Source organism: Leuresthes tenuis, unplaced genomic scaffold, assembly GCF_036924035.1.
Source record: "Leuresthes tenuis unplaced genomic scaffold, fLeuTen1.0.hap1 SCAF_22, whole genome shotgun sequence".
NCBI lineage: Eukaryota > Metazoa > Chordata > Actinopteri > Atheriniformes > Atherinopsidae > Leuresthes > Leuresthes tenuis.
In genome coordinates, this window is record NW_027325376.1 from 29,391,031 (window position 1) to 29,451,978 (window position 60,948).

Here is a 60,948-nt window from a genome sequence, read left to right on the forward strand (position 1 = left end):
AGTTATCAGGCCCCTCTCTTGTGGAATAAGCTGCCAGTAAATGTCTGGGAAGCAGACACCCTTTCCACTTCTAAGATCAGGCTTAAAACTTTCCTTTTTGATAAAGCTTATAGTTAGGGATGGCTCAGGTAATCCTGAAACATCCCGTAGTTAAGCTGCTATAGGCTGAGACTGCTGGGGGACCTCATCTGTCACACCTTTCCTCACTTTGCTCTCTTTTTCCCCCTGTTTAATTTCTCAAATTATATTATGTACATGTGACATTATTGTGGTTATTAACTTTTGTTTCCCTGTTCCAACAGGTATCCTTTGAATGGTGTTATGGTGTTTTTCCCCCCTCTTTTCCCTCTTTTCTGTCTTCTCAAACCCCAGCTGGTCAAGGCAGATGGCCACCCTTCCTGGTTCTGGTTCTGCCAGAGGTTTCTTCCTGGTTCTGGTTCTGCCAGAGGTTTCTTCCTGTTAAAAGGAAGTCGTTCCTTTCCACGGTCGCCACAGGCGTGCTCAGGACGGGAGATTGGACTGAAGACACGATTCGGTGCAATCTGTTGGTTTCCTTAGCTAGTATATTATTTTTTTGAATTGGCTCTATATGAATTAATTGGATTATGATTACAATGAATTGAATTCCAATTGGCTTGAATTGGACTATATTACTTAAGTGCGTTGAGATGATAATTGTTGTAATCTGGCGCTATATAAATAAAATTTAATTGAAATGAATTGGACTGCTGGGATAGGCTCCAGCCCACCCGCTACCCGATTAACGGACTGTCGGTATAGAAAATGGATGGATGAATTGAATTGAAATTCAACTTTGTGAACACTTTGGTGCCTTTAAGGACGTCAAAAACATAAGAAATTAGCGGGAGGGGGTAACAGTTCTTGACAGTTATTGAGGGAAGAGTAATCTATGTATGGCCTTAAGCTCTTATCCTTTTTCTCCCCGAAGAAAAATCCTGTTACCGCTGGAAAGAAGGATGACTGAATTAGTCCTGCTGCGAGAGAGTACAGAGAGAGAAGTTTGAAAATAATTTAAACTCCCCATGCGGCTACTTTTTATTTTAAAATCGCCGCCTGAAGCAGACAGTATAATTTCATTCATCGCCCGAAGCGCCATAAACACAATACTATCAATTTGTTTATACTTTAAATGTTGTGTTTCAGGCGCCTTGAATTGTCTGAAGGGTCTCCTCCAATCACTCTGGTGGTCCCCTATTGGACACGGTCTCAGGGTCAGCCAATCCGAGTCACGGCACAAAATTGTTATCCCAATTCTTTCATTGTAAGCTCAAGAACAAGCTGGAGAAACAGAGCTCTCGCAGGAAATCTGTCAGCCTGAGCCCCGATATCCATAAACATTTAATATTCATCTTCACGTTTATCTCACAGAGGTTGTACTTAGACTCAACTGAGTATAATTGGCCGGTCTTTAGTGACATGAGCAGGCCAACCAACGTCCTCACCGTGTTCTTTGGATGTGATAAACAACATGTATGTGTGAGTGTTGTTTTAGGCATGTATCTAATGTAATGTCTATCTGACAAGATGGAGAAGCTACATCAGACCCAGTTATTAAGTCTAGTTATGCTATCTTAGAGTCTTGGACCATTGAAGGTCATCTATTGTGTTGTATGAGCAGAGTGGACAACTACAAAATAGGAACATAGATTGTTTAGTGAAATACAGAATATGGATACATAATGCCTAAGAAAAAATCCAATGATAGCAGAGGTAAGGAGTTTTAGTTTAACGGCAGAGGGACTGATAACGGAATCTTTTTCATAGGGACCAATGTACCAGGGAGGTAGTTTCTTAGATACAGATTTAAGAGGAATGTCCTTGGAAGAGAGCCAGACTTTCGGACCTGGTGTGTACTGTGGAACTAGGGTTCTCTGCTGGTCAGCAAGATGGCAATTTCCCTCAGCCTGGTTTGGGTCTGGTGGCATCTTTGTAGGTGGCGCTGGATGGAGGCAACTTCCAAATCCTCCTCAGTATGTGGAAATAGGGAAGGGAAAATAACAGCGGCTGGTAGCCCAGGGAGACCTCAAAAGGTGAAAGTCCAGTGGAAGAGGAAGTGAGTGAATTGTATGCATTTTCAGTTCAGGGAAGTTGTTGGAAGAGGGCTGCTTCAAACTCTTGATTGAGTGTCTCAGTTTGTCCGTTGGTTTGGGGATAATATCTGAAATTGAAACATACCCTGGTACCCAGGGCTGGGCAGAAGGTCTTTTATAGCTGGGTGAGGTGAGTTCTCCAAGATATTTCCGGAGGGATAGACATGAGGTAAACAGGCAGGACTGCATCACTGATAAGAATCAGCATAGGGTTCCATAAAGGAAGCTGAAAAAATGCATTCAGTCATCTCTTACTCCAAAATGAACGGATCCCTCTGTCAGTCAATGTCCATCAGCAGTAAAACTCTCTACAACTAGTTTTCCACACAGTAAGACACTCAGTTTGGAACCAAATTAAACTCGCAAGTGGAAAAGGCAGGCATATTTGATATATGCTATTTACAATGTTTTCTTTTTTTTCCATTTATTTAGCTTACTGAATATTCAGTGCCACAGCAACATTGCCATGTTACAACATCCATCATTGATGTAGCAATATACATTACTTTTAGATGAATTATAAAGTATTGACTGTGGTGCATTTTGCCACATAGGTTAACTAATATTCAGATGAATATTCAAAAGCACACTGTATGAAGTGTGTTGAAATAGTGGACATAGTTTTGAGACAAATATTTAAAATATTGTAATAAACTGTGATAGAGATGAAATCTGCACTTATCAGAAACAACCCAGAATTCCCTCCATCATAATGAAACCCAGTACAAATGTTCTTACTATGGAGGACTTTCCTCATATCTCATTTTCTTTATGAGACTGCGCCTTACAGACACACACACATGCACACACAGCCATTCAGACACATAAATGATTCTTGTCAATGGTCTTATCTTTTTCTGATTCCAATCTCCAATCTCCACCAAAAGTTCAGCAGGGTTTAAATTAAATTCAAATTAAATTTAAATTTAATTTAAAGTAAGAGCAAAACATATTTTTCTTGAAGAACTGTAGTTTTACTGTAATTCTTTAATATTGAGCTGTCCCACAGACTCTCTGAAAGGCCTCCAGCTGATCCAAAATGCTGCAGCTAGAGTTCTGATGAGAACTAACAGCAGAGATCATGTTTCTCCAGTTTTAGCTTCTCTTCAGTGGCTCCCTGTTAAATTCATAATAGAATTTAAGATTCTTCTCCTCACATACAAGGCGCTTTCACACAAGGATAGTCCAGGGGACGCAGTTCGATTGGGCAGGGAATGCGTTCATTTGGTCTGGTTCACTTTCACATTGCCCTTTTGAAAGCAGTCCAAGCCACCTGTACAAAGTCACGCAGTTACAAAAGCCGCTCATTTGAGTGGCAATAGCACCAGGAAGGAAAAAAGCATGAGGAAGAAGAAAACCCGGGTCCTTGATTTTGACCAGGACCGAAAACAGAATTCCACCCCCTCAGGAGGCTTGGTCACAACAAGCAATAACCCTAGCCACAAGCAACCACAATATATAGTCCTCAGACATTATATAAATAAGCACCTGCACCTCCTCACTTACTCTATGTGTGTCCATAAGACATTTCCCTACTTTTTTTTTGCATTGGTGGCTTTGTTTTTTTTTCTTTCCAAAATGCGCCATGCTCTATGTCACTTCTTCTCTCCGAGTTGCTGGATAGTCCACAGGGTTCATTTGCAAGTGAATCGAGACCAATGTATTCAGATGGACCCTCCGTCCTTGTTTGGTCCGCACCAGAGTTCAGATGATCTTTCACACCTGTCCAAAGCAGCGGATTATCTGAGGAAACAAACTCTGGTCCAGACCAAACAAGCACCCATGTGAAAGAACCCTGAAAGAACCCAAGTTTCATCATATCCTGAACCCAAACTGGCAGCTGGTTCCACAGAGAGGGGTCTGATAACTGAAGGCTCTACCTCCCATTCTACTTTTAGAAACTCTGGGAACAACAAGTAAACCTGCAGTTTGGGAGCGAAGTGCTCTGTTAGGTAAATACCTTACAAAGAGATCTTTAAGATATGATGGAGCGCGGTCAATAAGGGCTTTATATGTGAGGAGAAGAATCTTAAATTCTATTCTGGATTTAACAGGGAGCCAATGAAGAGAAGCTAAAACTGGAGAAATATGATCTCTGCTGTTAGTCCTCTTCAGAACTCTGAAACCATGGTTCCTGGAGCCGTGGCTCAATGTCAGTTTGGTCACCAGAGGTTGCTCACACCGACATATTTAAATTAATGTTCATATAAGCTCTGGACATGAGTAATAAGAGTTTGGAAAAATATCTACACTGGTAGTTATGCAGTAGTTTTCCATCTTCTTTTTCTAAAGAGAATTATTTTTTTTCTATTCTACCTTCATTGTAAATACGGTTGAAAATAGAAAGGTTCCAACTGATTGTTTAAACTTTGCCATGGGAAGAGGGAGGTTAATTGATGGGTTGCCCATTACACTGGTTCGTGGAACAAGCACCACAGCTTTCTGTTCCACTCGTATCCTTGGTTGTACTTCTTCTAGTAGTGGTAAAGACAAATCATTCTCAGACCCCTTAGCCACAGCTGATCCAGCATTAAATGATCTTAATACACATATTGCTCAACAGGTGGGACAGACCGTTGGGGATCAGGTAAAGGCAGAATGTGGGGAAAAGGATGACAGGGGCACACAGGCTAAGAGCAGTGTAAATCAGCCACCCAGTAAGCCCACTTACCTTAGAGCAAAGCTGGAGCAAAGCTAGTCCTTCAGTCAGATGTGAGATAGCCTCCAGTCTTCAGAGAGGACAGGTTAGATAAGCATACAGTCTCCAATTGGGAGGAGTCCATGAAAATGCAGTTCAAGATACTAGCCACACCTCTTCAGGAACAGTACCTGGAAATACTCATTAAAAGTTACTGGGTACACTCTAAAAAAAAGGACACTGGCTCAACATAAAAAAAATGTGAACAATTTGCATTTATCTTTTTAGGTAATTCCAACTAAGCTATTATTGAGTATTTCCCATGAGACTTTTATAGCTGGACTAACTCAATTAGTTTAGTACGACCAACATGATTTGTTTTGTCCTCTACAGCTTAATGATGTTGAACCAACTAAATTTTCATGTCAAAGTTTTAGTGTTAATAAGTGGTCAAATTTGTCACACCCTAATGAAGTGCGGGCCCCGGTGCGGTCACAGGGTCAGGAGAAACAAGAACTCTTAGTTCAAACAAAAGTTTATTGGCTTACAGAAAATCTCACACAGAGAAAAACCTGGCCTGGTGAGCAGAGAAGTCGGCCAGCGGAACCGGAACAAAAAAAAACAAGGTACTCCAAGAACTGAAAATAATCCACAAAAACATTAAAGGTCAAGATCCAGGTTGTGAACCAAACAGGCATAACAAATACATTAACACACGAGCAAAGAAAGACAGAGAAGACCAGGTATTTAAACTAACGGGGCAATCAAAGGAAGATGGAACACAGGTGAGTTAGGAACCAGGTGTCACACCTGTGGCTATGACACAAATTACTCTATTTAAGTTGCTATCACTCCTTTATTTTACTTTCCTTCTACTCAGAAAATTCCATGCAAATTGTTACCTCAATTTTATTGAGTATAAGTAACTTATTTCACTTAAGTCAGAATAAATTAGACATGGCAATTCCAGTTTTACTGTCAAAATGTATATATTGTAACCAACTTCATGCGTATGTCATGGTCCTGAAGAATGATCCAAAGTTTTGCTTGAGACATTGGAGCATCTGAATGTGAAAACACATCACTTAAAGAATTATTCCATTTCAATGAAAAATCTGTCATATATTCACCCCTATGCTGGTGGCAGGTCAACTTTTTTGAAGCCATAAAATCTTTCTGGAGATTGAGAGGAAAACAGCTTGCAGCATTCTTCCAGAAAAAAAAAATCAATTGTGATGACCAAAAAATGTTAAATTTCACAAAGTTACTTTGAAGACATTAGCTAGCTAGCTAAAAGCTGAGGACAAAGCACGCTGTGGACATTTCAGTTTTAGTGTTGTGTAACTGGACTGAGCGCTGATAGTTACTTGCAGTTGCACATAAAATTAGGAAAATAAAAAAAAAAATTTACTCACCAAGTAAAGTTAATCCAACCCTGACATGCACTCCTTGCGGTCTCTCCCTGGCTGTTGCTGGTGCAGTTTGGCAGCATAAAATGGCCGTTTCTCTCTGCTTTAATACATGCACACGTGATAGGAAGCTGCACTACTTAATATTATAATACAATATTAAGTTTCATTAACTTACTTTTCCTTGTTAAGTGAAGGCAGAAATGCTTATCCAAAATCAATTCATTTCTGAGTTAAGAGATCTTTCTTCATTTTTAATTATGATCAACTTCTTAAAATAACTTAATAAAACAATGGACATGTAACAAATTGTATTTTTTATGCTGAAAAAGCTCATGTTTTTAAGTAAACTAACTTAGTAAACTAACCTCCGGAATCCTTTCTTAGAGTGTAAGGGCACTGTAAGGATAACTCTGAAAAGCACCCCATCATTAAACCTCAATAGAATCCAGATGATATGATATACTTCTTGAGCACACTAAAGGTCAGGATCCAGGTTGTGAACCAAACAGGCATAACAAATACATTAATACACGAGCAAAGAAAGGCAGAGAAGACCAGATATTTAAACTAATGGGGCAATCAAAGGAAGATGGAACACAGGTGAGTTAAGAACCAGGTGTCACCCCCCCTCCGACGACCTCCTTTAGGCGGCCCACCAGGCTTGTTAGGGTGGGCTCTGTAGAAGTCAGTGATGAGCGAGTGGTCCAGAATAAACCGACGTGGAACCCAAGAACGCTCCTCCGGCCCATAACCCTCCCAGTCAACCAAAAACTGGAAACCCCTGCCACGACGTCTGACATTCAGAATCTGACTAACGGAGTAAGCAGGATGGCCATCCACGACCAGGGGGGGAGGAGGAGGTTCAGCTGAAGGGCCAAGTGCACAAGAGGTGACTGGCTTTAAGAGGGATACATGAAACGTGGGGTGTACCTTAAGGGAGTCTGGGAGCTTAAGGCATACAGCCGAGGGATTAATGATTCTGACCACTGGAAAAGGACCAATGAAACGAGGAGCCAGCTTAGGGGAGTCTACCTGCAAAGGCAGGTCCCTGGTGGATAACCACACCATCTGCCCAGGCTGATAATTAGGAGCGGGCGAACACCGACGGTCCGCCAACGGTCGGTTCCTGGCAGCGGACCTAACTTAAGAAGCCCGAGCCTCCCGCCACACTCTTTGAACCCGTCGCAAGTGTACTTGTATAGAAGGGACGGACACAAAAGAATGGAACAAAGGGGGTTGAAAACCATACATTACCATGAATGGCGACATACCAGTAGCAGATGTGGAGAGACTGTTATGAGCATACTCCACCCAAGGTAGCTGAACACTCCAGGAGGACAGGTTATGTGCACACACACATCTTAAAGCGGCCTCCAGGTCCTGGTTGGCCCGTTCTGTCTGTCCATTTGACTGAGGATGGTACCCAGACGATAAACTAACCCTTGCCCCCAATGCTCCACAGAATGCTCGCCAAACCTGGGAAGAAAACTGGGGTCCCCGATCAGAAACTATGTCCATGGGGATACCATGGAGACGAAAAACATGGTGAACCAAGAGCTCAGCAGTTTCCAGAGCAGAAGGGAGCTTCGACAGTGGCACAAAATGCACAGCCTTAGAAAAACGATCAATAATAGTAAGGATGACAGAGTTACCTGCAGAAGGAGGCAGACCAGAGACAAAATCCACCGCGATGTGAGACCAAGGCCTTGAGGGGATGGGGAGAGGGTTCAGTAAGCCAGCGGGCCATTGGTGCGAGGCCTTCCCTCGGGCACAGACGGAGCAAGGTGCCACAAACTGATTGGTGTCACGGACCAGCGAATAAGCTCAAGTGTGCGTGCAGCGCAAGGATGGCAGGCCAAATTGGAGGAGTGCCCCCACTGCAGCACCTGAGATCTAACATTCTCGGGAATGAACAAACAGTTAGGTGGTCCAATCTCTGGACGGGGACAACGGGAAAGGGCCCTCTTAACCTGCTGCTCAACCTCCCAATGAACCGCCCCCACAAAACAGCTTGGTGGGAGCACAGACTCAGATGGATCAGTCAATGGCTGTCTCTCTGTCTGACGGGAAAGGGCATCAGGCTTTAAATTACGGGAACCAGGTCTGTAAGAGAGAGTAAAATTAAATCGGCCTAAAAAAAGTGCCCATCTGGCCTGACGAGAATTAAGACGTTTGGCTTGCTGAAGGTAGGCTAAATTCTTATGGTCCGTCCAAACCACAAACGGAATTTCTGCCCCCTCCAGCCAGTGTCTCCACTTTTCTAATGCCAGAACGACTGCTAAAAGCTCTCGGTTACCCACGTCATAGTTGCACTCAGCCGGAAACAGCCGGCGAGAAAAATAGGCGCAAGGATGCAATTTCTGTTCTGAGATTTGTGAAAGCATTGCTCCCACACCACTGTCAGAGGCCTCCACCTCCACTATGAACTGCTTAGAGGCATCAGGATGGATGAGAACAGACGCAGAGGAAAACAGCTCTTTAAGTTTTAAGAATGCCTGGGCAGCTTCAGAGGTCCAGGTAAAAGGGCTGGAGGTGGAGGTAAGTTGGGTGAGTGGTGCAGCTACCTTACTAAAATTCCTAACAAAGCACCGGTAAAAATGAGCAAAACCAAGGAAACGCTGAAATTGCTTGCGGTTTTCAGGTACTGGCCACTCAACCACCGCCCTTACCTTGGCTGGATCAGAGCGAATCTGACCTCTTTCAATGACAAAGCCCAAAAAAGAGACTGACTGGACATGAAATTCGCACTTCTCAGCCTTGACAAATAGTCTGTTCTCAAGCAACCTTTGGAGAACTAGTCTGACATGCTTGCTATGTTCCTCCAGTGTGCTAGAAAAAACTAAAATGTCGTCCAGATAAACAAAAACAAAATGGTTGAGCATGTCACGGAGTACATCATTAACTAAGGATTGAAAAACTGCCGGTGCATTAGTTAACCCAAAAGGCATGACCAAGTACTCGAAATGGCCAAGAGGTGTGTTGAACGCCGTTTTCCACTCATCCCCCTCTCGAATACGGACAAGATGGTATGCATTCCGAAGATCTAGTTTAGAAAAGACAGTGGCTTGGTGAAGGGAGTAAAAGGCTGAATCCAACAGTGGCAGGGGATATTTATTCTTGACAGTGATAGCGTTCAGACCATGATAGTCAATGCAGGGGCGCAAAGTCTTGTCTTTCTTAGACACAAAAAAAACCCAGCACCTACAGGGGAGGAAGAGGGGCGAATGATACCTGCTGCCAATGACTCCTGTATGTACCTCTCCATAGTCTCTCTCTCGGGACGGGAGAGGTTGTAAAGGCGGCTGGAGGGGAGAGGGGACCCAGGCAGTAAGTCTATGTGGCAGTCATAGGGACGGTGTGGTGGGAGAGAGAGCTTGATGTTTGCTAAATACCTCAGCCAAGTTATGATAACAAGGAGGAACCCCAGAAAGATCAGGAGAGACGGAAGGAACTATGGCAGGAGGGCTCAAGACTGGAACAGCAGATCTAAGACAATTATTGTGACATGCTACACTCCAGCTAATGACCGTGCTCTGTGTCCAGTCAATGTTGGGATTGTGCAGTCTAAGCCAGGGGAGACCTAAAACCACAAGAGTATGAGGAGCAGGCATAACAAAAAAACTGATAAGCTCATGGTGGTTACCAGAGATAAGTAGAGATAAAGGAACAGTCTGGTGAGAAATTACAGACAACAACCTACCATCTAGAGCATTTACCTTACAAGGTGCTGTAAGTGACACAACAGGAATATTATGCAGTTCAACAAAATCCGCGGCAATAAAGTTCTCATCTGCCCCAGAGTCCACAAACGGGTTTATACCTACCTCCTTAAAGTCACAAAACAAAACGGCAGACAACTGAGTACGTGTGGAAGGAAAGAAACTTGAATCTTGGCTCACCTGGGTACCCCCTCCTCAGGTGAGCCTAGGCTTTTTGCAGATTGGGGCAGTTCTCTCGAACGTGGCCGGGATGGTCACAATAAAAACACAGCCTCGCCTGAAGTCTCCGTTGATGCTCAGTCGGAGTCAATCTGGCCCATCCAAGCTGCATGTGTTCAGTAGGGGGCAGGACAACAGGAGTGTGAGCACCCGCTGGAGTGGACACCTCCACCTGTTGGCCAGAGGCAGAACCAAAAAAAACGGGGTACAGGCGGAAGTGATGCAGCTCCGGTCACGCTCCTGGCGTCTCTCTCGCACGCGGTTGTCCAACCGCCTCGCAAAGTCTATTAAATCGGTCAGGGACGCTGACTCATCCCGAGCCGCCAGCTCATCCCTCAAATTGTCATTCAGGGAGCGAAGAAATATTCCCATCAACGCAGCATTATTCCAGCCGCTCTCCGTCGCCAGTGTGGAGAACTCAATAGTGTAGTCGGCTACTGACCTGGAGCCTTGGCGCAGTGAGAGCACTCGGTTGCCCTCCTCTTTACCATGAACAGGATGGTTGAAGACCCCTCTCATCTCCGCCACGAACCGCCGGTAGGAGGAGCAGAGCTGGGGGTTGCCCTCCCACGTAGCCAGCGCCCACTGTGCAGCCCGTCCGGAAAGGAGGCTGGTGATATACACCACCTTGGCGCGGTCCTCCTGGTACATCCGAGGCTGCAAATCAAACACCAAAGCGCACTGGAGGAGGAAACGTCCACAGGCTCCCACGTCCCCGCCATAACGCTCCGGCGTCGGGAGATGGGGCTCAAGAAGAGGGGGTGTTGATGGCAGAACAGCGGAGAAGCAGCACACAGTTCCAGTCTCTGAGAGAAGGAGGCAACGCTAGAAGTCAAGGACCCCAACGCCTCCATAATGTCCTTGAGGTCCTGGGCATGCTGTCCCAATAAAGAGCCCTGGGTTGTCAGCACCTGGTGAATCGACTCTGGATCCACGGGGTCCATTTGGCTCGTGTGTTCTGTCACACCCTAATGAAGTGCGGGCCCCGGTGCGGTCACAGAGTCAGGTGAAACAAGAACTCTTAGTTCAAACAAAAGTTTATTGGATACAGAAAATCTCACACAGAGGAAAAACCTGGCCTGGTGAGCAGGGAAGTCGGCCAGCAGGACCGGAACAAAAAAACAAGGTAATCCAAGAACTGAAAATAATCAGGGGTCAGGATCCAGGTTGTGAACCAAACAGGCATAACAAATACATTAACACACGAGCGAAGAATGGCAGAGAAAACCAGATATTTAAACTAACGGGGCAATCAAAGGAAGATGGAACACAGGTGAGTTAGGAACCAGGTGTCACAGCTGTGGCTGTACTGGTGTCACAGCTGAGGCTGTGACACCAGTACCAGGAGAAACCCCAGTAGAATACTGGGTCAGACAGAATAAGGCAGTTGATGCAGCAGAGGACAACTTGAAAAAGCTCAGACAACACATAGAAGATGTTTGTAAAGCACTGCCCTGATCCCACCCTTGCTGCTCTTCTCAAGTTGTGAATTGCTATCAATGTGAAATTAAACAGTTCGGGGCCATTCCCAAACTTTTGGGCCATCCCCAAATTGTTTCCACAAAGTTGGGAGCATGAAATGGTCCACAATCTCTTAGTATGCTGAAGCATTCAGAGTTCCTTTCACTGGAACTAAGGGGCCAAGCCCAGCTCCTGAAGAACAACCCCACACCATAACCACCCCTCCACCAAACTTTACACTTGGCACAATGCAGTCAGACAAGTACCGTTCCCCTGGCAACTGCCAAACGCAGACTCCTCCATCAGATTGCCAGATGGAGAAGCTTGATTTGTCATTCCAGAGGACGTGTCTCCGCTGCTCTAGAGTCCAGTGGCGACGTGCTTTACACCACTACATCCAACGCTTTGCATTGCACTTGGTGATGCTTGGCTTGGATGCAGTTACCATGGAAACCATTCCATGAAGCTCTCTACACTTCATGTGGCCTTCTAATCTGAAGGACACATGAAGTTTGGAGGTCTGTAGCGATTGACTCTGCAGAAAGCTGGTGACCTCTGCGCACTGTTCCTCAGCATCCACTGACCCCGCTCTGTCACTTTATGTGGCCTACCACTCTGTGGCTGAGTTGCTGTAATTTCCAATCACTTCCACTTTGTTATAATACCGCTGACAGCTGACTGTGGAATATTTAGTAGGGATAGGGAGGAAATTTCATGACTGGACTTGTTGCACAGGTGACATCCTACCATAGTACCATGCTGGAATTCACTGAGCTCCTGAAAGCGAGCCATTCTTTCACATGTTTGTAGAAGCAGTTTGCATGCTGAGGTGCTTGGATTTATACACCTGTGGCCATGGAAGTGACTAAAACACCTGAATTGACTTATTTGGATGGGTGAGTGAATACTTTTGGCAATATAGTGTTTTGTCCTATTCACAGCTGTTGGGATAGTTACAGGGACAGTCTCCAGCCCATCGCAGTTGCCACGGGGTGGGAGACGGGGTGCACCTGGACATGTAACCAGGCCACACAGAGACAAACGAGACAAGCAACCATGTACACTCACTCTCATAGTTAATTCATAATCATTAATTAACCGAACAGGCATGATTTTTGGATGATGGGAGAAGTACACTGAAAAGAACTCACCTATCCACAAAGAGAACAAGCAAACTCCACATAGAAAGAACCAGCTGAGAATAGAACCAGAAACCTTACTGTGGGGAAACCACCACACCACTGTGCAGGCACTAAAACCTGAATTAAAAATCATACAAACTTAACCTAGCACTGCTGGAAATAGTTTGCACGCTTACTTATGTTGTTGGTGGCTTGCAAACAGTCAAAAGAATCCAAGTCAGTTTGCTTCTAAGACATGCTTGAAGTTTTTAAACATGCCTCCTGTGTGACAATCCAACTTAGAGCATTGTCTATATAATATTTCAATATATTCAGAGAGAGCATTAGTTACCCATTACACTTTTCTGCAAACCAGGAAGAAGACAGGAAGTTATCTGTGTAGATGCACATCATCAAAAGATTATGTAATCTTTTAATTGTATGATATGAGTCTGTTTAACTGGACAATAGATTATGCATCTTTGTCTATCACATTCCATCTTGATGGTAAAGTTTTCAGTCTTCCTCCTCCACCTCTCAATTTTATGTGTGACTAAGTAGACTCATTGTTAAGATAAAGCAGTTACTAAGATTCCTATGTTGTGGTTTGATGGCTTCAGTAAGGACAAATTGATTTTATAACTCTTCATAAATCTGTTCTCTCACCTATGGTAGACCCAATTTAAATTTAGGGCTTGATAATGTTGAATAGTATCCAGCTGGCCGTCAGTGTATCTGGTCATTTGTCTATCAGTCTGTTTTAGTGAAAATATCTCAAAATACCCCACCAATACTAAGTGTGCTGAGCTGTAACCAGCACTGTAGCCCTATCTGAGTAGAGTGTGTTTCAATTTTGAGTCTTTGTACTTATAGAACCCTTCTAAAATTCATTTACAGGCATATATTTTCATGAATGTTTGCCAACACTGGATGAACCTTGGGTTTTTATAACAACGATGAGACTGGAATATTTTTCCCACTTCGCAGATAAAGCTGTACAGTATGGGTGTCACAACTAATGGTGTGTGCCAGAGTTCAAAGTATAAAAGGAAAGTTCAATCATCTTGCTGCTATGGGAAGCAAAATTTGATGATGTCTCTTTGGGTGGAACACTGTAGCAAAGGTGAAAATGTTGAGAAACCCATGATAGGACAGAACAAGCCAAGACGGAAGATGGCCTTCTCATACAAACTACACTGTGTTGATGGTTTCACTAAACATCATGGCTGTTTGGGTGAAATAATCAAAAGCTGATCATGCATGGTGCAATCCCTAAAGTAAAGTTTGGACAGTTAAGCAGTGTTTCTTTGTTTTTATTTTTTTCAGAACCGAGAGCCTTTTGTTTCACTGTACATATTGAATAACGTACTTAGCATAAACATAGTTATGACACATTGATGAGAATAAAGTCCCATCAGTGAGAAGAAACTGCTGCAGTGAGACTGATTTGCAGTGGATGTGGACAGTAACACATTGCTCTTCTCAGGATCATGTTGTGATTCTCACTGGTTTGCCTCCTGCATCAGCACTCCAGTGTTTTTTATAGTTTATCCACAAGCAGGTGTGGAGGTGTCTGCAGGAGGCAGGAATACCAATAATAGGTTGAGTCACTGTATGTTTATTCTTAAAATTAAATATTGTGGTCAGGATAATTAATGTAGAGCACAAGAAAAAGGTTATTTTGTGTATTGAAAGTTCTGAGCTGACAGAGTGATAAGTTAATCAATATACATGTCAGTATGCATTCCATAATGGAAAGGTGTGTCCCTGTGATCAAAGTATATGTTCATTACACAATAAGCTTACAGTACAAGTTCTTGTACTTGTGAAGTTGATGGACATCCCCACCCTACTTGTGATCAACAAGTACCTACACCCACACCTATAATGTCCCAACCCAAGGGAAAACGCCCTGTCCCTATCAGTCACAGTTACTCATTTACTCATTTTGCAACATCATATAATGCAGTAATTCAGCCTCCACACCATCATCAGTCACTATATAAAGTCCTCTGATCAGGTCGTCTGCCTTGTCCTGCTGTTAACCATGGATAGATTCAAGTTTCTGATTTTGCTCTTATGGATGTGTGGCTGCGGAGCACAGAACAGGTGGGTCATCCATCCCCCCAAATGTCATTTTCTCAATGCTGAATTATTTCATTCAGAATAATCATATTTTGTATTTTGTAATCTATTACTTGTAAAGCAGGACAATGTTACTCAGAAGGCCTAATGATTTATTTCCTGTTTTTCCACTCATCTGTTTGGTTGCAGATGTCCTACAGTTTGTTTTCAGACATAGTTTTTTTTAATTACAATACTGGTTTTGTGGATTTTGTGTAGCTGATATACATCTGCTGGTGTTTCCTTGATCTGCAGTATGTTTTGCAGGTTGGAAAGTGCAGAGCTATCGCTGCGCTGGTAGTAGAGTGCCTCACATAGTACAAAATAAATGTGGACATTGTAAACATTATATAGCTTTGTTGTTTGATGCCATATGACACATGAAATAATTAAGTTAATCATTTGTAATAGGAGCAGTAGAATTAAATAACTAACTATTTCAGTCAGTCTAGAAGCATGAATTGTTCTCTTCTTATATAACCTCCTTGTGGTTGTTGTAATTAATTTAGTCCTGATTATCTGTGAAGAAACAGCTTTAAGCATAAAACTTTTTACGCATTGACTACATGCACATCATAAATCCCTGCACCACTTGTGTGTTTGCTTTCAACTTAACGTTGCAGTTTCTTATTTTCTAAAAGTGTAATAATGAACACTCGACTAATATCAACTGTTTTAGGCTCACTCATATAATGATAAATCATGTGCACCTGGAGCTACCTTGATGATAAATCATTTCTCCTCTGTAGTGGTGATATTGATGTCTTTCTTCCTGATCTTTTTGGGTTTCAGTACTTCCGACTGACTTTAATCAAGCTTTAATCTGTGCCTCTTCTTGTGTCTTTCTCTACAGCCCGCAGGAAGAACAAAGAGACGATGGTGAGTTGGTTTTAATATTCCAATAAAATCTTTAGTATAATCATTTATATGCATTTTTTGGTAGAACTCGTGTGGCACAGCATGTGATTCACTGCACCTACCTTACTGTCCTTGGAACTTGGACTTTACTTCTTTGCAGCTCCTTATCTTAAGCATCCAGAGCACTTTCACACTCCAGAATTGAGTTTGAAGAGCCCAAACAAACACACCATAATCTGCAGAAACTTATCAATATCTAGATTCAAGATCACTGAATTGGTAGTGATGTTTGAAGAACTTGTCGGGATTGTTTTCAGTTCCTAACAAAAGGCATGGCTTGAGATAACTTGTTTTGTTTAGAAATTAAATGATAAAATACTTTATTTATCCCAAAGTGAAATTATATGATATAATTTATGTTTAAGTTCAATTAAAGCTCTGTAACATGCCACTAGAAGTAGGAGATTAGTTAGTGTTTAGAGTTCTTCTCCTGGATGCAGTCCTTGTACGATAAAGCCATGATCTGCAGTGTAAGAAAAAGGAATGTGTCCCCGTTACTTCTCCGTTCGTTCTCTTTTTGCTCCATATGCAGCTGAAACCCAGAGAAGACAACAACTGATCAACATGCCCATGTATTATGTCCCAATGTCCCAGGAAATTTTGTGTCAGATACTAGTATACAGATCTTGATTATTAATGTTAATCACCAACGGAGCTCATTCTGAAATTAATTTGAAAAGGAACCTACACTGATATTTACCTTCGTGGCCCCATTTTGCAGGTATAAGCCTGCTCTCATTCACACATGTAGGTAATTTTGTCTCCACTTTACCTGAGACTTCTGATCTTTAAGTCTATGTCATCGCTTCTCTAGGTAGCAATGATAATATCTAAGCCACCAAGAATGCCTATAATTTCCCTTTGTGTCTCATTACTGCCTTGAACAATAAATGATCATGGTGAAAGTCAGTTAAGTACCTTATCACACAGACCAAGCATTGACAGCCAGTAGTACTCATTTCACAATGAGTACAGATTGTTGTAAAAGTAACTGAGATGATGTCCGTCTCCCTGTGGTTTGTTTCTCCAACAGTGGTACTAACCTCCTGTGACTTTAACCAGGACAGCACTCCATTCTGCAGGTTTACTCAGGATACCTCAGACAACAGTGACTGGACCCGACAAAGGGGTCCAACTCCAACACCTGGCACTGGTCCCAGTGGAGACTTTCCTGATGGAGGTTTGCATGCTTTCTTTCAGCTCTGTACAATGGTTTATTTTCAGAGTTCTACTACGGTGTTCATGGTAGCTGATCATAAATCTGCAAAATCCCCTGTGTTCTTCTGTTTTCAGAGGGCTTCTATATCTACCATGAGAGTGACAACGTGTCCAATGGACAGACTGCTCGTCTGCTGAGCCCTGCCATCTCTTCATCAGCCGCTCAGATTTGTGTTCAGTTCCAGTACTACATGTATGGCTTCGACCGTGACAATACGTTAAGAGTTCTGGCAAAAACACCCAGCGGTGAGGGGGAGGTCTGGAAGAAAACTGGTATCCAGAGTCCATCCTGGCTCAAAGGTTCCATCACTGTGTCCAAACCCAGTGATGAGAGTCTTACTGTGAGTTGTACCACATCACTGCAGATGCTGCCTTATCAATTAAAACAAGAATCTTGGAACCAAGAATGTTAGTGTCACTGCTGGGATCTGTTTGGTAAAAAGGTCCTGAAGGGAAAGTCCTGCACACTCGCTGGACAAAGTGATTCTGTTAGAAATGAGATGCACGGGTAACATGTCGCTGCACCATAAAGACTCACAGCATCATGTGAGTGCAGAGGGTTTGTGAAACATGGCAGTTGTAGATAAAGCAGCTGAAAATCTCACTTTTCTACATGTTGAAACTTCATCACTGTTATAAGGAGCTGAGACTGACTGTCTCCTTTCAAGGGTTTAATTACACTTACTCTTAACATGTGTAGTCATTGTGAACTGGAGAAAAGAGTATGTATCACTTCACCTGAGGACACTGTCTTGACTGTCATCTCTGTGGTGTCTTCTGTTTGTGAGAGGTGAAGCTGGAGCAAAACGTGAGCCAGAACCTTGTAATGATAAGCAGAGCAGCTGAGACTCTTATCTTTATGTGGCTCAGATTCTGTGAAAAGTATGATTATCTCCTGCAAATAATAATGTAAGAAAAACTTTGAGCAGCAGTGTTTGGACAGGGCAGGAATGTATTCATTTAATTCCACTATTTGTTGGATTTCTCTGATAATGGTGGGGCATCAAATATATATGAAATTTTGATCCACTAGTATTGTGCATGTCCTTTAATGTGGATGCTGCAGTTTGGACATGTCGTGTTGTTTGTTTTACAAGGTCTGACCTAGTAAAGTAGATACATATGCACACATTTCAGGCTTTAAGTCTTGCCTCTCCTTCACATTGAATGGGGTGACATCTTGCTTGACATAAATAGAATTCTGGATCCATTGCTTCACTTTGCCGTTGCAAAGTGGAAATTGCAGTGGAAATTTGAGAATAGTCAAATAGCCAGTCAAATCACCTGACTGAACATGTCTGGGGCTATCATTTCAAACATCAGGCCCAGCCATCATTGAGCTTTAACATGTCATGTCCAAATTAATCCTGCTTGAGGCTCCTGTCAAAAACTGTAACAGAAAAGCAACAGATAGCTTAACTGGTTGAGCTGGGGCTGAAGCTCCCTAATGCAGCCAGCCAGGGTCTGACTCCTTGCCTGTGGCCCTTTGATGAATGTCACTCCCCGTCTCTGATCCCTTTCCTGTTGAGCTTACAAATAAAGGCTACCAGAACCCAAAAATCTTTGCAAACAAAACCTATCTCAGCTATATGAACATATTTCCTCAAGTGAAATTAATGAACATCTGATCACACAAATATTATTTCAAATGATAAAGAATATTCCAGTGGTAATTAGGTCATATGTTCACATTGGCTTTGGCCCTGTAAAGTTGAGCTTTATAGTTGTACTATAAAGACACCTTAACCCATGAGGGGTGGAGGGGAGGCAGGTATTTAGCCACGTGTTACCCCAGGTTTTGAACAATAATACATTCAAGCTATCTTTACCTTCAGGCTTACTGGCAACAGCTAATATTGTTTTTGAACTCTGAGTTTTTTCTCTGTAGAAATTACATTGCAAAGCCACAGACACCAGAAGTAAATTAACAAAAGGCTGTTCTAGTTTGGAGGACAGATGAAGACTGGTCTGTCATCTTGGTAGATTCTCACCTATTGCCACAGGCATGAAGTCATGCCTCCAAAATCATCAGAGCAAATTTAAAAATTTAACTCATTAAGATAAATGACCATGAATAGTTTTAATGTAAAAAATTTAAATCTTCAGAAAATAACATAACAGTTGTTTGATTTTTATAGGATGAACAGCACTGTGTATCTCTTATAATTTCTTAGTGCTGATTGACCTCAAATGCATTTTGACATGAATGAAAACAAGTGTGCAAGAGCACAAGTTCAAAGAATAATGTAGATTGAGCAATACTTCCACTGTCTGTGAAGCTCTGTTCCATGAAGTTAGGGTGCACAGCATGCTGAGCAGCTTATACTGTCTGTGCTTATCCAGAAAATGGTGATGTTAAGTTATTACACACCAAAACCTGTCAAATTCAAATGTGTATTTGGGTATCTGAAGATTAAGATTAAGATTAAGATTAATTAAGATTAACAATAAATAATGATAATACCATGTTCTTTATACTGTGGGCACTTTCAATGGCTGCTCAGGTAAAAATCACACACTGTCATCTAAAAGAAAACCACTTCTTTACATTATCATCTGGATTTTTCTATGTGTGCAGATTGTGTTTGAAGCTCAGAGAGGCTCTTCTCAGTCCTGTGACTCAGCTCTGGACAACATTGTCATTATTGAAGGAGCATGTCCCTGTGAGTTCAGACACATAGACACACACACACACACACAGACACATGCAGCTGTGTAACTGACTTCTAAATGTTTTGTCCCCAGCTTGTGTTTCTGGCTGTGATTTTGACAATGCTGGTGACCTGTGTGGGTGGGAGACTCACACCGACAGTCCTGATGGGTTTGGTTTTATACAATGGTCTGGACAAACAGACACTGAAGGCACTGGACCTGATGATGATTTTTCCAAACCTGGATGTAAGATAATCTTTTCTTCTATAATTAGTTTGAAAGTCAGTGCATCACATAGCATGTTAATTGTATTATTTTAGTTAGTTTAGGAGTATTTTATCCCCAAAATGAGTTCAATGGACTGGCCTTATATAGCACTTTTCTAGTCTAGTTGACCACTCAAAGCGCCTTTGCACTACAGGCCACATTCCCCCATTCAAACACACACTCATACAGCACTTCTTAATCTGTACAGTATGACAAGCTATATGGGGCGTTTTCCTTCCTATCGCACACTCACACACCGATGGATGCATCAGAGGCAACTTATGGTTCGGGGTTCAAGGACACTTTGTCATGTGTTCTAGGGAAGCCGGAGATCAAACCACCGACCTTCCAACTAGCAGATGACTCCTCTTCCTCCTAAGCTATAGCTGTGCCAAATACAGAATGAATATGACAAAAAGCATAATTTGCATACATTTGACCACAGCAGTTAATATTCCCCAACAAACATTTGCATAATTTGTATTGACCATACAAGAAGCATTTCAAAGCACCATATCACATCCACTTACACTTTGCTATCATCTTTACTCATAAAGGCTTCTTGTTTTTTTGTCTTGAACTCAGTCTTGACCTGTCAGCCATTCTTTTAGGAAAAGCAATCTAAATCTCTTTTTGTGGTTATCTTATGGAATTACTCTAAACATGGTGGGTGGTTGGAGGGTCTTTGCTATACAGAAAATAAGAAACTAATTAATAATCATAACTAATTGTGACAAACATGTCAGTTGGTAATTATGACCCCTCCATATGTAGTGGGATCATATATGCTGTTGGATTCTTTTGATGCTATCCCTGGAGTCAGCGCTCAAATCAGAAGTCCTCAAATAACCCCCACCACTGGATGTTTGGAAGTCAGCTTCCACTACTATATGTATGGTACCAGTACCACCATGCAGCTCAGTGTCCACACCATCGCCTCAGGTAAAAAGATACATTCATTATGAAATTTAAAAAAAACTAAATGCTGGCACCATTACAATATCTGTACGATTTGGTTTTTACTTTCTCTTTACCAGGTGAAGACCTTGGACCCGCTCTCTTCATTGTCAGGGGAAACCAGGGGCAAAGCTGGAAGCCTGCAGAGGTTCACTTCGAGGGAACTGCTGCCACCCATGTAAATAAATTATCTCCATGTATCTATTTTGTGGATGCATATACCTTTCGACTTATGTTAATTTGCTTCTTCCGTTTCTATGCATTTCAGTTTGTGATTGTTGGCACTTTTGGAGAGACTCCTCAGACAGATATCGCTGTTGATGCAGTGTGTATTAGGACCTGCAATGGTGAGAAACTGACCAGAGGAAGATAAAGTTACTCATCACACTATGTGAAATATGAATAAGCTATGTCAGTGATGTTTTCATGAGAAATGATCTGTCTTTCATTTAAAGCTCAGCAAACAACTCCTGTACCACCAGTTACAACTGCCAGACCAAACACCCCCGGACCAACTACACCCAAACCAACCACACCCAGACCAAACACACCCAAACCAACCACACCCGGACCAAACACACCCAAACCAACCACACCCGGACCAAACACATCCAAACCAACCACCCTCGGACCAGGCACACCCATACCAACCACCCCCGGACCAAACACACCCAAACCAACCACCCCCGGACCAAACACACCCAAACCAACCACCCCCGGACCAGGCACACCCAAACCAACCACCCCCAGACCAAACACACCCAAACCAACCACCCCCGGACCAAACACACCCAAACCAACCACCCCCGGACCAGGCACACCCAAACCAACCACCCCCGGACCAAACACACCCAAACCAACCACCCCCGGACCAAACACACCCAAACCAACCATCCCCGGACCAAACACACCCAAACCAACTACACCTGGACCAAACACACCCAAACCAACCACCCCCGGACCAAACACACCCAAACCAACCACCCCCGGACCAAACACACCCAAACCAACCACCCCCGGACCAAACACACCCAAACCAACCATCCCCGGACCCAACACACCCAAACCAACTACACCTGGACCAAATACATCTATTCCAAGAACAACCAATCCACCAAGTATGAAATGTCCTTATTTAGGGTTTTCACAAACATTTCATGAATGAATTCAGTATTTCTCATATTAATTTTCCTCTCAATTCTCAATTCTCTTTTTGGTGTACAGAACCTTGTCCTCCTAATGCAGAGTATATTGACTGTGGTCCGGCTTGTATTCCCACCTGTAAGGAGCCATCCACCAATTGCTCTGGCTCCTGCATCAGTGGCTGTTTTTGCAAACCAGGGTTTGTCTTCAAGGGACAGCGGTGTGTGCCACTAGATAAATGTGGATGTTTGGATGACCAGAATAACTACTATGAGGTCAGAGGTCATAGTTTGAAATATTATGTTAATAAATATATGCTTTGAAAAAAATGTATACGACATAACGAAGCATATGTTAACCTGGGTGTATTGTGCACACTCTTGGTGTTGATACATTTTTGCATTTTATTTCAGCCTGGCGAGGTTGTGTTTGGAGACGGATGTACAAAGTTGTGCCGCTGTGCTGGAAACTACACTTTGGAATGTATTGATAACTCCTGTGACCCCACTGAAGAGTGTCGAGAGGTTAATGGTGTTGCAGGCTGTTATCCTAAAGGTAATAATTCCTTATAGTTTGTCAGAGAGTTTGCATAGAAAATTGGACCAGCAGTTCAAAACAATGTTATCTGCACAACTGTCCAAAAAAAAGTGATAAGAACAGTTCCTAACAGCCACTGAGTTATAATTGTCATTCTAGACAATGCCATTGGATAAATGATATGAAAATAAGAAATGTAAAGCCCCATGGTTTAGTTATGATCAGTCATAAAGATATTAAATAATTTTCCTGAATGTGGACTTTCATATAGGGACTACCTGATTTGAACTTAAATGGTGTGTGGTTATTGGTTTTCTGTATCTGTATAAGCTGTCTATAGAAAACATTATGTTTGAGAATAAGCTACTTCACAGGTCTTCATAGGCTAAAGTCTTGGTCACATTACCAAAGCTGAGGCCATATGTGTTGAAGACATAGGTGATCTCTCTTTACCTAAGTTGTTGTTGAGATGTCAGCTCATCCCCACCTGGTGGTGAGTTTAATCATTAAGCAGGGAAGACTGCCAGAAAGACATGGTAAACCCAAGTACAATGTGAGTATGACCAACATGCTCGTGATTATCTGGTGTAGGTTCCTTGTGGGTTTTTCAAGTCACCACTTCCAAAATAACATTTTGTGCATCCTGAGGAGGACTGGAGACATGGAGTCTGACTGGACCATTTTCAAAGCTTCTGTTACAGAGATTGTTATTTGGAGCTGTGGTCAGAAGATCATCAGCGGCTGTCATGGTGGCAACCTAAATACGCATTGGTGGACACTGGTATTGAGTGAGGTGAAGAGAGAGGCTCTTTAGGACTGATTGGTTCAGCGATCTCTTGAAGTTGCACACGGCTACCAGGGGCCAAAAGAACTGAAGTTTGATGGTTGCAGCAGCAAAAGCCACTATGTGAGAGGAGTTTGGAGAGGCTATGCAGAAGGACATTCTGTTGGCATATCATAAAAAGACTCAGGAAAGGGAAAAAGGGCTTTGACCAGACTATATTCAGTCAAGAAAATAATTTTAACTGGAGGATAAGGTTTGAGCACCTCCTGAATCTGACCAAGAAATCCTCTGTAAAGGATGCAGATCCTGAAGACTTGGGGGAAGCTTTTCCCATATTCCCATATAAGGAACTCCACTAAGGGTGTTTCTTGTCCCTTACTCTGCATGACTTCTGTTCATCATATGTATGGCCAGCAACTCAATTCTTTCCAAAGACAACAGCACAATGTAATTCAGACGTAACACTTAAACATACAGTTCCCATATGATACTTGGGCACAACTGACCTTTATTTGAAAGTGCATAGACAGGAAAAGGGACTGAGGGAGTGGGGGAAGGCATGCAAGAAAAGGCCCTGGAAGAGGACTCAAACCCAGGCCAGCTGTGATGAAGAAGTACAGCCTCTGTTCCCATTAGATTATTATTAAGTGGTACATGTTAGAAAGGAGCTGGATAGTAGCATCCGAGGAACAGCATGCCCTTTGTAATGACAAATGTCCAGATGTAAATAATATGTAAATGACAAAGTAAATAAGTTGGCAACAATGAGGCCACGTATTTAGTTTCTTTACTGCTCACCAAGCTTGCTCACATTTCTCGAAGGCTAGTTTGGGTAAGGGTCTTAATTTTTACAGATTAAAAAGATTTTTGTTTTCAATCCAACATTAAACTATATACCTATTAACTACAGCCGTCTACTCCTCACATTTCAGACACTAAATAATTATAAGTGTCTGCATTGTTTTTTATGTCAGAATACAGTTTTGTTTTTATGTCAGAATACAGTTGAAATAACATAGTTTGTTGTAAGTAAATAAACTACCAGTGTTCATGCAGTTTCACACATGTGCATTGAAATAAGATATTTATCGCAAAATATCTGTTAACGTATATTTTTTCATTTGTTTTCATCCTCAGGTACATCCACTTGCATAGCATCTGGTGATCCTCATTACACCACCTTCGACAAACACAAATACAACTTCATGGGAAACTGCAGCTACTTGATGTCTGCACCCTGCAATTCCACATCTCTACCCTACTTTGAGGTCCATGCCGACAATGAAAATCGATATAACAGGCCTACCATCTCCTATGTGAAGGCTGTGCATGTATATGTGCACATGGTGAAGATCTCCATTCTCAAAGGTGGCACTGTGCAGGTAAGAAATGAGGGCAGAACTGCAGAACTAACACAGAAACCAACAGATCACAGAGAAGCTTCTTTTAAGTTCAGTCTCTGGTTCTGAGCATGCACGGCGTGACAGTGGAAAGAAAAAACACTTGGTGTGCAGTGTTCAATTTTGGGTTAAAACCTTGGTGCTATTTGCATGTATATGCATGTATGGATTTTTCCAAGTGCTCTGGCTTCCAAACATTTTAGTTTATTAGGTCATTCTCTATAACATTGTTATGAGTCTGCATGTTTGGCTATCTCCCTGTAATGAACTAGTGAACTGTTTATGGGGAATCCTGTTTCTTACCCAGTCACCAGGAGGGACTCCAACCTGGTGTGACCCTCTACAGGATGACAGGGATGTAGCTAATGAATGAATGAATGGATAGAGGGCTGCACAGTTGTGTGGTGATTAGAGTGGTTGCCTAACAGCAAGAGGGTTTCCAATTCAAATGCCAACTGGGGCCTTACACAGAAACGTTTGGTTTATTGGTGACTCTAAATTGACTCCAGGAGCGAGTGTGGATGGTTGTTCGTCTCATGTGATGGACTGGTGACCTGTCCAGGGTGTACACTGCCTCTTGCTCAATGGCAGCTGGGACAGGCACCAGGCCCCATGGGACCCAGAATTAAATGGATGGATGAAGGACAAATCACTACATTTATTATTGTACTAATACCATTCTTGTAACATCAGTTACTGGAAACTCTCAACCTGCTTTGTTTATAATAACTGACTGAATTCTATTTTATCAGTAATCTTCAAGTGTGTCCATGCATGTTTTTTTCTCATACAGGTGAATGAGACCAATATCAACCTCCCAGTGACTCCGGTCCCCGGTATTTCTGTGTTTAAGTCAGGAAAACATTACACTGTGTCCATGAACTTTGGTGTAACTGTCCGTTACGATGGAAACCACTTCATGGACATCAAAGTGGTCAATGAGTGAGAACTAAACAACTCATGCTGTCTTTACATGTGGTTTTAGCACGCACAACACATACTATTAGTGGAGGTTTTGGCATCAATAGGACAAAAAATAAACTGAAAGCATGTACTAAGACTTGGTGAAAAAAAGTCACAAACTCTGAAACAAGATTTATTACTGATTGAACTTCTGCTAGGACTTACTTGCACTTTTTTGTGATCTTTAGCTATCAGAACAAACTGTGTGGACTGTGCGGAGACTATAATGGAAAAGCTGATGATGAATTCCGTAAACCAGATGGAACCTTGACAAACAATGCCAATGACTTTGGACACAGCTGGAACACTGACCCTGCGTGAGTATTGCACAGTTGCAGGTGTATCTTAATATTTCTGAAACACCCAAAAAAGTTTTATGTACATAAAGCTTTTTTATGTACTTTTCTCTTTATCAACTTCTGTATCAAAATCTGAAAATGTGTTAGCTCATCATAGCTACAACATGGTGAATACGATCAACTAGAATTAAAGGGGAACTCTGGTATTTTTAAACCTAGACCTTATTTCTAGCATGAAATACGTTCATCTACTCACAGAGAACAGTTTGGCAAAAGTCGGCGTCCTTCGGAAGCTTTTAGATAACTCACGATCGGTGTATATCCACATAAAGGAGTGAACGGGGTTAGACGATGCAGCCGCTAAATAAGGCATTATCTGTCTTTATTTCACCAATACTTTAAGAAGAATGAATGAACGAACGTGTACTATAGCTCTGTTAGCTCATAGGTGCTGTTATGTGGATACTTGCGGCTATAGGAGAGCTGACAGAGGGATTCTACACACACCTCTACTGGGACCACTTCATCCACACGCCCCCATGGAGCGCAGTTTATTTACTCCTTTCTCTGTGAAAGTCGGCTAACTTCACACAGAGTTTGTTACTGCTAGTTTTGTGCAACATGGCAGGATATTTATCAAATTTTGACAAAGTGAACGACGACTTTGAGTAAGATGGACGTTCTTATCAGAGTGAATGAGCTGTGCTGCAGCCATGCGTGTGGATGAAGTGGTCCCAGTAGAGTGCCTGTGTAGAAATCTCTCCGTTAGCTCTCTTATAGCTGCAAGTAGCCATATAACAGCAGCTCTGAGCTAACAGAGCAATAATACACGTTCGTTCATTCATTCTTCTTAAAGTATTGGTGAAATAAAGACAGATAATGCCTTATTTAGAGGCTGCATCGTCTAAGCCCCGTTCACTCCGTTATATGGATATACAGTTATCTTAATAGCTTCCGAAGGACGCCGACTTCCGCCAAACTGTTCTCAGTGAGTAGATAAACGTATTTCATGCCAGAAATAAGGTCTAGGTTTGAAAATACCGGAGTTCTCCTTGAAATGAAAGGGCTGGATTAAACTCAAGAAGCAAATTTACTGACCTGAATACTAACAAGGATGTATACTGTGTTTTATAAATGTATACAGATACGGGTGAGAAAGTTATTTTATTTAGATTCTTCCGTTCAATTTAGTTATTTACACTCATTCCAGTAATTCTTTCAAATACGTGATTATATGATTTAATATTTGTATTTATCATTCTGTATTCCTAATAATTTCTTATAAGTAAAAGGATAATCTTTTCTCCAAACCAGTGTGTATTAGCTTTTTATCATAATGAGCAGGGACAAAGTGTAACTTTATATCTGTGTTGACAGGTGTAATAAGAAACCCAACACCACCATCCCAGGATGTGATGAAGAAGACAGGGAGCTGTATGAGAGCTCTGGATACTGTGGTATCCTGCTGGACAAAAAGGGTCCCTTTGCTGTGTGCCACCCCAGAATCAACCCAAATGTATGTTCATGTGCATCAACACATCCCAACATACACTATATTGCCAAAAGTATTCACTCACCTATCCAGACTGCTTCTACAAACATCTGAGAAAGAATGGCTCGCTCTCAGGAGCTCAGTGAGTTCCGGCATGGTACCGTGATAGGATGCCACCTGTGCAACAAGTCCAGTCATGAAATTTCCTCATGACTAAATAATCCACAGTCAGCTGTCAGCGGTATTATAACAAAGTGGAAGTGATTGGGAATGACAGCAACTCAGCCACAGAGTGGTAGGCCACATAAAGTGACAGAGCGGGGTTAGCGGATGCTGAGGCACAGTGCGCAGAGGTCACCAGCTTTCTGCAGAGTCAGTCGCTACAGACCTCCAAACTTCATGTGGCCTTCAGATTAGCGTGTGTAGAGAGCTTCATGGAATGGGTTTCCATTGTAACTGCATCCAAGCCAAGCATCACCAAGTGCAAGCCAAGCATCACCAAGTGCAATGCAGTGGTGTAAAGCACGCCGCCACTAGACTCTAGAGCAGCGGAGACACGTTCTCTGGAGTGACCAATCACGCTTCTCCATCTGGCAGTCTGATGGAAGAGTCTGGATTTGGCGGTTGCCAGGGGAACGGTACTTGTCTGACTGCATTGTGCCAAGTATAAAGTTTGGTGGAGTTGGGATTATGGTGTGGGGTTGTTCTTCAGGAGCTGGGCTTGGGCCCTTAGTTCCAGTGAAAGGAACTCTGAATGCTTCAGCATAGCAAGAGATTTTGGACAATTTCATGCTCCCAACTCTGTGTAAACAGTTTGGGGATGGCCCCTTCCTGTTCCAACATGACTGCGCACCAGTGCACAAAGCAAGGTCCATAAAGACATGGATGAGCCAGTTTGGTGTGGAAGAACCTGACTGGCCTGCACAGAGTCCTGACCTCAACCCGATAGAACACCTTTGGGATGAATTAGAGCAGAGACATCAGTGTCTGACCTCACAAATGTGCTTCTGGAAGAATGGTCAAAAATTCCCATAAACACACTCCTAAACCTTGTGGAAAGCTTGCCCAGAAGAGCTGTTATAGCTGCAAAGGGTGGGCTGACGTCATATTAAACCCTCTGGATTAAGAATGGGATATTAATTAAGTTCATATGTGCGTAAAGGCAGATGAGCGAATACTTTTGGTAATATAGTGCATAAGTAAACACGTGTCACATAAAAATGACGCAGCTTCCTCCTCTAATGTTGACAAATGTTTTGGAGGCCAGTGCTCCTGTAGATATTCATAGAGACATTAATTTCAAAATCTTGTCTTTTTAGTTAACTGAGTTTGTTCCACTAAAGATTTACCCTCTATGACACACCATAAGTAACTTTATGTGGTGACCTTAATTGTAAAAATATGGGTTATGTCCCGTGGTTAGTTGTTCATTGCTGCCTACAGCAATTCAGCAGCCAGGGGGAGAAATCAGAAATTCTCTTTTTGATTAGAGTCAGATTTCAGCATTGTAACTTAACAAACTGATTTTGTGTCTCCAGAATTATTTCAGGGACTGTCTCTTTGACGTATGTGAGTTGGATGGAGCCAAACCTATTCTTTGCGAAGCCATCGAAGCCTATGTCAATGAATGTCAGGATCGTGGGGTCAACATTGGACCCTGGAGGAATGAAACCTTTTGCCGTGAGTGTTGGGAAAATTAATAGTTAGATGAGGGTTGGATAGATGGAAGAAGTGATGGTGCAAATGGGTCATTAAGAATACTGTAATCCTGACAGTATACAAGAAAGAAAAACTTAAAAAGACAGTTTTACCCAGCCCTCTGAGAAACTTCACTACTGGGTAAACCTACGAGACTCTGCTTTTGCATCTTGAGACAGATTTTCTACAAATGTTTGGTCCAAAAATAATCTAACTACTTCTGAAACCAAAAGCTAACACAACACCCATCAACTCTGATCATTGATCCTTTCTGATTTGAGAAACATCATTTTTGTGTCTGGCATGATCTGAGAGAAAATGTGTGTCCATCTAGAGGTGCCCCTGCACAGATGGAGCTGTGCTGCTGCTGGACGAACATGGTGGTAACTGACGCCTGACACTAACCTGTTGGAACGGAGAGTGATTGAAAGACAAATAAGTCTCTCAAGTGCGTGACTGGCACATGTCATACCTTAATAATAAGCTTCCTGTGAAAGTTGGAGTTTGAAAATCCCCAGTCTACACACGACTGCAGCTGAGATCCCGACATAAGTGTACTTTCAATTTGTCACCCAACAGACTAAAAAAGCATGACTAAAAGCAAATGTGAAGCTTTTGTAAAACTTTGATGTTTAACAATTTAACCAGCACAATTCTGCTCATGACACGCTCATGACACAATTGGTGAGCATCTTTGTTTGGTTTGAATTAGGATTAGCTGCTGGGTTAGATAGTAAAATGGAAGACAAACACATTGGGGTCTGAGCCAATCACAGGCAAATTATGGAAGGCCTTGCAGCATACTTGTGGAGGCTGGTTTAGTATGTAAGTGAAACTCTGACGCAGACAACAGCAGATAGAATCAGTGGGCCTGTATATAACACCAAAATGTACTCTGGACTCTTTGCATAATTTTCACTACAGTACATGGCTTTGGCACAAATATTTATCGGTCAGTGTGGTGGGGTTTCTACTTTTATTCATCAGATAGAAAACCTACCTGTATTTGGTGCTTGGTGCGTATCAGTTTCACAAGCTGTGAAACGTCACTGAAACAACCAAGACAACTCTTTGCTCTCTGCTTGGCAGGATTTATCCTTTCAGCTGATTGCACACACCTACATTCAGTTATTGTCTGTGTGGGCATTGCTGATGCACACAGACAGGCATTGTTGTCCATCATCATTTCATGTTGTTTTCAACAGCTTTGAAGTTAGTAATTGTAAAATTTACACAATAAAATGGTGTGAATATTTAGCTATTTGGGTAATAATTCTTATGGAAAGCACTGTCAGAATCTTCATGAAAAAGCCTTGGAAGGAATTGCTTGACTCAGAATTCTTAATATTTCTAAAGAAAATTCCTAAATCACTCTGTAATGCTATATCACTTACGTCAGCCTCTTGTTTTCCCCTTAGCACTGAGCTGTCCCGCCAACAGCCACTATGAGCCCTGTGCAGACCCCTGTCAAGAGACATGCTCTGGGAAGCCTTCCTCCTGTGGTGGGCCCTGCTCTGAGGCCTGTGTGTGTGATCCTAACTACGTATTAAGTGCTGGAAGATGTGTGAGGAAGAACTCATGTGGATGCAAACACACCAATGGCCAGTATTACGAGGTACAGTGAAGTGGGTTGGATAGTTCATCAGGAAATGGTGTGTGCATGTGTGTCGAGTCAGTTCTGAAATCAGTGTAAAAAACAGTGCGGTTTTTGCAACAATTCTAATGGTATTTGTGTTATCAACTTCCAACTGGAAGGTTGGTTGTTCGATTGCCACTGTGTACATGTTCTTGGTCAAGATTCTGAACCCCACATTGCCCCCAGTATGACTGTTAGTATGTAATTGTAAAGAAAATCACTGCATGCAATATATAGACTGCGTCTATATGAGTTAGTGTTAATGTGTAAATGAGAAACACACGTAAAGCACTCTGTAGAACCACAACAAGGTTTAAAAGGAGCCCCTTAAGTGTGCACCTTTACTGCTTTCTCTCTATTACTTCCTGGAATGAAATGTTGAAAAAGGAAATTACTACTCATGGTTTGGATTACGTATCCAGGAATTATGGAAATAGATTAAATATCCTGTAAAATGAAAGTAACAGGACCGTGTATGTGCATGTGTGGAGTAAGGTAGAACCAACTGGTAGAAAAACTGCTATTTTAAGATTGTTGTAATATGTGTTAATCTGTGCTGTTAATATGTGTGTGTGTGTGTGTACTGGGAAACTACATGCAGCAACAATGTCTATGTAAACAATAGAAGGACAAAAGAAGCTTTTAAATGTGTGCCTGGTGTCAAAAATTTGGAAATGAAACGATGGCTTTGCCAAAACATGGTCATTATTATCATTATTATATATTAATTTGCCTTCATGTAAAACTGCAGATATACTTCCCTTCACATTCATCGGGACAGAAAGCTGCTCTTGTTGAATGTAGATTTGTGCAGTAAAAGTAAAATCGGAAGCTGTGTTACCATTTTACTGCGCTGTGTGTGTTTCAGCCTGAAGAGGAATTCTATGTGGAGGACTGTAAGCTGAAGTGTAGGTGTGATGCCCCCTTTATTACCTGTGAGGCCTCTGACTGTCCCCCAATGCATGAGTGCAAACTTCAAAATGGAGATTTGGGCTGCTATCCCAGTGGTAAGTTTGCTCCAACTGCTAGTTCTATCTAAGAGTGTGAATTCTACACATACGGTCCACACTTACACAGCCTCGTCCCACCTCGCAAGTTGCGTGGCGGGGGCTTTCGCTGCACGGTGTCCGACGCCGTGTGTAAGGCGAGCCGGTGGAGGGGCCTGGGTACGGCGGTTGGCGAGCGTTGACTGTGGATGCGCGTCGGGCCCTTCTCGCGGATCTCCCCAGCTGCGGCGCCTGTCTGGGACCAGTTCACGCGGGCCCCCCCGGCGGGTTGCCGCGGTTGGCGCCTCGCAGCTGACTTTGAACTGGTGCGGACCAGGGGAATCCGACTGTTTAATTAAAACAAAGCATCGCGAAGGAAGCCTCACGGTGGATGTATAGTTGGATTACAGATTTGTGACTCATGCTCATGTTACAGTCATATTGAAGTTGTTGTCAGTCAGAGATGATTGAATTTCTTTGGACCATAGGGACCAATGCTAATTCAGCCTCTAAAACTAGATCTACTTTACAACATCACATGGAGTGCTGAAAATTAAGCATCCTTCAGGACGAGTGAGATACACAACAAAATTACTTTCTTGTATTTCAATAAATGGCAGTAGTTTCATTACTTTTCATGACAGGTCATTTGTGATTGTCAACTTGTCTGGATGTACAATACTGCTGTTTTTTCTCTACTTATTTGGACATGAAACAAATATTTATCTTTTTAAGTTTTGCATTTTTTTGGTGGGAAAATGCAGTATGGTTGAATATTCTCCAAGGCTGAGCATCAGTGGTAACATGTAATAACTGCCCAGTGAATCAATTTGCATGTGATGTGACAGCTATGTAAATAAAATGTCGTTTTAGGATTTGAAAACAACGATTTGTTTGTTGAACTGTCATACAGTGGCTCTGATGAAAGCCAAAAATATAGCACTTGAATCATGGAGAAATTTATTTGTGAACTTTAGGCACTCAGCTCTATCTCCAGAGAGTCTCCACTGAGACTTTGCAGGCTCTGCCACTGTTTCACAGAGAGCTCAGCTGTCTGATGTCTGTCTCCCTCAGGCTCTCAAGACTGTGTGGTCTCTGGAGATCCTCACTACAACACATTTGACAAGAAGTTCTACAGCTTTATGGGAACTTGCACCTACACACTGGCCAGAACATGCAAGAATAACACAGGTATGGCCATGTATAGTTGCTCTTACCTTGATATGATTCATTATTCCCACCAAGGCATGTGCTGTGGTATATATGTCTGTTTGGATTGCTCAAAAAGTTGCTGAGATCAGCATAAAACGTTACTACAGGTGAGGTATGGCCCAAATTTAAATGGATTACTTTTTGTCCAGAGTCATATGTATGTGTGTACATATATAGATATGAATATATCTATATATATAGATATATATCTCTATATATATAGAGATATATACATATATGTGTGTGTATATGTATTTTGTAAATATAAAGCCCTATCGAGAAATAACTCTTTTACATTTAATTTGTCTATTTCAACTGATGTCTTACACTGATGTCTGATGCCATGAGACTACAAAACAATTAACTTTTTCAAGAGAGTGTCGAAGCAGTGATTGTGAAGCCAGCAGGTAGGAGATATGATCCTGTTACGAAATATTGTCACAGAGTTTAGAAATAAATGCATATAAATAGATCTTTTTAAGGTTAGCGCCGTCGCCTCACAGCAGAGGGTCCCAGGTTCAACTCCCGTGTATGCGTGAGTGGGAGTGTGTGTGTGGTTGTTTGTCTCTGTGTGGCCCTGTGATGGACTGGAATAGGCTCCAGCCCCCCCCAACCCGACCAACGGATTAAGTGGGTATAGAAAATGGATGGATGGATGGATGGACAGATCTTTTTTAAATTCCAATTTATTTAGTAAAACATCCGAGTTTACTGTCTTTAATGGAGGAGAAAACAAAAATCTAAAATCATCAAATGTGTGTTCGACACAGTTGTTGGTATTCTTTTTTTCATGAATTCACCAGTCAATCACAGAGACAAACAACCATGCACACTCGCACTCACTCATATGCTCATTGTAGAATCTTCAATGAAACGAGCATGCAAACTCCACACAGACAGAACCCAGCTGAGATTAGAACCAGGGGGAAACAGAGCTAACCAGCACAGCACCATGCAGCCCTGAACTGAAATGGATTCCTCAAATAAATAACACAAATAAGACTTACATGTACTTCATATTCAGCATGTAGGACCAGAATTAACCAACAGCTTACGAAAATCACAAATCATAGATGCTTCTAGGAATGTAGGAAAAACACAAGACATCTGGAGCAGTGGTTTCAGCCCGTAACATACAGTATGCTGCACGGTGAACCAAGCAGAGCTTCAAGGCTGTAGGGACAACACTGTGGAATTGAAAGCACAAAAAAAGAAAAAAGTGTAATAAATCAAATCTATATAAAAGAGGTGTGCCAATAATCCTGACCAGGACTTATTCAGGCTATTTCAGAAAGTGAAAAAAGTTATCAGATCTGCTGTGTTATAGTGAAGGAAATAGTACCTTGGCCCTGAGGGTTAATGCTACCTGTGCAGGTCCCTGGTTCTCTGTGGAGGGGAAGAACGAGGAGAGAGGAGCGTCAGGTTTGTCCTACCTGAGGAAACTCTACGTCACCGTCGACGGGATCACTGTGACCCTGATGAAGGCCAGGAGAACTCTGGTCAGTATTTTCACCTTTACTGTGAATTTATTATAAATATACAGAACTTCTACAAATTGTCAGTATCACGCAAAAGTGTTTGAATTCACTTGCTGGAATGCAGAGTTCTTTTGCTACTGTATGCATCAAAAGTGAGCAGTGGACATGTAACTCATACTGATTTCATCTGAGGCTTCATTTTAAGCCAGCCTCTCATCCTCCCCCTGCAGGTAAACGGAGTGCGTGTGGCCCTGCCTCACTCCCCGTCTCCTCTCATGTCCCTCAGTCTTGCTGGTCAGTACATCACCTTGCAGACACCCTTTGGCCTGCAGGTGCGTTGGGATGGAAACCATTATGCCCAGATCTCAGTTCCTAGGTTGGTATACAAGTCTGTTCATATGTCTTTTGGTACTGCTGAATAAAGCGATTTGGTATTTTCACCTTGTTGGTTACATGCAACAGTGGGTCTCTTTTTTATTTGGAAAATTGCAGACAACTGCTTTCATCTTTTGGAGAAAAATGTGTAAATAATTTAGCTTGAAAATAGCTAATAGCATTACTGGGACAATCTAAACAACATGATGTGACGCAGTCAGTCCCGTGCATTTACAATGTTTTGGGGAAAGCTTTGAAACAGTCTGAAGCCGACCTGGTTATCTGGATATCTAGACAGGCATCAGAAGTGGAAACTGTTGTATTTCTGATCAGATACATCCATAATACTTTTTTGATGTTGATTTTATTCCTTTATGGTTCCAACCTGTGTTCAACCCAAAGTGAAAGAATTTCATGTTTTTTTTGCAGGTAAATCTATTTTCAGATCGTGCCACCCAGAGTAAAAGATTAATTGTTACATTCCCTCTGCACTCAGTCCATAGAAGCTATGACTCTTTTTGTGCTTGCAGCCTAGAGGTGATGATCTGAAGATTATCTGAATGAGTACTGCATTATTACTGCAACTATTTGCGTCTGAGGTTACAATCAGTGTCTTATGAAAACTGCCTGAGAAATCAGAAAGGCAACTGTACACACTGGCCTTTAAATTTCATATGCAGATATCTAATAAATCCTCTCAACATTCACAATACTTTTTTTTAGGTATCTTGCACTGAGGTTGCCATGGTTGGAATCAAGAGTCTTCTAAAATTCAATGAAAGAGCCAAACAATATTTGGCCACGTCCTTTTCAGCCTTCTTCGCCTCTATTTTTTCATCCAGCTCCTACTATGATCAGATGTGCGGTCTCTGTGGTGACTATGATGGGAACCCAGGCAATGACTTCACTAAACCAGATGGCACTCTGGTAGGAAATGTCAATGACTTTGGAAACAGCTGGCAGACAGAAGAGGATGAGGATGATTCGTGAGTTCTTACAAATTCATCTCTGTGCTCTAATCTGACAGTTTACACAATGACTTCAAACTTCCTTTAAGTATACGACAAAGCTATCATTCTTGAGGGTGAATTCAACCAAATGGGGTGTTACATGAATAAATTCAACTCTGTTTTGTGTAGGTGTATCTCAGGCACTAAGCCTGACCCAGAATGTGACCCCAAACTGGAGGCTGAGGTGGTAAAACCAGACAAATGTGGCAAAATGAAGGACCCTGATGGACCCTTCAGGTGAGTAAAAAAGTTGATTTAACCGTAGATCTGATCCTGGAATACGCAACATAAACAGTACTGGACCCTGAACCAGACTACACAATGACACACACACTCACAGTAAAAAGAATTTTGAGCTATAGTTGAATCTCATGAATCTCATCTAGTTTTCTGGTGTGATGACTGCAATGTACTGTTGTGGATTCAATCGACTTGAAAAAATTTAATTTTGTATTTTTGGAGAAACTCTATTTATTTGCTTGTTGGTTATTGAAGCCAATTCCATTTGTAACATTTAGGGCAATCTTTTGACAGAAATACAATATATTTTAAATAAAATCATGATATCAATGAAAATGAGTGTTTTCCGAATATTCTAATTAGCCTCCAGTGAGCCTGTTGATTGCCCTCCTGGCCCATTCACTAAACTACACTACTACAGTAGCCCTGGAGGGACAAATCAAATACTGATTCTGAAAGTTCCTTTGTATTTTTTTAAACCACGATAAATCTGGGGTTGGGGGTGTTATTCTGTCTATCTTCAAGAAACTCTTGAAAACCCAGGTCTTCTGAGAGCATCTCCTATCCTAGCACTTACCTTGTACTTCCCTACCCCCCCACTGCACTTTATCTTTCTGTACTTTCCGCTGTGCCTGCTCTCTATCTCTACTCTGTCACCTCTGACAGAGTCAGACTCGTGGGTTCCTTCTATGTACCTTATCTTTAGCTTAGCTTAGCTTTGATGTTAGCTGTAATGTTATATCCTCATTTATAAGTTGCTTTTTGGATAAAAATGTCTGCCAAATGCATAAACGAACATCACGCTAAGTCTAATGGCACATTTTACACACTGTGTTGATACAACAACTGGTAAATCATTTTAACCTGATATTCAGTTGATAATTACTTAAAGGAACAATATTTTATACTCAAATCCTACAGTGTCTTGAAAAAAAGCTAATTCTGCATTTAATGTTATGAATACATGAATAATTTTTGGGATTGATCCAACGACTGGGTCTAAAATGCATTAAAGAAAAACAAATATGAGTATAACAGCCTTATGGAGAGTTTTTTACAAGGCATGAAGGTGATGAGGTACTCCACTGGAAAGTATAAACTTATTTTTATTTGCATTTGCTCTTTTTCCAACTTTTTTGGAATTGGGCTGGATATTGTTTTCAACATGTGCGCTGTAGTTTTTTTGAGTCAAAGCAGTGCATAAGTTTTCGCTCTCAGATATAGGAAATGTTTTCATTTTCATAGAGCTTTTGAGTGAACTGCACCGAAAAACTGCCTCTTCCTCCACTTTCCCCTAAAGCTGAATGTTTTTCTCTGCTCCAGGGAGTGTATCAGTATGGTGAATTCCACTCCATTCTTCCAAAGCTGTGTGTATGACATGTGCCAGCTCAATGGGCAGCAGCATGTGCTGTGTGACCAGCTTCAAGCCTACACAGATGCATGCCAGTGTGCTGGAGCTAAAGTTTACCAGTGGAGGACTCCGGACTTCTGCCGTAAGTACTCATTAGTGGGTTGTTGCCTCCTTTGTTTAAGCACTGTCAGTTTTTAGGAAAATAGCATCAATAAATAGCATCAATAGATAGTTCTAAATGTACTCACTGTGTTTACTTCAAATACAGACAGAGAAGGTGTGCATTTTGTCATATTTCAGATGAAATATTTAAAGTGGTGGAACTGTGTTGAAGTAAAGAAAATAAATTTATGAACTAAAGTTAAATGAAAATATATTAAATGAAAAATAACATGACCCTTAGGTCATTTATAGAATGATGATCTGTCAATTAAGTGATGTAAATCAATTACATTGTACATTTAAGTTCTAAACCAGTACAAGTGTTAGTATTCACCATCATCCTGCCCACAACCTAATGTTATTCTTGTCTTTCTTCTCTTAATCTTCCTGTCACTCCTTTCATCCACCTCTCCTCTGTCCCACCTTGACTTTGGTTCATCCTACCACCCCTCTTTAATCTATTCATCCCTATCTTCTACCTTGCTTGGTCCATCATCCGTCTCTCTCCCTGTCTGTCATGTCCTTGTTCCTGGATGCAGCTGTGGCCTGCCCTCCCAACAGCTCTTACTCCCTGTGTGTGAGTTCTTGTCCTGAAACATGTCTGGGCGTGGTGGGACTGCCTGGCTGTGAGGACGTTTGTGTGGAGGGCTGTGAGTGTAACCCAGGCTTCATCCTCAGCGATGACAAATGTGTGACACTGAAAGACTGTGGCTGTGTGGACACCAGTGGAAGTTACCATCCTGTAAGTGGGAACAATCTTCAAGTGATTCGAATACCATTCCATTTATGTTGAAACTGCACAAATCCCATGCTCACATAACCATGGTATTTTGGTAAACTGAGATTTTATGACAACAGAGAACAGAGTCAATGACAATTTGGCAAACATCTGTGATACACATTATACCTGCTTAGCCTAATCACATTCCTATTCCATGTAACGGTCTCTTGGAAAATGTAAGAAAAGAAAACAACATTGAGAATACAATGCTGCTTGTCAACCACAGTTCAGTCAGGCAAAGTGAGTTGACTGATACTTTCTCTTTTTTTCCAATATCACACCACTTCTTGCATCTTGGGCAGCTGTAGCTGTAGCGAAGCCTATCAATCGGAAGTGTCATGTAGAGTGTCATTTGTGTTGCTGAGGTTGGCTGATTGTTAGCCACAACTATTGCAAAAATATTATTCTACATTAAATCATTGTTATGAGGTCAGTATCTTATTGTCAAAAAGTTACTTAAATATTACTACCATGTTACCAAATAGTTTTGTCTTGTTGTTATCTTTAAATTTTTTCCCCCATTGCAAACCTGTTTTTTGGCTGCTGATTAACCTGCAAATTAAAATGTACTACTGAGATAAAAAAAATAGGCTATTACTGTAGTAGCTACATTACTATTACCAAGCTGTAGTGTGAAGTGCAATCAAAATATGTTAGTTTAACTGAAAGTGTGATAAGACCTAACTGATTATCACTAGCCCCAATTTATATGCCACATAAGAGTTACATTTTTTATTTACAAAATTTAAGTATAACCTAGGTCCATCACATGGAAGAAGTAAAATCCTGTATCATAAGATCTGTCAAATTCATATCAGGGCCTTTCAGTTAGCTGCCAGTGATAAGAGTCTCCACACGGAGGGTAAGGTGGAATTTCTAAACCTCTAACATCAATTTGAAGTAAGTGCTGTCATCATATCAAACGTCCAACAATTGTCTGTAAGGAACATGAGCTCAGTTTAGATTTTGAATTACTTCCAATTTGTTCAGGACTAGAAGCCCTGATACAGGCAGCCAAAAAGAAAAATTCCAAACTATGCTCTGGTCAGGAGATTGAATCGAATCAAAGTTTCTATGCCCTCTGTTGGCTTCTTCTTCTTCTTTTTTTTTCCATTGGCATTGTATGAGTTGGACCAATTTGGATTTTGATTCATTTGAATGAATTGGGTTGTTATTGTATTACAATTAATTGGATTTTAATTAGATTGAATTGGTGAGTGGCATGAGTATGCTTTTTCTCACACATACATTTGTCTTGAAGTGGTAGGAAAACTGCTCTTCTATTTATATTCAAGATCTGCTTTGTTTGTATGTTTGACAGGTGGATGAGGACTGGTACTTAGAGGGTTGTGAGGAGAAGTGTGAGTGTCACAGCGGAGGTCTGATCCACTGTCATAACACCAGCTGTAGACCAACCACTGAGAGCTGCCAGCTACAAGATGGACAGTATGAATGCCGCCCTCTGGGTATGCTAATGAATAGAAATTCACTCATACATACTTATAAAATAGACTAAATTTCTAACAAGAGTTGAGTGTGTCAGCCCTCATGAGCAATGACCAGCTGTTAGATAGTAAATGACTGGAGCTCCTAACTTCTTCAGATCCCCAGAAACCTTCTGTGATCTGTGTATTTTCAATAGAAGTACTCTCCTACTTAGCAAACCTGTACCATATTGTTCCACCAGAAGAAAGCTGTGTGAGATCAGGTATTGCATCAGTCGATAAAACTGGAAATAAATTTGAACTATTATGTGGGGTTGAAAACTTTGATCGAGCCATTTTGTTGTCAGCTTGTAGGAAGCGTCCTGTCTGTGTGCTGTGTATATGTTGAACATTGCCGATGCATCTGTTTTCTACATATTGCCAACTCCAAAAAACACACCTGAAATGCAAACTTTGATGGAAACCTGTTTCCAAGATAGAGCTTTTTCCCCAAGGGTTCGATACAACCACCGCACATTGTGGCATACAGTTGAGCCAATTCAGACAAGCTGTATCAATCTTTCTTTTTTCCCCTCCTTTTTCTGGACGGATGCTTCGTGTTAGTTCAAGTCGCACCAGGACTGCGGTGCCATTGCTGTGCTCTGTATGAAGGAAGACATTTGAAGTGCTTGAGACAGCTGAAGAGACAGCTGACACAATAATTCATAACAGCTCACATTCAGCCGCTTAGTTATGTCACATCTGATGATTTCTGTTTAGGATTATCAGAACAATGTCATGATTATTCTAATATAGTTATTTGTTTCTTATTGATCCATGAACAAATGTTACTGTTTCATGACACACTGCTTTATGTGTGTTTTTTACCTAAACAGATGCACATCAAATATTTTGTCATTTTTAAAAAAATTATGATATCCCACACTGTGGAATTAAAATTAAATTAGACAGAACAGCAGAAGACAGCAGTGTAACCTTAGAGTTCCAAGACACAGATCAACTAAATACCATACCTGTCTTTCTCAGGAAATGGTATCTGCTCAGTATCTGGTGATCCTCACTACACCACCTTTGATAAACACACCCACCATTATATGGGAGCCTGCTCCTACACACTAACCAAACCCTGCAACTCCTCCTCTGATCTGCCGTATTTCACTGTGGACACCCAGAATGAGCACAGAGGCAGTAATAAGAAAGTTTCCTACGTAAGAGCTGTGGTGGTCAATGTGAACAATGTGACTGTCATCCTTGGCAAGGGCCGCAAAGTCCAGGTTTGTCTCTTCTTGTAACTATAATAGTTCACCACAGTCAATTATTCAGCCAAAGTGCTGCTGTTTGCTGGATTTTTTTATGTCTGCTGTCTGTATAGAAACTGATCAGTCTGACTCTTCAGGTCAATGGGGCAGTGGTTATTCCACCTGTCACCTCCATCAGTGGAGTGAAGATTTTTTTGAGTGGAAAGTTTGTCGTTGTGGAGACATCCTTCGGCCTTAGGGTACGTTTCGATGGTAACCACCACGCAGACGTCACTGTGCCAACCTCTTACAACGGCCTGCTCTGTGGCATGTGCGGTAAGAATCATGTTAATGTTCTCTACTTCAGGCACTGAAGTTTTGGGATAAAGACAAAAATTTAAACTGAAATTCAAAACCCTGACTTTAAGCATTCTGATTCTAAACACAGACTGATCCTAACATCAACAATGGCTTTATTTCCTCATGCTTTCATGCTTTCACGCGATTCATCCATTCTTTACAGTGTAGTGACTCTTAATATTTCCTATCTCACAGGAAATTTCAATGGAAACCCCAGAGATGACAACTTGAAACCAGACAATACAGCAGCTACTAATAGCAACGAGCTGGGAGACAGCTGGCTGGTTGCTGACCCCCGGCCTGAGTGCGTACACCACAGAGCAATGGCCCAAGCTCGTTATTTCCTCCACGTTTACTGCTGTGTTATTCTGGCCCCTTTGACTCTCTCCTCTCTCATTCACTCCTCTTGCTTTTATTTGTGTTTTTTGATTGTCAGATATACCTGTGATAACAACCCAACAAAGATAGACAAAGCTCATTCATTTGATTCAAGATCTGAAATCTGAAACATCTGTGTAGGAAGTGTTTAATTGACTGAACACAGAAATCAAGAAGGTGCACATCTTAGTCAGCAAAATAGTTTTCTTCTTCTCCTGAGAAAATTCCTCCAGGTTTCCAATGATTCATCCTCGAGCTAGCCAAAAATCTCTGCGGCTCATGTTACAATTATGTGATGCTCTGCACCGACATGTTTTTTGTTCCCACTGTTGCTGTACAAACATGCTGAGTTATATTATTCCATTCTAATGACTGCCTCTCCTCTCCAGCTGTACTAATGGTGGAGGACAGGAAGACTGTGATAAAGAGGTGGAGGAAGAGGCCGAGAAGCCCACCAGCTGTGGAATTATCACCGACCTCAATGGTTGGATTACACACACACACATCAAATGTGCACATCCTGAGACTGCAGGAACACTTGCATTCAAAGCCACATGTACAGTAACTGAGGTCTATGAGGTTCATCAAAGCTGTCTCTGACTGAAACACACACAGTCACAGCAGCTGTGTGCACATCCTCTCATGTCCCGACTCATAAAGTAGCATCGTGTCTTGGTCCTGCCAGTCTGGCTCTATAAAATACTTCAATCTATTTACTATGACAACTCAATTCTGTGCTATATTGTAGTTGCTATTGATTGACATCATCTCAAGACCAAATCATAATAATAACAATGATAAGATCATTATTTGTAAAGCACTTTTCTTAACAATGATACAGACTGCTTTACAAGAGGAACAGGGGCATGAGTGATGATAAAATGTCTCATAAAGGCATCAGACATGTCCAAAGGCTTTTGCAAAAAGGGAAGTTTCAAGGAGGAATTTGAAGGTAACTACAGTTGAGAAGGCAAAGAGTTCCATAAAGATGGGACTCTAATGGAAAACCTAAACCCGAAAAACATTAACTATACCTACAAAATAATCCAATTCATTCATATAGAGCCAATTCAAAAAATAATATCCTAGCTAAGGAAACCAACAGATTGCACCGAAACTTGTCTTCAGTCCAATCTCCCGTCCTGAGCGTGCCTGTGGCGACTGTGGAAAGGAACGACTCCCTTTTAACAGGAAGAAACCTCTGGCAGAACCAGAACCAGGAAGGGTGGCCATCTGCCTCGACCAGCTGGGGTTTGAGAAGACAGAAAAGAGGGAAAAGAGGGGGGAAAAACACCATAACACCATTCAAAGGATATCTGTTGGAACAGGGAAACATACGTTAATAACCACAATAATGTCACATGTACATAAAATCATTTGAGAAATTAAACAGGGGGAAAAAGAGAGCAAAGTGAGAAAAGGTGTGACAGATGAGGTCCCCCAGCAGGCTAAGCCTATAGCAGCTTAACTATGGGATGTTTCAGGATTACCTGAGCCATCCCTAACTATAAGCTTTATCAAAAAGGAAAGTTTTAAGCCTAATCTTAAAAGTGGAAAGGGTGTCTGCTTCCCGGACATTTACTGGCAGCTTATTCCACAAGAGAGGGGCTTAGAAGATGGTTTAGAAGAGACTATTGCTGTTGTTAGCTCAGAGAGATCAACTGATATTGATAAAGAATCTCATGAAATCATCACTGCTGAGAGTTAAAAGAATACATGGCTCAACAGAGCTTGGACTCTTTGTCAGCCTGGCAACAGTGCTGAAAAGAAACCTGGGATTATTCTTATTCTCTTCTATCAATGATGAATAATAAGCAGTTCTAGCTTTACGAAGGGCTTTCTTATATGTTATTAAACTATCTTTCCAGACTAATTGAGACTCTTCTAAATTAGAGGAACGCCACTGCTTTAAAGTAGCTGTGAATTATACCAAGGAGCCAACCTCTTCTGACTGATTATCTTCCTTTTCAGAGGGGCAACATTGTCCAGTGTTGTACGCATTGAAGCTATAGTGCTGTCAACAAGAGAGTCAAGTTCTACTGGAGTAACATTTAGGTAGCCGTCCTCTGTCATATCAGCACATGGCAGTGAAGAAAAGGATGATGAAATCAACTCTTTAAATCTGGTTACAGCATTCTCTGACAGACACCTTCTATATGTAAAATTCTTCTCAGAAGCCGTATAGTCAAGCAATGTTCAATTCAATTCAATTCAATTTATTTATATAGCGCCAGATTACAACAATTGTCATCTCAAGGCACTTAAGTAATATAGTCCAATTCAAGCCAATTGGAATTCAATTCATTGTAATCATAATCCAATTAATTCATATAGAGCCAATTCAAAAATTAATATCCTAGCTAAGGAAACCAACAGATTGCACCGAAACTTGTCTTCAGTCCAATCTCCCGTCCTGAGCGTGCCTGTGGCGACTGTGGAAAGGAACGACTCCCTTTTAACAGGAAGAAACCTCTGGCAGAACCAGACTCAGGAAGGGTGGCCATCCGCCTCGACCAGCTGGGGTTTGAGCACAATGTAAATTCAAAAGTTATTAAAAAATGGTCAGACAAGACAGGGTTATGAGGGAACACTGTTAACTGTTCACTCTCAATGCCATAAGTCAGCACAAGGTCAAGGGTATGATTAAGGCAGTGAGTAGGTCTGTGAACACTTTGAGAAAATCCAATAGAGTCTAATATAGAATTAAAGTTAATATTTAGGCTGTCATTTTCAACATCTACATGAATATTAAAGTCACCCACTACAATGACTTTATCTGTACTCAACACTAACTGACACATTCAGACAAAAACTCAGAATAAAGGCCAGGTGGACGATACACAACAACAAACACAAGAGGTTTTTGTGATTACCACTTTGGGTGGGAAAAACTGAGAATCAGAGATTCAAAAGAGCTAAAACTAATCTTGGGTCTAGGACTGATTAGTAACCCTGATCACAGATCAAATCATTCACTAACAGAGACTTCCAAAGGAGAGATCTAATATTCAGCAAACCACATTTAATAGTTTCATGTTTTTGTTCAGTTAAAGTTTTTCATCAGGTGGGAAGCCGCAGAGAAGTGTGTTAGACTACAACTCTACATCCTGGTCTCAACCCTGGGTTGTCATGTTTTTGGATGACTAATAAATTCGTCCATATTTCTAGAAATGAGAGCCGCTCCTTCCAAAGTGGGATGGATGCCGTCTCTCCTCATCAGACCAGGTTTTCTCCAGAAAGATTGCCAATTATCTATGTAGCCCACATTGTTTGCTGGACACCATCTAGACAACCAGCGATTGAATGAGGACATGCGACTAAACATGTCATCACTGGTCAGATTTGGCAGGGGTCCAGAGAAAACTACGGAGTCCGACATTGTTTTGGCAAAATTACACACCGATGCAACATTAATTTTAGTGACCTCCGATTGGCGTAACCGGGTGTCATTACCGCCGACGTGAATAACTATTTTACCGTATTTACGCTTATCCTTAGCCAGCAGTTTTAAATAGGATTCTATTTCGCCTGCTCTGGCCCCTGGAATACATTTGACTATGGTCGCTGGTGTCGCTAATGCCACGTTTCTGACTATAGAGCTGACAATTACCAGGGTTTTGTCCTCAGCGGGTGTGTCGCTGAGTGGAGAAAATCTATTTGAAACGTGGACAGGTTGATGGTGAACCACGGGCTTGACTTTAGGACTATGACTCCTCTTCCTGACAGTCACCCAGCCACTCTTAAGTCCCGGCTGCTCGGGATCTGCTAGGGGACGACTAACAGAGCTAACTACGCTAGTTGGCTCCGCACTGACTAAAGGGGCCTGGCTTGCATATCGGGTGGTTTTCAACAGTGCAGAGCCAAGCTTCCAATTCAGATAACCTTGCCTCCAAAACTACAAAAAGACTACATTTGTTACATGTACCATTACTACTAAAGGAGGCAGAGGAGTAATTAAACATCTTACACATGGAGCAGGTGAAAGCAGGAGATGGAGGAAGAGAACTGGTAGCCATGCTAAGCTAGAGAACCAGACACACCGCTAAAAAGTGAAAAATAAAGACTAAAGATCTGTCAGAGTGAGTGTTAGAATATAACAAGTATGCGATAGAGTTAACTATGCAAGATGTGTAAATTATAGGGAGAAATAAGGTGATTATTAGTAGTTCAAGAGGAGCGAGAAATATCACAGTGCACACACAAAGCAACAGGAAGTGATGCAATACGTCTTACCACAAAGCCAAGCCTCGCAAACTTATGTAAAAACTTATGATTTTGGGGCCTTGTCCTTTTCGTCAACCTTCAATTTCTGTGTCTTGATTGTGAAATTCTGTCTTTTCCTTTGTGGACCAATGCAGCCGTTACAAAAAGTGAGAGTGTCTTGAATCTAAGGTGGATTCTGTGGTAGAGGGAGGCAAGACATAAGAAATGAGAAAACATACCTTGATTTTGAGTTAGCACACCATCAGGTGTAACACGTCGGAAACTGTTCAAATTTCCCATGTTTGTTTAGGAAAAATAATCAGACCCCCCTCCGCCCTCTGTCACAGCTGGACATCGTCTGATTAATTACCATTAGCTCAGAATGTTCATTTCACATCAGTACATTGTAAAACAAATTATTTACATTTCAATACATTACAAAATGTTAAGATCATGTATTGTCAACTCAGAGGAAACCCAAATAATGGTTTGCATTTGAATATATCTAACAATTTATTCGATTAGCCTATTACCATGGTGAATAATTTACATGGCTTTCAGCTCTACATTTCATGTCAACTACAGGGATCTTTAAGCCGTGCCACCCTGTTGTCCGCCCCGAGTCATACTTTGAAAGCTGTGTGTATGACATGTGTGCCACCGGAGGCCAGACTGTGGCTCTGTGCCAGGCCATCGAGAGTTATGCTGACATGTGTGCTGCTGCAGGAGTCCCCATCCCGTGGAGAAACAACACCTTCTGTCGTAAGTCTGAGTGAATGTGTGCACAGTGACCGGAAGTGCTGTCAGCAGTATGCCGTGTTGTTACAGCCTAGTTTATTATTGAAACCACACTCACATTCTTCAGTGTTTTCCTCATTAAGAGTAACTACCACCATGATTTAAGGATTGAGGGTATACGGGTGTGACTGAACTCTTTACGGTATGGAAGGCATTGGGCCTCATGCAAGAACCGTTTGTATGAACAGATTTGTTCTTAAGTCCTGCGTACGAGTTATTTAAGAGAATTTGCGCATTCACCAAGGTTTTCGAATTTTAAGTTGTCTTTCAGGTGGGAACAGAATTTAGGAGTGAATTAGCACTTGTCGTAGGAGTTTCGCAAAATAGTCTGCTGTTATTCGAATCTAGTTTGCTTGACTAATATATTGTATATTTAATTACTTTGAAGCTATCATAGATAAATATATACATTATACCCCATAATTATGCTGACATTATTATGTTTGACTTGAATTATGCACTTATTGAAGGTTAATTTGACTCTGTATATAACAAGGCTGGACTCCCGAAACATAATCGGAGCAACAGACTGCACACAGTGGGAATGCGCCTAATATGCACCTTGCAGTTCCTATAACCTTTTCAGGAATAGGGTCGGTTTTTCGCACATTCGGACATACACTTCAATTCAGTTTTATTTATATATCGCCAAATTACAACAAATGTCATCTCAAGGCACTATATACATAAAATTGAACTGAATTCCCCAAGTGGAGGAGTTCAAGTATCTCGGGGTCTTGTTCACGAGTGAGGGATGAATGGAGCGTGAGATTGACGGGCGGATCGGCGCAGTGTCTGCAGTGATGCGAGCTCTGCACCGACCCGTCGTTGTGAAGAAGGAGCTGAGCCAGAAGGCGAAGCTCTCTATTTACTGGTCCATCTACGTTCCCATCCTCACCTATGGTCGCAAGTTGTGGGTAGTGACCGAAAGAACAAGATCGCGAATACAAGTGGCCGAAATGGGTTTCCTCCGCAGGGTGTCTGGGCTCTCCCTTAGAGATAGGGTGAGAAGCTCAGTCATCCGGGAGGGGCTCGGAGTAGAACAGGGACGTCTGGGTTTCTCTGCTCAAGCTGCTGCCCCCGTGACCCGACCCGATAAGCGGTAGATGATAGATGGATGAATTGAATTGAATTGAATTGGAATAATATAGTCCAATTCAAGCCAATTGGAGTTCAATTCATTGTAATCATAATCCAATGAGATTCAATGAATTAATTTCAAAATAATCCAATTCATTCCTATGGAGCCAATTCAAAAACAATATCCTAGCTAAGGAAACCAACAGATTGCACCGAAACTTGTCTTCAGTCCAATCTCCCTTCCTGAGCGTGCCTGAGGCGACTGTGGAAAGGAACGACTCCCTTTTAACAGGAAGAAACCTCTGGAAGAACCAGAACCAGGAAGAAACCTCTGGCAGAACCAGAACCAGGAAGGGTGGCCATCCGCCTTGACCAGCTGGGGTTTGAGAAGACAGAAAAGAGGGAAAAGAGGGGGGAAAAACACCATAACACCATTCAAAGGATACCTGTTGGTACAGGGAAACACAAGTTAATAACCACAATAATGTCACATGTACATAAAATCATTTGAGAAATTAAACAGGGGGAAAAAGAGAGCAAAGTGAGGAAAGGTGTGACAGATGAGGTCCCCCAGCAGTCTAAGCCTATAGCAGCTTAACTATGGGATGTTTCAGGATTACCTGAGCCATCCCTAACTATAAGCTTTATCAAAAAGGAAAGTTTTAAGCCTAATCTTAAAAGTGGAAAGGGTGTCTGCTTCCCGGACATTTACTGGCAGCTTATTCCACAAGAGAGGGGCCTGATAACTGAAGGCTCTGCCTCCCATTCTACTTTTAGAAACTCTGGGAACAACAAGTAAACCTGCAGTTTGGGAGCAAAGTGCTCTGTTAGGAAAATATCTTACAATGAGATCTTTAAGATATGATGGAGCTCGGTCATTAAGAGCTTTATATGTGAGGAGAAGAATCTTAAATTCTATTCTGAATTTAACAGGGAGCCAATGAAGAGGAGCTAAAACTGGAGAAACATGATCTCTCCTGTTAGTTCTCATCAGAACTCTGGCTGCAGCATTTTGGATCAGCTGGAGGCTTTTCAGAGAATATGTGGGACAGCCCAATAATAAAGAATTACAGTAGTCCAATCTTGAAGTAACAAATGCATGAACTGGTTTCTCTGCATCACCCTGAGACAGGATGTTCCTGATTTTAGCAATATTACGAAGGTGAAAGAAAGCAGTCCTAGAAACCAGTTTTATATGTGCGTCAAATGATAAATTCTGGTAAAAAATAACTCCAAAATAACTAGAAGCCAAGGACATACCATCTAGAGTAACTGTATAACTAGACAATTTCTCCCTGAAGCGCTCAGGTCCAAAGAGAACAACTTCAGTTTTGTCTGAATTTAGAAGCAGACAGTTCTGAGTCATCCAGGTCTTTATGTCTTTAAGACAGGCTTGTAGTCTGAAGACATGCTTGTAGTCTGAAGACATGCTTGTTGGTCCCTGAATCATGTGCGAATGCAAAATTAAACGGTTCCCCTGGGGAAGGGCAGTTCTTATGACGAAATTCGAGGTGGACAGTTGTTAGAACTGTGTTGTTAGAACGTCTCTGTCCGAATGTGGCCATATACACGTCAAAGCACACATGCCGTTGTGGAGCGCACTGAGCTGAAGGCCTGGTGTGTCTCGTGGGAGGGTGGGGCTCGGGGGGGCTGCTCTATAGAAGGCATGCTGCGTTTTGCACAATATTGCCATGAATGAGGGTCTCCCACTACCTGAACCAGCCCAGGCAGACCAGAAGGTATGGTGCCAGAAGACCCTCATGGACCGCCCCATCAAAATGCCATCATGATGAGGCATCAACTGATTGGACGGCTTTAGCTGCAGTCATCGAGCGCCTGCCCATGGCGAGACGTTTTTTTGTTGTTTGTTTTTTTAAGCCATTTTCATATCAAACCATTTCTTCTTTATTTCTGTGACATCACGAACTACAGGTCACACGGAATTAACAGCACTCGTAATTGCTTTCTTCGCTGTAGCAGGTCCTGTAATTCCACTGCTGGCACTGCTAAAAATGACAGATTTTCCTTTTTGGATCTGAAAGCAGAACTTATAGCCTTATATGGTATTATTTGAGGCGTGCAGTATGCAAATGTACTGTCTTCGCACATGTGCACTTAAATACGCACAGGTGGCATTTATCATTTACGCAGGTCGTTTACACACTTTTTCCGAAGTTAAGAGCGTTTGTTGAATCTGACGCGGTGTGTTCGTACGAGACCTTCTTACGAAAAAAGTGAGAGAAATTTAGAATAAGAATACGAAAATGTTCTTGCATGAGGTCCAATGTCTTTTTAGTTGTGTGGTGAGCACTTACTGATGAACTCTACATGAGACCAATTTCTTCAATTCAATTTAATTCAATTCAGTTCAATTTAGTTCAATACATTATCAATCCCCAAAGGGAAATTTTATTGCTGCAGTAAGAATAGTTATTAAATATATTCTGTTTTAAGGGTTAGGGTTTGTTCCTTCTGTTTAATGTGTTCAAGACTTTGGCACATTTCTGGCTTTTCTGTCAGCTAAAAACAGATCCTTTGTTGATAACCACAGAAATTTGCAAAGATGTGAGACTCATGAGCTTCATGTTTGTCATGCAGAGCCCTGCTTTAATCTTTTTCTGAACTTTATTTGCTGACTCCATCATTGTGGACAAATGTTCTGCGCATTGAATGTATAAATAGAACTGAGACTGGTGCAGAAGTGTCTCGCTCTGTGGAGATAATTTTATGTTCACCTGTCTTATCATGGTGAACGCCGGAGCCCCAAAAATGATGTCACAATAGTGGGCATACAGAGTGCTTTGGTGCCATTTCAGTTGTTTGTACACCTCACCACAGCTGTGGGATGTGAGCAGATCCATCTCTGCAGGTATCTGTATGGTACAAGCTTATTTATCTTAGTGTATGATTTCCTCTAGTGCTATCCTGTGGTGTAACAGTGTCATCAGTAGCAACACCTATGGTTTAGGGTGAAGACTGCAGTGGGTCCCGCTCAATGGTATCAACAGCTATGGTGCCGTGCTGATGTCAAAATTAAATTATGCATTAAGTAATGTGATATGCATAATCAGCACATAATACCACTAAGGTTATCCTGTGCTGGCTGACTCCCATTCAAAATCAACTTAACTCATGAAAATGCTGAATCAGCACATTTCCCCACAAGTCATTTTGGGGTCATTAGTGTTCAATAGATGCATGTCATAAAGCTCCACCATGTTGTACTAATAAGGTCACTTCCACAGCCAAAAAGACCATCCTGGCCACAACTGAAAGCTGGATTGCAGCCCATGAAAACCACTTAGATGCCACTGTGGCTCGTCTGTCGTTTATACATTCTACGTCACGGCCGTCCATCCAAATGCAGTCGTGATACACTGTAGTGGACATTTCAAAGCTTAAGTTTGCAGTCTCCAAAAATAGAAATGACAAAATGGTTATGTTCTAAATGACAATTAAAATACAAGTAGAACATCTACAAACCAATGTTACCTTTGCTACATAGGCTTAATTTAAAATTTAAGGCAAGACATGATACTGCTTGAAAATGGAGAAGTTGAAAGGAAAGATTTAAATACTGACACTACTATTTAGAGAGTGAAGAGTGTTGCTTTGTATTTTACAACCTAAAAACATGCTGTTTTCATGTGTTCATTTGCGCCCCCTCCAGCCCTGAAATGCCCCACGGGCAGTCACTACACCCCATGTGGCCCCGCCTGCCAACAGCCCAGCTGTCAGGACCCTGCAGGTCCCGGTGGCTCCTGTGACCAGCCCTGCGTGGAGGGTTGTGTCTGTAACCCCGGCCTGATCCTCAGTGGTGACAAATGTGTCCCACTCAGTGAGTGTGGATGTACTGATGAAGATGGAAAATACAGACCTGTAAGTATTCTTGACAGGAAGGATTTTCTTTGTCAGAAAATTGACAATTAACATTTGATATTGATTTTAAAAATGGATTACTGTGCATGTGTAGGTTGGAGATACCTGGTTCTCAGAGACTGACTGCTCAGAGCGTTGTAAATGCGCTGGAAATGACAACGTCACCTGTGAGCCGTGGCAGTGCAGCCCTGCCCAGGAGTGCAAAGTGGTGGACGGAGTTCTGGACTGTCACTCTACAGGTAATCTGAACAAGAGACTCACACCCACAGCTGTACCACCCCCTCCTGTTTTTCACCTCCTACTGAGTGTCTTCTCCCTCCTCAGGTAATGGAGTGTGCCATGTAGCTGGAGATCCACATTACTACACTTTTGATGGTCTGATGCACACATTCATGGGTGCCTGCACATACACGCTGGTGGAGGTAAGAAAAAATCTGGCTTTTACTTGTGACCTTGACAAAAATATCTATATATTGTTTCATATTCTATTCAGTTGTATTCATGTAGTGCCAAATCCCACATAAGTCATATCAGGACCCCTTGAGTTGTCAGATCAACATCTTATAGCATTCTGGAGAGAAAGCCAATGATTCCCCCTGAGCAGAACTTGGATGCATAGGTGGGGGAGCGCTGCCTTTTACCTGGTAGCCTTCTTGGTGAGTGAAGATGGCTTAGGGAGAGCGGCTGTGGGGTGAGCAGACAGAGACAGGAAGAGTACTGAGAAACAACAAACAACAGAACAGGAAGGACTGGACTGGCTGGTAACTGCATATCAGAACCACGCAAGAGAAGACACAAGTGAATTAATCCCCAAAGGGCAACGATATTGCTGCAGTAAAAATTATTGTTATAAGTATATAAACAACATAACTTAAACTGAAAATCAACTGGCAAACATGTAGAAAGTTGAAGTGTAGCAGAGAGGAGGGCGTAATAGAAACCTCCAGAAGTCTCCATCAGTCGGTTGGGGTGTTGTTTCTGCAGCTTAGCAACAACTCAGCTGATGTGAGCAGACAACATGGACAGAAACTCACAGCCAGCAGTTCAACATCCTTCTCAGTGACATGTCCAGGATTCCACCATCTGTTGTTAACCAGCTCTGTAATCCTCCTCCTTTACTGTTAGCGCTCTGTCTGCAGTCTCTGTCTGCCCGGATAGTCTTAAAGCTGAGCAGAGAGTTGTTGGAGTTGTTCCTGCAGCCAGGTCCAGGATTCCACCATCTGTTGTTAACCAGCTCTTTAATCCTCCTCCTTTACTGTTAGCGCTCTGTCTGCCCGGATAGTCTTAAAGCTGAGCAGAGAGCTGTTAGAGTTGTTCCTGCAGCCAGGTCCAGGATTCCACCATCTGTTGTTAACCAGCTCTGTAATCCTCCTCCTTTACTGTTAGCGCTCTGTCTGCCCGGATAGTCTTAAAGCTGAGCAGAGAGCTGTTAGAGTTGTTCCTGCAGATAAGTTTCATCTATTTTCTCTGCCAGTGATCGCACACTTCCATGGTGATCAAAAGACAAAGTTTTAACTTCCTCCTTGTTTCTTTCCATTTTGTTCCTGCTCTGCATCCCCCTCTCCAACTAACCTGAATTTCGGGTTCTATTCCACCAAGTCCTTGGGCTTTGAAAAGCTCAGTCGCTTGTATCTTCATGCAAACAACTCTCCTTTTGTCATGGCTGCATGTCATAACATGACAAAAGTTCCAGAGTTGCCAGCAGTTGCACTTGCAGTGCACAAATTGCACTCCATTTTGAAACTGGTACCTTAGGAAACAGAGAAAATAAAAGTATGCTGCTGTTTCTTACTCTTTCTCTAAATCTTTCAGGTGTGTAATACCACCAAGGTAACTCCCTTCAAAATTGTGGCTAAAAACGAGGAGCGTGGTCAACCAGATGCCTCCTATGTCCGCTCTGTCAAAGTCTACCTGCCTCATGACACCGTGGTTGAACTGCAGAAGGGCCGCAGAGTTCTGGTATTGAACATCTGTCTGATTTATGGAGGTCCACTCTTCCAAAACAGTAACAAGGAAAGATGCGACAACTGACTGACATCTATTCTGTCTTATCTTAGTTGAATGGGCGGCGGGTGCGAACCCCCCTCTCTATTGACTTGGTTGGTGCCAAAGTGATAACCAGCGGATCCTACAGTCTGCTGGACACAAACTTTGGTCTGCAGGTGAAGTTTGATGGAGTCCATCACCTGGAGGTCACTGTTCCTGGAGAATATTTTGACAAGGTAGAAGGAAGCGAGACATTTTTTTGCTTTATTTCATTGTCCATGATGTGGATCTGATGAGACTTGTATCTGGATCTTTTCTGTCATCTGCACATATAACACCTTGTTCCTTGTTCTCTAGGTATGTGGCATGTGTGGAAACTACAACCACAACACCTCTGATGACAACCTGATGCCCAACAGGGAACCAGCCAAGGATGTGATTGAACTGGGCAACAGCTGGAAATCAGAGGGAGACAGTGATCCTGGGTCAGTGACCAACAAACTCTGCAAATGGTTAACTGTGATTATCTGTGTAATCTGATGGCTTATTTAAAAAAAAAAAATCAAAATTGCTGTTTTTATTGGAATATCTTTGTGTGCATTTCATCCAGTTAATTTTTTTTGCTGGACTGGGGTGTGCTGAATTTGCAAATGATAAAAAAGGAGAGATCATTGATTGTGCAGTTTTAGTTTTTCAGACACCAGTTTGTTAAATAACCACTGCAATTCAAATACATCTATGTTGGCTAAATGACAAAGCAACACCACTGAAGCATCATCCAAGCATTGTTCTCTGTAGCTGTCAGCCTGACACTCGTCCAGACATCCACCCTAACTGCACCACAGGGGAGGAGCAGCTGTATGAAGCTCAGTGTGCCCAAATCATCCTCTCCGACCGCTTCACGCCCTGTCACTCTCTGGTGCCCCCTGAGGCTTTCTTGGGTAACTGCATCTACGACATGTGTGAGTATGACGGCATGCAGGCCACGCTCTGTGACAATGTGGAGGCGTATGCTCAGGCCTGTCAGAGTGCCGGAGTCCAAATCAGCTGGAGAAACAACAGCTTCTGCCGTGAGTTCCACTCACCCTGTTTCACAGTCCGACCATGAGTATAGTACTCTTAGACTCCATTGTTTTCCTTCCCCGCAGCTTTGCCCTGCCCTCCTAACAGCCACTACTCAGACTGCACCGCCCCCTGCCCTCCGACATGCTCTGACCTCTTCCCCATATTCTGCCACCTCCCCCCAACTGCATGCGTGGAAGGATGTCAGTGTGATGCTGGCCATGTCCTCAGTGACAACAAGTGTGTTCCTCTGGACAGATGTGGCTGTCTGGACTCAGACGGAGAGTACCATGAAGTGAGTTCAGCAGCAAACACACTGCTGCTAGCTGTGTGGATATGTATTGATTTGAATAGTATTATATGACAGTCAGCATTTGGGCTGAACCTCAGTTGAGTTCTATCAAGATAGCACATTGTTGGATAGGGTTCGAGTTGGATAGACATGTACACCACCAAGTGAAAGATGTTGCTTTTTAAAAGCATCAGACTCACATGCCTCAGTATGCTGTTGTATTCAGAGGCATTCATCTCCAAGTTCTGCTGTAAGGGATACTTAGTACTGTCAATAAATCCACTTTGTGTGTGTGTGTGTGTGTGTGTGTAGGTGGGAGACTCGTGGCTGACAGATAAATGTGTTGACTCGTGTACCTGCAACCCTGGTGGTGGAATCACATGTAAGGACCACAGCTGTAGCCCAAATTCATTGTGTGCCCTGGACAAGTATGGAGACCTCTTCTGCCAACCCACCAGTGAGCCCAGCTCTCTTATGTCACAGCTGCTATATTATCAGATGTGTACAGATTACAAAAGCAGAGTTACAATAATTTGTGTTGTTTTGAGCATGACCCAGTGTGATCTTTCTATCTACGTTATCACCCTCTAGAGTTTGACAAGTGTAGTATCTCTGGCGACCCTCACTACCGAACATATGATGGGTTCACCCATCACTTCCAGGGACCTTACACTTACGTCCTGACTCAGGACCACAATCTGCAGAGCTCCCTGACTCCCCTGGTGGTGAGGGGGAAGAACATTAGACGTGGGGGTAACAGGAGGGTATCGTTCCTGGATCAAATGTACATTGATGTTCATGGTGTCGATGTTCGCTTCCTACAGAAGAGAGCTGTCCTGGTCAGTAGTGAGAGTCTCTGATGAAAGCAGCATTTTGTGTGGGTGTTTCCTCTCATAAAAAGCATATTGCAATCATATTGATACTCCTCTAGGTGAATGGGGAGCGTGTGGCACCTCCTATCAGGCCAGTGGATGGTTTAACCATCACAATGAACTCCAAGCAGGTGCAGCTCACCACCAACTTTGGACTGACTGTACGCTTTGATGGCAAAAGTCGTGGAGGTAAAAATTCTGTCCTCCTTGACTGAGCCCTTCTGTTGGCTTACTGCTCATTGTCATCTTTTGCACCTCTTTGTTTGAATGTTAGAGATCATACTGCCTAGCACCTACAGACACTCTGTTCGAGGACTGTGCGGGAATTATGATGGCCTCACGAGAAACGAGTACATGAAGCCAGATGGGACAGTGGTCAGGAACCTGAATGAATTTGGAGAAACCTGGAGGGTCAGTGACCGACAGGCTGATGGGCTGAGGGTCTATGACCATCCTATCACAGTCCACGCCCACAGGTATGACCACAACCAAAGTCATTGCTTTCACTGTGAAAACCTTTTCTGTTCATTTTCAAATAGTGCGAAAATGAGTCATTTTTATACAAAGATTCCTTCAGACCATTGTAGCTTTTACTGTTAGTTGGCTTATCATGGGCTTTCAGGAGATAATTATTTTTTGTTTGTTTTACTCTCTTCCAAAGAGGAACTATCTGGTTTGTTTAATAAGGACGTTTTTATTGCAGCCTTGTAGTTCTCTGTTAATGAAATAACAAGCAGAAGCCTGTCTTTTTGAAGCAGGTTCAACATTTCCATGCTATCATCCAGATATCTGGTTTAAATGCCTCTAACAATCAAGAAGTGGTTTAAGGTCACTGGCTTCTCAGATTTATATGTAGAAGAATGAAGCAAATGTGTCTGAAGAGTTTAGTTAGGACTGTTCCTGCAGTGGCTTTTCACACATTCCTCGCCGACTTTCTGCTGGACATGTTCTCACAACTTGAAATATGACGCATGGATGCTTTTAATGACATTAAAATGATTGCCTTAATCTTCCTTGAAGACTTGGAAACAGGGAAATGTGGATGTAACTGTGGCCTCCTCAGGTCAGTGTATTGCTCATGTGGTGATGGCAGCAACAACCTTTTGGTCACACTGCTGAAACTCCCTCTCTGTCAGCCTACACAAAGCTGAGTGTCCTCTCTGTCTCCAGGCGTGAGGTGGAGACTGATCCAGATTCAGGATTTGAGACGTCAGATTGTTCTCAGTCTCAGCTCAGTGACTACAACAGTGTGACAAAGTGTGGGGCACTATCTGACTCAAAGGGACCGTTTGCTGCCTGCCACGCCATCTTTCCACCCAAAACCTACCAGGAGTGAGTAGACTGATTTTGTGTGTGTATAAAATGCAGCTGTGAGTCATCGCTCATGGCGTGTGCGTGTGTTTTCTTCCAGAGACTGTGTGTTTGACCTGTGTGCTGAGCAAGGCAGTGAGGCATTGCGCTGTGCCAGTTACGAAGCGTACGCAGCAGTCTGTCAGGAGGCTGGAGCTGAACTGAGCTCCTGGAGGCAGCAGCTGGACTGTGGTAAGATGATGTCACGGTGCATTCTGGTGGACAGAGCAGGACACAAAGCATGTCAGATAGATGTTCACCAAAGGGACTGCAAGCTTTTCACATCCTTTGCTACTGAATACTGATGTGACTGTCTGAGAGCACCGATACATCTGCACTGAGGCCTGTACTTTATCATGTGATGACGATGTTAGTCTGAGACAAAGCTTTGTTTTCATGACATATATAAGTGTAGAGAAATAAAGGTCTGGAGCCTGAGATGCAGCGCCACAATATACAAAATAGAGCTTTTGTACACCACATATTGGATGTCTGTATCTGTCTGGTAGCTCTCCAGTGTGATGCCAACAGCACTTATTCGTCCTGTATGACACCCTGCCCTTCCTCCTGTGCCGACCTGGCTGCACCCTCTGATTGTGACACCGTGTCCTGTGTGGAGGGCTGCCAGTGTGCTGCAGGCTTCGTCATGAGTGAGGGAACCTGCATTCCTTACACACAGTGTGGCTGCACCTTCCTCGACAGATACTACCCAGTGAGCTGCCTTCAGTTACAGCACCAACATGTATGTGTGTGTGTGTCACCATGTGAGCTCATGTTCTCCTTCCTCTCCCCATCCTGCAGCTAAAAGAGAAGTTTGTAACTGAAGACTGCTCTCAGAGCTGTGAATGTACCAGTACCGGTGCTGTGTGCCAACCCAAGACCTGCCCGGACGGCCATGTGTGCGCCATCTATAACTTCAAACGAGACTGCTACAGAGGTGTGTGTGTGTTTATTACATTAATGTGGCGGACATCCATCTGTTCATATAGTCATGTTCTTGGGACCAACATCCCCTGCTGAAATCTTTGTGTGAATATTTAGAAAGGCTGGGGTAAGTAGGTGAGTGTTCAGGGAAATGTATCTACAGGAAAACCTCTCATAAATGACAACTTAATCATCATGTATTGTGTCAGTGTAAACTCTTACTTAGCCTCACTCTATTCATGACCACCAGAACATCTGAGTATGAGCAGTGAAGTCCAAGTCAACTTTGGGGATGCAGAGGACAAGAAACCCACATCTTTCTTTATGTTTGAAAGCTAATTTTCTCACAATGGTGTACTTTAGTATGAAATATTTATTTTTGGAAATCATATTTATCCTTAGATCCAGTCTGACTTCTTTATAAGGAAGCACCTCTGTTCTGTGTGTAATAGAGACACCAACTGAGGCTGCTGTTCTGTATCTGCGTTTGCATGCAGCAGTGGTGTCAGATTGTTTGTAGTTAAGTGTTAAGTACAAAAGTGTAAAAATGAGTGAAAGGCTTCAGCAGAAGCATGCTCCTTCATTTGGTGTCTTAACAGTCAGATTCTGATGTGAGTGATAAGACATAAAGGGTGGAAAAAGACATGAGGTGTTGTTGTGTGTTGCAGCGAGCCCCTGTCTCAGTTCGCCCTGCCTGAATGGAGGAACATGTAAGGAGGCCAACAGCAGCTCATACACCTGTCAGTGTGCGGTGGGCTTCGAAGGCACCGACTGTGAGACGGAGATCATACCGACTGGCGAACTGGGTATGAGCTTCTAAAACATCTGCTTCACTTTGTCCCGATGGAATTCACCAGCTAACAAGCAGTGACCATTTCCTCATTTACTTGGCAGCTTATTGTTCATATCAAACTTAAGCTACGCACAGTTTTATGACAGCTGGACATGAAGGAATGTGTGGACTGTAGAAGAAATATAGGAATTGTAGTGTGGAGTTTAGACCTTTGTATCTCTGACTTCTGTAGCAGTCAGAGGCTTCACCTCTTACTTGTCATTGTTGTGTTTTACAGACACCAAGTGGATTATCCTGATTGCGGTCTTGGTCTCAGTTGCTGTCATCACTATTTTAACCACCATTGTGTGCATTTGCAAATACAAAGCCAAGTGAGTGTCAACAGATTGTGTGTGTAGAAACATGAGCCGAGAAGAGTGCTTGTGTTGGCTCTGTGAGCAGCTCACAGCTCCAGCGTTCTCCAGTGTTCTGCAAATACCTTCAGAAAATATTGTAGTACATGTTTGTGTTAAAGGTGCATTAGGTTAGGGTTAAAAAAAAGTTTTTATTCCTAGGGACAAGTTAACAACATTTAGTAGCAGCAATCACCTAACATGACTGAGAACATTTGTGTCAGCACTGGCTACCTGCACTCCCTTTGCTAACTGCAGGAATCCCAATTAAGTGTCTCTTCTGGGTTTGTTCTCTCCACAGGAAAGACAAGGTAAAGGAGGGGAAGCTCAGCATGAAGTCAAGTAAGAATCATTCTTCAATACAGAAATACACTTTGATGAGCTTAAGGGACTGCTGATAAATGGAGAACTCCTAAGAATATGATCTCTTGCTATGCAAATGTCCTCCCTGTTATCCTTATACTCTTATTTTCAACATCATTATTAGCAGTAGCATTAGTGGTGTTATTTCAATGAAAACATAAGCATGCTGTCCTCTTATTTTAAATGGCACAACACAGAAATGTCTGGCAAGCTGCATTTGAGCCTTCTAATCTGAGATCCAATTTAGAATTTTATTAGGTTTACCTGTTCCATTTTTCAGTTTTGATAAAACTGGCATCTATGAAAGAACTTATGTATTACCCATGACTGCTGGTGGCTTCTTCTATGGTTTAGCTGGAAACACCTAACAGCAGAAACTGCTTAAAATGACTGTTTACAGCATATATTCTGTAAAAAAGAAAACCATCTACAAATATCAATAGTGGCAGTTGACATGTTTGTTGTTACTTCCTAACAATGCTGAGAAGATGTGCTGGAAAGCACTTTGTGCCTTTAGTTGTCATTGAAAAAAAATACACGCTCTAGATTTAGTACAGCTTAATTAGTTCCGTTGAGTATCAAAGACGTGTTCCATTTTAACTCGTGTCCAGTCATATATCTGAACACAACTGATTTTAAAAGTGGTGTGCAGCTCTAATAACTCTGCCATGTTTTCTCTTTTAGGTGTTCCATATGCAAACATAGCTGATCAAAAACGTGAAAAAGTGACTCCTATGTGATGACAGCTCAGATATAATGCCGTTCCTCTCACTCCTACATGTTCCTGTTTTAACTTAAATTGTTTTTAACAATGTCATTTTTGGCAGATGCAAATGTCGTATCAACATAAATTGTATATGTAATTTATGAATAAAATGCATTTAAAAAGAAAATGAAAATGTGCCTTTGTTAAAACAAACTAAACAACCTCAATCCACAACAGATACAGTGACGTGTGAGACAGTGTTTTACTCTTTACATTGCATAAAGTTTGGTAGTTTGATAGAAAATGTAAAGATACACATACACACATATAGACATGTATATATATATATTCTCCCCGTGTATGCGTGGGTTCTCTCCGGGTACTCCGGTTATGTCAGGTTAATTGGTGTCTTGAAACTGACCCCAGGAGTGAGTGTGGTTGTTTCTCTCGTTTGTCTCTGTGT

General features: G+C 42.1%; 1 protein-coding gene across 1 annotated transcript; it reads left to right on the top strand.

Moving 5' to 3' along the window:
* Positions 1 to 11,874: 11,874 nt before the first annotated feature.
* Positions 11,875 to 60,652, top strand: zanl (zonadhesin, like). Its single transcript, XM_072376225.1, has 53 exons — positions 11,875 to 11,938; positions 12,134 to 12,191; positions 15,659 to 15,684; positions 16,757 to 16,903; positions 17,017 to 17,282; positions 19,520 to 19,604; positions 19,687 to 19,839; positions 20,635 to 20,802; positions 20,898 to 20,995; positions 21,086 to 21,164; positions 21,273 to 21,935; positions 22,042 to 22,235; positions 22,374 to 22,515; positions 24,419 to 24,663; positions 25,475 to 25,623; positions 25,833 to 25,961; positions 27,321 to 27,459; positions 28,974 to 29,115; positions 30,552 to 30,748; positions 31,638 to 31,776; positions 32,830 to 32,946; positions 34,342 to 34,466; positions 34,676 to 34,821; positions 35,663 to 35,806; positions 35,960 to 36,067; positions 37,394 to 37,563; positions 38,123 to 38,325; positions 39,686 to 39,830; positions 40,836 to 41,083; positions 41,206 to 41,383; positions 41,603 to 41,711; positions 42,175 to 42,269; positions 46,574 to 46,750; positions 51,537 to 51,745; positions 51,840 to 51,984; positions 52,070 to 52,167; positions 53,558 to 53,704; positions 53,803 to 53,967; positions 54,089 to 54,216; positions 54,530 to 54,801; positions 54,880 to 55,088; positions 55,398 to 55,542; positions 55,677 to 55,924; positions 56,017 to 56,146; positions 56,232 to 56,433; positions 57,128 to 57,289; positions 57,369 to 57,499; positions 57,817 to 58,019; positions 58,109 to 58,244; positions 58,900 to 59,037; positions 59,302 to 59,395; positions 59,718 to 59,758; positions 60,464 to 60,652. Exons 1-53 carry the CDS (start codon positions 11,875 to 11,877, stop codon positions 60,517 to 60,519), a joined length of 8,307 nt encoding a protein of 2,768 aa, XP_072232326.1. The 3' UTR covers positions 60,520 to 60,652.
* Positions 60,653 to 60,948: the final 296 nt, after the last annotated feature.

What these genes read in the sequence shown, in the direction of transcription:
- zanl (XM_072376225.1), top strand. Translation starts at nt 11,875, where the DNA reads ATGGAGAAGCTTGATTTGTCATTCCAGAGGACGTGTCTCCGCTGCTCT. An exon ending in GTTGCTGACCCCCGGCCTGA is followed by an intron (nt 41,712 to 42,174) that starts GTGCGTACACCA and finishes TCTCCTCTCCAG; the next exon opens with CTGTACTAATGGTGGAGGAC. An exon ending in CTGGAGAATATTTTGACAAG is followed by an intron (nt 53,968 to 54,088) that starts GTAGAAGGAAGC and finishes CTTGTTCTCTAG; the next exon opens with GTATGTGGCATGTGTGGAAA.